General features: G+C 41.4%; 1 protein-coding gene and 1 long non-coding RNA gene across 2 annotated transcripts; one reads left to right on the top strand and one right to left on the bottom strand.

Annotated features, from left to right (window-relative positions):
- Positions 1–51,899: 51,899 nt before the first annotated feature.
- aqp11 (aquaporin 11) lies at positions 51,900–54,265 on the bottom strand. The gene is made up of 3 exons (XM_067419955.1): positions 53,345–54,265; positions 52,404–52,520; positions 51,900–52,120 (listed from the first exon to the last, which is right to left on the bottom strand). The coding sequence occupies exons 1-3, from the start codon at positions 53,940–53,942 to the stop codon at positions 52,008–52,010; spliced, it is 828 nt and encodes a 275-aa protein (XP_067276056.1). The 5' UTR covers positions 53,943–54,265; the 3' UTR covers positions 51,900–52,007.
- A 12,239-nt stretch (positions 54,266–66,504) lies between these two features.
- LOC137043341 (uncharacterized) lies at positions 66,505–71,030 on the top strand. The gene is made up of 3 exons (XR_010898452.1): positions 66,505–67,172; positions 68,457–68,674; positions 69,136–71,030. It is a non-coding gene; the product is annotated as an uncharacterized lncRNA (long non-coding RNA).
- The last annotated feature ends 1,059 nt before the right edge of the window (positions 71,031–72,089 follow it).

The following is a 72,089-nucleotide window of genomic DNA, read 5'->3' as shown; positions in this document are numbered from 1 at the left end:
TATAGCTGCATTTGAATCTTTATTTAATAATAAAATAATAATACATTTTATTTATAATGCACTTTATATTAAACAAAATATAAATATCGCCTGCTACGGTTCATCAATGCTGGCATTGAGAACGGTGACCTGGAAAAGTCGTCTACATCGACAGTGGAGCTGCCTGGCGATTCTCCAAACTCCAGTGAATCCCTCGACTATCTTCCTCCAGTGGTTGTAAATCAGAGCCGGGATTTGCTCCAGGTAGGCGTTTGATGTGGGCATAGTTAGGACGGATGCATGTTCTTTGTGTAGGTGTGTTGCTTTGTGCATAATTGTTTTGCTTAATAATAATGCAATTTACTTTATTATTTGTTTTATTTAAGGCAAAGTTAAAGGGCCACAGAGGGGACTGGCTAAAGAGGAAGGTTTTGACTGATCCAGCAAAGTAGGAAATAAAGAGGAGGATGTTGGAGTTGATGGAGGACTCTGCCAGACACAAATCTGACAACATGCTGCAGATCAATAAAAACATTGCTAAAATAACTAGCACCATTCAGGAGGGGTTTTTTTCTACGTGAGGGGACTGTTGTTCCAAAGCCATTTTGGACACCCACAAAGCAGCAGTGGACAATTCCAATTGCACCCACCATCATTCACGTACAAAACACCACACCCCACTACACCAGCCTTACTGCACACACCTCCGCCCAATCAACCAGCAAATCAATCTGGATAATACCCCCCTGAACAACATCTACACCGCCACCCCACAACAGCAAACCACATTTTCATACAGACGTGCACTGCTGCAAGATGAGGCAGAGTGACTGCACTGTGCTTTAATTTGATGCAGTTGCACTTTACAAGTTGACATACAAATCTTTGACCTGTTGTATACAATTCTTTGACCTGTTTATTTATATATATATATATATATATAATTTATTTTCCAATAAAAAAAGTCTCGAATTGGTTGCAGTCATTTGTTTATTTTCACACAACGCTTTCAAAATGACAAAATGATCAGCATTATACAATTCACAGTGTGAGAATGTGAATGTACTAAATACTTATATTAAAACAAAACACCAGTTGGTCTTGTTGGCCAGTCTTTTGTTTAAGGATTGAGGTATTTTGTGAGCACTCTCTTTCCCTCTCCCTCATTACAGTCTGTGAGGTTGTTGTTGCATTGTGTTGAAGGCTGTAAGTCTTTATCACCTTGTATTGTTCCCAACACAAGAGTGTTCAGGCATGGTCTCCTCACTGTCCTCACAAAAATGGTGGAGAGCAAAGCAGGCATAAATCACATGGGGAAGTTCCTGCAAGATGATGCCCATAGGCCTTTTCAGTGCAGCAAATCTGGCTTTGAGGTAACCATTAGCACACTTAATCACCATCCGTGCCCTACACAAAGTTCACTGCTGTCACAGGACTTCACCAAATCATACCAAAGAAGTGTGTTTTTGACGGAGCGGTCCCAGCGATAAAGGTTCGGTCCTGCTTTGGAAGCAGCCGGTGAGTAAAACTGCTTCAAATGTCTGTGCTGTTGGTTATCGTCGCGTGAGTAAACATCAGTAAACAACACTATCGCGTGCTTCGTCATTCAAATGCGCTAACGGACTATTGTTGTTCTATGTACAACGTTACACAAGTCTGACGTGCAAAACCGTTTTGCTTGCTACTGCTAAGGTTTAGTCGCATACAATAGTCCATAAACCGAATCATGTCTTCATAAACTGCGAGTAAACACACACAAATGTTGACAGGTCACTAAATACAGTACATACTACAGAGACGGACGTCCTGCTGTTGCTGTTTCTCCTGTTCAATTTATTTCAGCCTCCGAATGATTCTGGATCATATATCTATTAGCTGAGATCGATGGGCTTCTCCACGCTTGAGGACGTCACCGCTTTGCGCTCATCATTCTTTAGCTCCGCCCACACGATACGCCTCCAGGCACTCGGTTTTTCCCAGAAAGACTCGGTACAGCCCGTATTTCTTTTATAAATAAAATAAAACTAAAGACTTTTTGGAGATATGAAGGATGCAATACCACTCTAGGTACTCAAGATTGACATGAGATTGACTGAAACTGAGTGTTTCACCCCCCCTTTAAATATTTGTATTACATTTTTTGTTTTCGATGTTTAAATTTGTGATATTAATTTTTGCTATTACTGCGCTGGTCACTTTCAGAAGTTGTAGCAACGCTTTCTTTTCCCAGAAAGAATGTGAAAAACATAAATGGTATCATTCTAGATTTAGATTTTACACACTAATAGCAATACATATCACATATCTGATTGATGGCTGGCTGATTGATTGTTCCTGATCGATTGCTCCTGTCTACCTGCTGCTGCTGCCTGCCTCAGTGTTTGTAGCTCTGTATAGCTGCATTTGAATCTTTATTTAATAATAAAATAATAATACATTTTATTTATAATGCACTTTATATTAAACAAAATATAAATATCGCCTGCTACGGTTCATCAATGCTGGCATTGAGAACGGTGACCTGGAAAAGTCGTCTACATCGACAGTGGAGCTGCCTGGCGATTCTCCAAACTCCAGTGAATCCCTCGACTATCTTCCTCCAGTGGTTGTAAATCAGAGCCGGGATTTGCTCCAGGTAGGCGTTTGATGTGGGCATAGTTAGGACGGATGCATGTTCTTTGTGTAGGTGTGTTGCTTTGTGCATAATTGTTTTGCTTAATAATAATGCAATTTACTTTATTATTTGTTTTATTTAAGGCAAAGTTAAAGGGCCACAGAGGGGACTGGCTAAAGAGGAAGGTTTTGACTGATCCAGCAAAGTAGGAAATAAAGAGGAGGATGTTGGAGTTGATGGAGGACTCTGCCAGACACAAATCTGACAACATGCTGCAGATCAATAAAAACATTGCTAAAATAACTAGCACCATTCAGGAGGGGTTTTTTTCTACGTGAGGGGACTGTTGTTCCAAAGCCATTTTGGACACCCACAAAGCAGCAGTGGACAATTCCAATTGCACCCACCATCATTCACGTACAAAACACCACACCCCACTACACCAGCCTTACTGCACACACCTCCGCCCAATCAACCAGCAAATCAATCTGGATAATACCCCCCTGAACAACATCTACACCGCCACCCCACAACAGCAAACCACATTTTCATACAGACGTGCACTGCTGCAAGATGAGGCAGAGTGACTGCACTGTGCTTTAATTTGATGCAGTTGCACTTTACAAGTTGACATACAAATCTTTGACCTGTTGTATACAATTCTTTGACCTGTTTATTTATATATATATATATATATATAATTTATTTTCCAATAAAAAAAGTCTCGAATTGGTTGCAGTCATTTGTTTATTTTCACACAACGCTTTCAAAATGACAAAATGATCAGCATTATACAATTCACAGTGTGAGAATGTGAATGTACTAAATACTTATATTAAAACAAAACACCAGTTGGTCTTGTTGGCCAGTCTTTTGTTTAAGGATTGAGGTATTTTGTGAGCACTCTCTTTCCCTCTCCCTCATTACAGTCTGTGAGGTTGTTGTTGCATTGTGTTGAAGGCTGTAAGTCTTTATCACCTTGTATTGTTCCCAACACAAGAGTGTTCAGGCATGGTCTCCTCACTGTCCTCACAAAAATGGTGGAGAGCAAAGCAGGCATAAATCACATGGGGAAGTTCCTGCAAGATGATGCCCATAGGCCTTTTCAGTGCAGCAAATCTGGCTTTGAGGTAACCATTAGCACACTTAATCACCATCCGTGCCCTACACAAACATAGCCCAAAGTACTGTTCTTGGGGTGTGGTGGTGGCGTTTGAATATCCCTTCATCAAGTAAGGCAGCAGAGGGTAGGCTGGGTCACCATGAAGAAAAATGGGTATGGCATCCTCATTGTCCACCATCTGCTTTTTCAGAGCAGGGATCTTGCCAGTCTTAAAGTGCAAGTTCAGCTTTTTTTTTTTGCAAAGATCTGTGCGTCGTGTACACTCCCAGGCCACTTTATCACAACATCAATAAATCTGTAGGCTACTTATAATCACAGACCACCTGTACTCATTAATATAGTCCATTGAGTTGGTTAATGGCTGCTAGATCTCAATGTGGGTGCCGTTGACCGCTTCCAAACACTGCGGCATGCCATGAGTGCATTGGAAGCCCAAAACTAGATCAGCGGCCGACTCCTTAAAAGTCACCTTGATCTATTTTGGACACAGGCGGATAGCAATCGCTTTGCATGTTTGCCTGACAACAACGGGCACAATCTGTCGCGACACGCCGAAAGCGTTAGCAGTCTTCCGTAGTCGTCCCCCATCGCTCAAGTAATAAAGCATTAACTCAACCTTTTTGACTATCTCAATTGGTGCCTTCATGTTTGTTGTTTGCCCTTCGATACGGACTAAGTTCTTTGCTTCGGGCGAATATAGATGCTTTGGACATGCGAAAGTTCTCCCTCCATTCATCTTCCACAACAACACCATTCAAAAAGTTGTCCCATCAACAGCTGGTTCTACCAGGTCTTACCTAAAATCTTCTCCTGGTTGTCCTCTCCTCTGTGGTAGACCTAAGAGCATGTGGCTTATGTTGTTGTCCATTATCCATAATGTCCATAATCCATGTCCATGCTCACCTTAGTATCAAAGGAGCAGAAGATTTTGCTTTAGTAAAACTAATAAGCTCTGTAGCTTCTGCAGCACGAACACAAGCATGTAGTCCGCCATTATTGCTGTTGCTTTTATGAGATGTAGCGGTGTCTGACTATGATCGACATGTGGGGTGATGACATCACTCTTCATCACAAAACATACAGATTGGCTGTACAAACGAAAGCGCAAGAATGTTGTTTTAAGATTTATCCACTCTGGGACCCAGTTTCAGAAAATATTGGATTCATGTTTCCAAAACGCCGGATCCGTGTGGACGAAACACTGATACAGTACAAAATGTATATGCATACGATACGCCTTAAGCCCCGTCTACATGGAAACACGATTAGCTGTATACATATACATTTTGTACTGTCTCAGTGTTTCGTCCACACGGACCCAGCGTTAGCAGTGTATACTACATGTATACTACATTGTTTTGAATTGATCAAACGAGGGGGAAAAAAGATTAGATTGGGAAAGCTCTGTTTTTTTGTATGGGGCCTTCTTGTGTTTGCAGTCCTGTGCTAGATCGTTGTCAAATGTACATTTTGTCTTCCCTGCTCCAAGTGTCAAGTCAAGGCAAGTCAAGTCTTCAACCCCTTGGGTTAGTTCCCTATCTCGAGGGAACTTCGAGCTGCGTCGAAACGCTAGGGGACGCCTCTGCGTGCCATGTCATGAAGCACTTGTGTAATCAGTCCAATAGCGGGACGATACGTCACGGGCGGGTGACGTCATCGACCAGGAAGCTATAAAGCATGCCCGGACCAAACAGTCACTAGCTTCTGTGTCTTCACAAAGCGCTCTGTGTGATATTGTATATCCATTTATTGTGTGTGTCAAAAGAGAAAAGAGAATGTCTAGTCAGTTCAGGCGTTGTGTTCCTTCCTGCCCTCGTTACATCACGGGTGGGGATACACACGACCTGTGCGTTATGTGTTTGGGGCTCGAGCATGCCCAGTCAGCTCTCGAGGGGGTTGGCTGCGAGCATTGCGAGAGTCTCCCAATGCGTACATTAAGATCACGCCGGGCACTCTTCGAGGAGAGTGCTTTGGCTCGCGGTCCTCAGGGCTCGGGTCCCACTGTTGCCGAGGCACAGCGAAGGCTCGCATCTTGGGGATCGCAGTTAGATCTGGTGGTGGGGTTAGAGATGGGTGATCCCCTATCTCGGCCCTATCTCTGCCCTTACCCACTGGATCTCAAGCCTCAGCTCGTGAGTTGGAAGCACGCTCTGCGGTTTCTTCCGCTCGCGCTGAGGCACAAGATCAGCTGCAGCACTCCAGTTCCGAGGAACTGGATGTTGTTAGTGTAAATGAAACTGACGAACTACTTCCACCATTACACGCACACGCACAGGAGGAGCTAATGGAGGTTGTCACTCGTGCCGTTGCCAGATTAAGTTTAGACTGGCCGGCCGAGTGTTATGAGTCACAAAAACACACAAGTAGGCTAGATGAAAGATTTCTGCCCTCATATACTCAACCTCCTAGGCGGGGCTTGCCATTTTTCCCGGACCTCCACACCGAGGTGTCGAGGTCCTGGGCTAAACCAGCATCTGCCAGAGTCTTTAACCCGTCCACATCTCAATACTCAAATATAAGCGGGTTGAAGGCTCATGGTTATGCAACGATGCCGCGGGTGGAAGAGACGCTCGCGAGCTATCTCTCCCCCGAGTCAGCATCGTCGCTGCAAGCCCCGCAGCTGCCCACCAAGGATCTGAGGACCGTCCTTATCGCTAGGAAGGCCTCGGCTAAGAAGTCCTGACGCCAAGAGCGCAGGGCTTCCGATGGCAGTCCCCTCCGGGAAAGTGCGGCTCGCCGAGGCGCCCGCTCTTTCCCGGTGCCATTGGGGGGCCGGTCTGCCAACCCTGCCACCATTGGTGCTTCAGGGCGCGGCGGTCCCCGGCGAACGCATATCTCCATGTCCGCCCGGAAACGTAGCGGCTTGGGGATGTTCGCGCCCTCTCGGGAGGGCCCCTGGGCGGTCAGTTCGGTTGCTACCTGCCGGTTATCCGTTACAGGACACCGGGCTGACCACACAGGAAAATCCAGAGACCAGCCTCGAGAGGCTGGTTCCCTTAGTAGATTTTCTGGCAGCGTGGAAACTTCTGCCGAATGTCTCAGAATGGGTCCTGCGTACAATAGAAAAAGGGTACAGAATTCAATTCGGGTTACACCCGCCCGTGTTCAACGGGGTTACTGCCACGGTAGTAAGCCCCAAGCAGGCTCTGGTAATGGAACAAGAGGTACAGACTCTTCTGCGAAAAGAGGCTATAGAACGGGTCCCTCCCCACTGCAGAGAGTCGGGGTTTTACAGCCGGTACTTCATAGTCCCGAAGAAGGATGGGGGGTTAAGGCCTATCTTAGATCTGCGTCATCTAAACAGAGCAGTAAAAAGATTAAAATTCAAAATGCTCACGATAAAACAGATCGTGTCACATCAGGTCCGAGGACTGGTGTGTCACGATAGATTTAAAAGATGCGTACTTCCACATCTCCATCCTTCCGCAGCACAGACAGTTCCTCAGGTTCGCTTTTGGGGGAAAAGCGTACCAATATCGAGTGCTGCCATTCGGTCTAGCTTTATCGCCCCGCACTTTCACGAAGTTCGTGGATGCAGCTCTGGCTCCGCTGCGACTCCAGGGCATCCGCGTGCTAAATTACATCGACGATTGGCTAGTGTTAGCACAGTCGGAACAACTGGCGGTTCAGCATCGAGATGCTGTTCTCGCCCACATGAAGGTGTTGGGGCTAAGGTTGAACGAAAAGAAAAGTATGTTGGCGCCACAGCAGAGCATTACTTTTCTGTGGGTAGTTTGGGACACGAGAACGATGTCGGCTCGGCTATCTCCGCCCAGGGTAAAAACGATCCTGAATACCGTCAACCAGATAAAGCTAGGCCAGTCACTCACTGTCAAACACTTTCAAAGAGTGTTGGGTTTGATGGCAGCAGCGTCCAACGTGATACCTTTTGGCCTGCTGTACATGAGACCCTTGCAGTGGTGGCTCAGGACCACGAGGTTCTGCCCGAGGGGAAACCCTTTTCGCCTAATCAAGGTCACGCGGCGCTGCCTACGTGCCTTGGTGAAGTGGAAAGATCCTTGGTTCCTTTCCCAAGGTCCAGTTCTGGGGGCTCCTTGTCGTCGCGTAATGCTAACGACGGATGCCTCCCTAACTGGCTGGGGAGCGGTCATGAGTGGCCGCTCGGCCCAAGGTCTGTGGAGGGGCCATCAGCTCTCCTGGCACATAAACCAGCTGGAGCTGATGGCTGTGTTTCAAGCACTCAAACACTTCCTCCCAGACCTACGGGGCCGCCATGTGTTAGTTCGGTCAGACAACACTTCGGTGGTCTCGTATATAAATCACCAGGGGGGATTGAGATCACGTCGGTTGTGGAAGCTCACGCATCACATTCTGATATGGGCCCAAGGCAAGATACTCTCGCTCAGGGCGATGTACATCCCGGGGGTCCTGAATGTAGTGGCAGACTCCCTGTCGAGGCAGGGAGTGGTGCCGGGGGAATGGAGGCTCCACCCCGAGGTGGTGGAGGAGCTGTGGATCCGCTTTGGGCGAGCCCAGGTGGATCTGTTTGCGTCTCGAGAGACGACACACTGTCCAGCATTCTTTTCCCTCACACATCCAGCCCCACTGGGGCTGGACGCAATGGTACAGACGTGGCCGAGGCTTTCCCTGGGAAATCCCAGTCAGGAGGGATCTTCTTTCACAGGCCGGGGGGTCAGTACTGCACCCGCGCCCGGAACTGTGGAAACTGTGGGCTTGGCCCCTGAGGGGGCCCAGTTCATAAACACGGGTCTATCGATTGAGCGTTCCCCTAGCGTTTCGACGCAGCGTCTCGTTCCCTCTCAGGGAACCATGGTTACATACGTAACCTGAGACGTTTTTGTTTGTCTTGTTTTATTTAATTTGTATAATAAAAGCCCATTTCCTCAGCACCTCACTGAGTCCTCACTCATTATTTCAACCAACCCTGACAGTAGGGCTTCCATGCACACTAGACTAGAGCATACTGACATTTCCAAGCGAACTGTTCTTTTATCAGAATTCATAGGTACTGCAGCCTTTAACATCTCTAGTAAAACACTGCACTGTCTTCTGAAACTCCCAAGCTTGAAGCCTCTATACCAAGGCCCGGGAAACAGCTTGGATAAAATCGCACACATTTTATTTATTGACGAAATATCAATGGTGTCAAAACAGTTGTTTGCCTATTTGAACTGGAGACTGCAACAGATCAAAGGAAATGTTCTAAAGTTGCATGTTTTGTTCTTACAACACACCATACTGGTTCCCTGTTGTATGGTACATGCGCAGAAAAACTCTGTGTTTTATATAGTATACAGATAGATTCAGTAAAGAAAGGCCATGTGCTTGTGTCGGTGTCATCACTCAAGCAGTGAACGATCATCGTTTAACGATGTTACAAAATTGGTGACGAGGATAAACACTCTCTTCTCTCTCCGCGATACTTGTAAAAGTGCATGCTATACAGCTGACAGCGGCATCGGAAGCTAACAGAAAAAACCATGAGCGTCAGTGCGAAGCTCATCGCGCTAAAGAAATAGCTCAAACAGAAAAAGAAAACGACCGCTGCACATCACGCAAGACGACGCAAAAAGCACAGGAGGAAAAAGAGATCCCTACAAAAGAAGAGTGAGTGGTAAAGTACACTGACAAATAGACCAAAAATGGCGGGTTTAGAGGGGCAAATCCGTGTATGATGTATGATGTGTATGATGAAACCATTGAGCAGTGGAGCTCGTATACGGAGTGGTTAGATTATTTTGTCAAAGCTAATGGGATAAAAGATGATGTTCTAGGACCAACTTTTCTCAGTGTAATGGGCAGTAAGACTGAAAGTATCTACTGCATAGCCTGGTACAGCCTAATAAGCCAGGTGAAAGCTCATTCAAAGACATTGTAACAATGCTCCAGGAACATTACGCGCCGAAACCCCTCATCATCGCTGAAAGATTTGCTTTCATAAACGCAATCAGCTAGAGGGAGAATCAATCGCACAGTTTGTTGCTGTATTGAAGCGTCTGTCAGAACACTAAGTTCAGCACAACACTGAGTGACACTATAAGAGACAGGTTTGTGTGTGGATTGCATAGAGACCATTCAAAAGTGACTCCTTTGTGAAAGTAATCTAACTCTAGAGGGAGCAATGGAAATCGGTGTATCCACGGAAATGGTTGCAAAAGATGCACAATAGGTAAGCACATCCAGTCATGTCCATAAAGTGTACAGTGAAAGAATGAAACATGATGGTAAGAAAGCTTGTTACCGCTGTGGAAAGAGTGGTCATCTGGCACCAGAATGCCTGTTTAAAGACAAAGACTGGAGAAACTGTGGAAAAAAAGGTTCATATTGAACGCGTATGCCAAACCAAAAAGCAAAATGAGAAATTAAATCCAGCTAAACCTGTGGAGTTTAAGAAAAGCTATTTCAGGAAATTCAAAAAGAAAAACATTAATCAGGTGGAATCTGCAGGGAAACCACAAGAGGATGAATCTGCTGAAAAGGAATACTCTCACATTTAATGTCTGTGTCTTCAAATTCTGATGGGTACTGGGTGACACCACTGCTAACATGAAAGGCCATGCAAGTGGACACTTGATGTATCGCTCATGGCGGAATCAACTTACCAGGAGAAGTGGCCAGATCTGTCTCAAGGAAGCGAAGCTGACCTTGAAAACATACAATGATGAGCTTGTACCTCTTTCAGGAGTCGTGGATGTGACTGTAGAGCTAAACAAACAGAAGGAAAAGTTCCCACTGTATATTGTAAGAGGCAGTAGCCACAGAGCTCTGGTGAGCCGATCATGACTAGTGAAAATAAACTCCTTGGCAGGAAGTACATTTAGTGGCGAAAGAGCCTACCAGCCTACATCACATCCTGAAGAAGCATGCAGATGTGTTTGGAGAGGAATTGGGAAACATGAAAGACATCACTGTAAAGCTGGCCATTAAGTCTGATAGTAAACCTAAAAGCTTGCCCAGTTCCTTAAGCGATAAAGCCTAAAGTAGAAACGGAACTAGACCGTCTGGAGGAAAACGACGTACTGAAGAAAGTGAGTGTTAGCGAGTGGGCCACGCCAATTGTTCCCGTATTGAAGGATGGATCAGTCAGGATTTGTGGCGATTTCAAGGTAACTGCCAATCATGTGTTAACTATAGAACAATACCTGTTGCTGTTAATTGAAGATATTTTTGCTTGGTTAGTAGGCGGCCAGAAATTCAGCAAGATAGACTTATGTCAAGCTTATGTCAAGCTATGTCAAGTCGGCATAACCTCGGCTCCAGCATTGTTTCAGCGTGCCGTGGACCAGATTCTGAGTTGATTGAATGTTGTACAGTGTTATCTTGATGATCTGTTAATTACAGGAAAAGATGATGAGGATCATCTCGGGAACCGGATTGCAACACTACAAAGACTAAAAGATTATGGCCTTCGGGTGAAGAAAGCCAAATGTGACTTTTTCTAGCCCACCATTGAGTATCTAGCACATGTAATTGACAGTGCTGGTCTTCACAAAGCTCCATCAAAGGTAAAAGCTATTGTGGATGTGCCATCTCCAAAGAACGTAAGCCAGCTGTGATCATTCCTAGGATTGTTAACATATTATGCAAAATGCATGCCAAACCTTTCCAGTAGTCTTTGTCCACTACATGAACTGCTAAACAAGTCCAAACAATGGAAATGGTCTGACAAAGGTGAGAAGGCATTCAGAGATGTGAAATGCACATTACCACAATCGGAGGTCCTCACACATTACAACCCTGCACTACCGATACAGTTGGCATGTGATGCTTAACCATATGGTGTTGGTGTGGTACTTTCACATGTAGTACCATCCAGTGAAAAAAGGCCAATCACCTTTGCGTCAAGGACTCTGAACTCAGCAGAGAGAAATTACGCTCAAATCGAGCGAGAAGCATTAGCAATCGTATTTGGTGTAAAGAATTTTCACCAGTACCTGTTTGGGCATAAATTTACCCTGCTCACAGACCACTTACCTCCATCTTTGGTCCGCAAACTGGCATTCCCTCTCTGGCAGCAAATTGCATGCAGCGTTGGGCTCTGTTGCTATCGGCTCACCAATATGACATCAAATATAAGAGGTCTGAACAGCAGTGCAATGCAGATGGACTGTCCAGGCTGCCAGACACAAAACCAGAATGTTCTCAAGTCGACATATTCTACTTCAAAGAAATGCAAAGTCCTCCTGTAAATGCTGCCTAAGTGAAGTGATTCACAAGAACTGACCCAGTTTTGTCAGAAAATCTGGCCTGGATAATCTCATGGTGGGAGAGGAAAGATGGAAGACAAATTCAAACCTTACCTGATTCGACGAAATGAGTTGACAGTTCAGTCTGGTTGCCTACTGAGGGGTTATTGTGTCATTATACCCCCGCCCCTGAGGAGCCTCTTGCTGAAAGAACTTCACGCTGGTCATTGTGGAATAGTGAGGATAAAAGAGATGGCACGCAGCTACTTCTGCTGGCCTGGCTTAGATTCAGAGATAGAAGTGGAGATTGAGAGATTGTTCAGAGTGCCGAAATTTAAGGAACATGCCACAGACAGCCTCCTTACATCCATGGGATTTTCCAGAGGTGCCATGGCAAAGAATACATAGACTTTGCAGGACCACCCATATGAAAAAAACCTGTATTGTTCATATACAGGTCCTTCTCAAAAAATTAGCATATTGCGATAAAGTTAATTATTTTCCATAATGTAATGATAAAAATTAAACTTTCATATATTTTAGATTCATTGCACACCAACTGAAGTATGTCAGGTCTTTTATTGTTTTATTACTGATGATTTTGGCATACAGCTCATGAAAACCCAAAATTCCTATCAAAAAAATTAGCATATTTCATCCAACCAATAAAAGAAAAGGGTTTTTAATACAAACAAAAAAAATCAACCTTCAAATAATTATGGTCAGTTACGCACTTAATACTTGGTCGGGAATCCTTTTGCAGAAATGACTGCTGCGATGCGGCGTGGCATGGAGGCAATCAGCCTGTGGCACTGCTGAGGTGTTATGGAGGCCCAGGATGCTTCGATAGCGGCCTTAAGCTCATCCAGAGTGTTGGGTCTTGCGTCTCTCAACTTTCTCTTCAGAATATCCCACAGATTCTCTATGGGGTTCAGGTCAGGAGAGTTGGCAGGCCAATTGAGCACAGTAATACCATGGTCAATAAACCATTTACCAGTGGTTTTGCAACTGTGAGCAGGTGCCAGGTCGTGCTGAAAAACGAAATCTTCATCTCCATAAAGCTTTTAGCAGATGGAAGCATGAAGTGCTCCAAAATCTCCTGATAGCTAGCTGCATTGCCCCTGCCCTTGATAAAACACAGTGGACCAACACCAGCAGCTGACATGGCACCCCAGACCATCACTGGCTGTGGGTACTTGACACTGGACTTCAGGCATTTTGGCATTTCCTTCTCCCCAGTCTTCCTCCAGACTCTGGCACCTTGATTTCCGAATGACATGCAAAATTTGCTTTCATCCGAAAAAAGTACTTTGGACCACTGAGCAACAGTCCAGTGCTGCTTCTCTGTAGCCCAAAAGTGGCTTGACCTGGGGAATGCGACAGCTGTAGCCCATTTCCTGCACACGCCTGTGCACGGTGGCTCTGGATGTTTCTACTCCAGACTCAGTCCACTGCTTCCGCAGGTCCCCCAAGGTCTGGAATCGGTCCTTCTCCACAATCTTCATCAGGGTCCGGTCACCTCTTCTCGTTGTGCAGCGTTTTTTGCCACACTTTTTCCTTCCCCCAAACTTCCCACTGAGGTGCTTTGATACAGCACTCTGGGAACAGCCTATTCATTCAGAAATTTCTTTCTGTGTCTTACCCTCTCGCTTGAGGGTGTCAATGATGGCCTTCTGGACAGCAGTCAGGTCGGCAGAGTTACCCATGATTGCAGTTTTGAGTAATGAACCAGGCTGGGAGTTTTTAAAAGCCTCAGAAATCTTTTGCAGGTGTTTAGAGTTAATTCGTTAATTAAGATGATTAGGTTAATAGCTTGTTTAGAGAACCTTTTCGTCATATGCTAATTTTTTGAGATAGGAATTTGGGGGTTTCATGAGCTGTATGCCAAAATCATCAGTATTAAAACAATAAAAGACCTGAAATATTTCAGTTAGTGTGCAATGAATCTAAAATAAATGAAAGTTTAATTTTTATCATTACATTATGGAAAATAATGAACTTTATCATCAATATGCTAATTTTTTTTTTAGAGGGACCTGTATCGTGACCATATATTTTCCTTACTTAAATCAGCCAGAATTATCTTATGTGTTTCATGTAAGTCCAATATATGTCATACACAAAATCAGACCATTTATGGCCCATTTCATACTAAAAAGCACACAGAAAACTTGAAGGGGATTTTTGGATCATGCTGTAAAAATCTTATATGAGTTCTACATGTAAACAGAATGCAATGGTGTATGGTATTAGTAGAAAACTCCTGATAGTCATATTCAAATCATATAAAATTCTATTATTGAATCATATGCTAGTCAAATTAAAGTCATATAGGATTTATTTACATTTTGTGTCATTTGTTTATATGTATTTCATACAGATTTCATATTTTTTTAATAGGGAAATGGTGTGTTAGCTCTTCAAGTTTATATACATATAAACTACATATAATTATTATCAGGGTATTCTCACAAAAATGCGTATAAATAGTACGAGTGTGCAATGTCGTGGAATGTATACGCCAAAACTAATTTTGGCGTGTCTATGGCACGCGGTTTTTCGCGTGCATATGAGACGCATTTTATGGCGTATTATACATACGAACAACAACAACAAAATACATTGAAAACAGTGTAATGGCCATCAATCAAAGATAATTAACGGATTAGTACAACCCAAAATGAAAATTGACTGATAATTTACTCACCCCCATCTCATCCAAGAACCAAGATGTTCATGTCTTTATTTCTTCAGTGGAAAAGAAATTAAGTTTCTTGAAGAAAACATTCCAGGATTGTTCATCATATAATGCTTTTCAGTTGCAATCAATATGTTGAAGGTCCAAATCAACGCCGCTTCAAAGGGCTTCAGAGGCTCTGCATGATCCCAGATGAGGAATATAGGGACTTATATAGCCAAATGATCAGTCATTTAAAAAAATAATATACTTTTTAACCTAAATTGTTCAATTTGCGCAGCTCTGCGAGGTGCCAACGATGACATAATCACGTCGAAATGGTCACACTAGATGTAGGCAGAAGTTCCGCCCTCGTGTTTACAAAGCGCTTGTGTGAAGACTAATACAAACGCTCTTTAGCAAAAACACTCAATTTTCAACTTCAAAATCATCCGATATCATTGGTGTGGTGTACTTCAATAATGAGCCAAGGCACGCGTTTTACTGCTTTATCAGTGAGGACGTGAACAATTGAAACTCAACATGAGGGCATTACAGACTCGACTTCCTGTATCTATAACATGCGCAGAGGGTACCTAAGCTAACTACGGCAAAAGTCTTCTGGGCCAACCTTAAAGGACAACTCTGGCGAATTTTTAAGTTTATCTTGATCGTTATATCTTTGTGAGTACAGTCTATAGAATAAAAACGAACCGGATTGGTGCATGCAACGCGGAGTAATTACAGTTAATGCTCAGAGCCCCCCCTCAGCTAAAACGGCAGCTTGGGGGCATGCACGTAAAGGGTGTCTTTGTGCCTCTTAACAGACACAAAATACAATTGAAATGTCTGTCCAACATAAACAGGTCCCTCACACGACAATGAGATGCGTTTAGCCACTTAGCTATTGTTTAAATTCACCTGTTTTAGCCGGCTAGCTGTGTCTCGCGCTGAAGTCCCGTGGGAATGCAGCGGTAGACAAGAGCGTCATGTGTGTGTAAAGCAAATTATTTTCAATTTCTGCACATCTTTCCTTAAGCTGGGTGTGCCCAAATGGAAGGATAAATAAAGTTTACATCACCTCCACAGTGGCTGCACCCGTCTTTAACCTCAGAATGGCATTTTTCTTCAACCGGCCCAGCTCTGTTGTGCCTTTGTAAGTTAGACAAGTGTTTGCTGCAAATTTTTACAATTCGGAAAGGCACAAACGCTAACAGTTTCTTCTTCACTTGTGAGCCAGATCGGATCATCGATCTAGTGATGTCCGGTCATGAACGAATCGTTCTTTTTAACTGGTTCTTTTGAACTGGTTCTTTTTGGTGAACCCGGCGAACCAGTTCACCAAATCAGACTGAATCGTTCTAAATGGTTCGCGTCTCAAATCAGCGCTGACCACACACGTTATTTTAGTTGCTCACTTTCTGACATGAGTGACAGTCCCTCCAAATATAAATAAACTAATGTCTTGAATTATATGTTGTAACTCCAACCGTTCACTGAACTGAGTCATGTTTTGCTGAGAGATCTGATGAACTCCCGAGCAGCTGATACTGAGCATGCGCGATTAACTGAATGAGCAGCGGTCCTCTCTAAGAAGTCCTCATCGGGTCAGCAGTACAGAATCGAAAACTATTTCTTTGGACACGTTCAATACTGAGGACCGACAAGCCGATGAGCAGAGCCTCTTCATAAACACGATGCTCTTCTCAACTTTCCGGCTACCTTTGCGTTCCCACGGGACTTCAGCCAGAGACACAGCTAGCTACCTAAAACAGGGGAATTTAAACAATGGCTAAGTGGCTAAACACATCTCATTGTCATTTAAGGGCCCTGTTCATGTTGGACAGACATTTTAATTGCATTTTGTGTCTGTTAAGAGGCACAAAGTCACCCTTTACGTGCATGCCCCCAAGCTGCCGTTTTAGCTGAGGGGGGGCTCTGAGCATTAATTGTAATAACTCTGTGTTGCAAGCACCAATCCGGTTCGGGTTTATTTCTATAGACTGTACTCACAAAGATATAACGATCAAGATAAACTTAAAAATTTGCCGGAGTTGTCCTTTATTGCACATATTAATAGTATCAAATACACCACATTACCTCCCTTTTTTTAAATTTAAAGGTCCCGTTCTTCGCGTGTTTTCGAAGCTTTGATTATGTTTACAGTGTGCAATATAACATGAGTTCATGTTTCACGTGTACAAAAACACTTATCTGTATACCGCTGTTTCCTCTGTCCTAAAAACGGCCTGATGATTTCCTTGTTCTATGAAGTCCCTCCTTCAGAAACACGTAATGAGTTCTGATTGTGCCAGCGCTTCCCGTGTTGTGATTGGACAGCAGCTTAGCGCACTTTGCCCGGAAAAAGGTCCTGCCTCTTACCATAGCGGGGAGATGCAAGTGCTGAATGCGCGCTCTTCTCCACGTGGGAGAGCAACAAGACCACTCCCCCTATTTTGCGTGTACTTGTGGGCGGAGGGTTAGTCAACAAACGGTTCTAGTGACGTCATTCATGCCAGGAAGTGCAGGGGTGTATTCCTAACCGGCCATTCGCTGTAGGCTTTGAAAGGGAACTTCTGTTAAATAAAATATCTCGCTTGGCATTAAACTTTGAGCTTTATAATTTTACAGGTATTATTTATGCTCCAACAGCAACATTTCACACTAACTAAAGTTTGAAAGATGGAATCGCGAAGAACAGGACCTTTAAGGTAATCTCAACATAGTGCATAATCATAACACCAACTTTAACACCTGTTTCCCGGATATCGATTGCTTCTGTCTGTCTGCCTGCTGCTGCTGCCCTCTCTCAGTGTTTGTAGCTCTGTATAGCTGTGTTTGAATCTCTATTTGATATATTTTCTTTGTTATTTATACTGCTAAATATAACTTACTCATCACCATATAGTGTTACTCCATCAGACAACTGTGGTAAGTTTTGGATTCATCGACAAATACGGTAAGCCATGTCTTCTTCTCCTGTCATTGTCACTTGCACTGCATGCTACATGTTTAGCATATCTATCTCTGTTGGCGAACAGGGCGAACAGATCAGGCTGACGGAGAAGACTTCAGATTTAGAGACACGCATCCAAGCTTTATGTGAGAGTAGTGAGAATGTAACAGCTTTAGATACTACTTTGGATGCGACTAGCTTAGTGAACACTCATTGTTTGGTTCCGGCTGAGCCCGCGCAGCAGGGCTGGATGACGATGAGAAAGCATAGTCGCGGATCAAAAAACCACTCTTCCGTTCCGATTAGAACATCAAACAGGTTCTCCCCACTCAGAAACGCACCCACTGAGGATCCTGTTGAAAGTGCCCTAGTTATTGGCGATTTTATTACACGGAACGTGAAAATAGAGACACCAACCACCATAGTCACATGTTTACCAGGAGCCAGAGCGCCTGACATCAAAGCAAATTTAAAAGTGCTGGCTAAATCTAATCGTAAATTTTCTAAGATTATTATTCATGTTGGCACTAATGATGTTCGACTGCGCCAGTCGGAGATCACCAAAATTAACATTAAAGAGGTGTGTAAACTCGCAAGTACAATGTCAAAGGCCGTATTTTTCTCTGGTCCCCTCCCTGCTAAAAGGAGTGATGAAATAGTTAGCAGATTATCATCACTCCATGGCTGGTTGTCTAAGTGGTGTCTGCAAAATAACATAGGGTTCATAGACAATTGGAAAAGTTTTTGGGGCAGACCTGACCTATTGAAGATAGACGGCATTCATCGCTCCTGGGCTGGTGCTGCTCTTCTCTCTAGTAATTTGGCACATAGTCTTAGAGCTAAACCTTGACTCACTGGGGCCCAGGTCAGGAAGCAGACAAACTGGCTAAACCAACCGTCTGCTAGCTGTCTCACGTCACCAAAGTCAACTAAATCCCAGCACATAGAGACTCTTTCACCTAGATATTATCACATAGAGACTGTGTCTGTTCCCCGAATTAGTAAATACAAAAAAACATCAAAACCATTCAACAGTAAAAATTTAATTGATGTCCAACAAATAAACAACAGATATAATACGGATGAACAATTGATAAAGCTTGGGTTGCTGAATATTCGATCCCTTTCACCAAAAACTCTTATTGGCAATGATATGATTATAGGTCATAACTTAGATGTGCTGTGTTTGACAAAAACCTGGCTAAAACCTGACGATTACATTACTTTAAATGAGTGCACCCCCCGAGATTATTTTTACAAACATGAGCCACGTCTGAAAGGTAAAGGGGGAGGTGTTGCTGTAATTTATAATAATATTTTCAGTATTACTCAGAAGTCTAGTTTCAAATATAATTCCTTTGAAGTTTTGGTGCTTTATGTAACGCTATGTAGTGTAAATGATAAATCCCGTTTGACATTTGTGTTGGCTACTATATACAGGCCACCAGGGCACAATACAGACTTTATCAAAGAATTTGCTGGTTTTGTATCAGAGTTAGTATTAGCTGTAGATAAAGTACTAATTGTTGGTGATTTTAATATCCACCTTAGACAATGAAAAAGACGCATTGGGATTGGCATTTAGAGACATTCTAAACTCTATTGGAGTTAGACAATAGAGTTTAGAATTATCGCGTATCGGGACCCACTCATCGCCTTAATCATACTTTAGATCTAATAATGTCACAAGGAATAAATGTTGATACTGTTAAAATTCTGCAGCAGTGCGATGACATCTCAGATCATTACCTAATGTCATGTATACTTAATTTACCTAAGGCTGCAAAGCCATCCCCTCGCTTCAAATATGGCAGGACGATAATACACACGGGCCCTTAAAACAGCAGCCAGAAAAATGGAGCGCAGCTGGAAGAAAACAAAACTGGAGGTTTTTCGCAATTTGTGGAAAGAGAGCATGATGACATATAGAAAGGCCATAAAAACTGTTAGAGTTGCTTATTTCTCAACTCTTTTAGAAGAAAACAAACACAACCCTAAGTATTTATTCGATACAGTGGCTAAATTATCGAAAAATAAAGCTTCAACTTCTGATGTTTGTAAACAAAACAGCAGTAATGACTTTATGAACTTCTTTACTAGTAAGATTGATAATATTAGGAATAAAATTATAACCATGCAGCCGTCTACTACATTATCACTTCAGACAGAGCATTGTAGTGTCACTGAGGAAAAATTACACTCATTCACTACTGTAGGAGGAGAAGAATTGGCTAAACTTGTTAAATCATCAAAATCAACAACATGTATGCTTGACCCTATACCGACTACACTCAAAAAAATGAACTTATGATGCTGTTCACTTTATTTAAGCAATTCATATTGATATAACACCATTAAATCAGGTTTCTGGTTCAAATGTGATTGCTTCATGTTAAACTGACTTAAAACCGTTACTCTTTGACATAACTTGATGTGTTTAATTTGAAATAACATGATTAAATCAAGTTAGCCGAACAAACAGGACTTTCAAATTTGTTAAATGTTAAGTTAACCTAAACCATTTGTGTTGAGACTACATTAATTATTTATGTTGTGCTGACTGAACTGGGCAGTGTATTTCTATTTCCCAGCATGCTTTGCATAGGGATGCCTCAGGAGAGTAAATGGTAAATGGTAAAAAGAGTAAATGGCAGATGGTAAATGGACTGCATTTATATAGCGCTTTTATCCAAAGTGCTTTACATTTTGCCTCACATTCACCCATTCATACACCGACGGCGATGTCAGCCATGTAAGGCGCCACCCAGCTCAGCAGCTGGGGTTAGGTGTCTTGCTCAAGGACACCTCAACACTTGCTCAGGTGGTCAGGTGGAACCGGGGATCGAACCACCAACCTTCTGGTTTGTAGACAACCTACATGAACCACTGAGCCACTGCCGCCTTGGAGTAACAGAGTAAATGTTGAAATGAAGTGCTGTTTAATTTGTTTTTTTTAGTGAAAGACCTGTGAATGTTTGATGTTATATTTGACAGTTATATTGGACATTTAAAAGTTGTGTTATGTTGGGTTGATTTTTTTGAGGTTACCATTATAGTGTAGACCTTGTGGTTAAGTTGTGCTGTTCTCAACGAGCTAACTGCTAATTCCAGTGACGAGAAATGCTTTACTTGATAGTTACTTGCATGTTACAATTAGCAAGTGATTATGTGTTGTTGACTAATAGTTTTTATAGAAATAAAGAAAACTAATTCATGTGACGCAGTTCCCATAGGATAAATATGGCCATCAGTTCTATCCCTCTCTATCCTACTTTATCTAGTTGGAATGACATGATTTTTTTAGTAGTTTTGACTAAATGATTTTAAGCTAATGCAAAAAGAATACAACAAATTTGTGTAGTTGAGCTGACACTATTAAATTAAGCTGTGCCCAACCATAGTTAATAAGTTGAATCAACCTTAATAAATTAAGTTTATCCAAAGTAAGTACATTAAATTGGAATAACAGAATTGCATAATGCTGAAATAAAGCAAGTTAATTATGTGGAAATACTTTCCATGATTTTTTTATGTTCATTCAAAGAGTAATTTTGTGTAGGCTATTAAAAGAGATACTTCCAGAGGTCATAGATCACTCTGCTTAACATCATTAATTCATCCTTGACATTAGGATATGTAACGAAAACTTTTAAGTTGGCTATAATTAAACCACTTATTAAATGAGTTTTAAGAATTAGTCAATTACAGGCCAATCTCAAATCGTCCCTGGTTACGAATGTAACCTTAGTTCCCTGAGAACAGGGAACGAGACGCTGCGTCAGCTGACGCTATGGGGAACGCCTCCAGCGTGACCGGTGTCTGAGCTACTATCAAACCACAGCAATCCTATTGACCGGCGACAGCCTATGATGTCATCAAGGTGCGACCAGGAAGTATATAAGGGTGCCTTGCAAACATGACACCAGCTTCTTCGTCTGAAGGGACTGTTCGCAGGCAGGCCCCGAGGCATGGCAAAAGTGATGCAGCGTCTCGTTCCCTGTTCTCAGGGAACTAAGGTTACATTCGTAACCAGGGACGTTCCCTTTCGAAAGGGAACTCGAGCTGCGTCAGCTGACGCTATGGGGAACGATATACCCACGCCGCCATGCCGAGGGGAGTGCATGCCTACTGGCAGTGACAACTGTCAGGACAAGCAAATTCAACTGAAATGCCTGAACCACTCCCCCTCTGGTCACATTAGGCTGTCAGTGACAGCATTCCCTACGGTCATAGCCCGAGCTGTGGCCTTGGGGCACCTTCATGTACCCTACCCCGGCCGCTCAAAGGCCTGGAACCAACCTGTTCGACAGAAGGGGTTCCTTTAAGGGAATGTGGCTAGGGGACCCGAGGGCGCCCCAGCCAGTCACTATTCGGGAAGAACTTCACCGAATGCCACCAGGGAGGCTTGACCTGGCGTCACTATGCGGGACGCTTCCGTCTGCCAGCCCAGTCTGTTAACAACAGAGCCTCTGGAAACTCGCCTCTGGAGAGGCATCAAGCTGAGGGACTGCGAACTGGCAGTGTCCGCCTCAGGCCGGAACTCAGAGACGGGCTATCCTGGAGAACAGCGCTCAGCGTAGTGCTTTCCCACCCTTGCTAGCGAGGGGAGTCAGCTGCTCGATCCTAGGATCTACCGAGCACATACATTACAGGGGTGCTCAGGAGGCCTGAGAAGGCCTACAGGCTGGTCTCACAGGGAGGCCCCGAGGGGCCTACGACCAACTGACCAGGCCCAGGCGGCCGTAAGCTCACAGACAACCCTCCTAAGAGGGGAGCTCTTAAGCCTGCCTGGTAGGTACCATGCTGTAGGCAACCTATGCAAGTCCCTGTCCTGTAAGGACCGCATAGCAGCAGTGTAAACTCGTCGTGCTAGAGTATGCGCCCGCCATCAGGTGCTGCCGGCTAGGACCGAAGCCTGATGGCAGGAACCACTAGCTGTCAGCTTGAGCCAGTTATGTGTCTCCGTCCAAGGAACTCATTCCCCCTGGGAGGCCCCGCAGGGCCTACTACTTGCCAGGCTACTCGTAGCCGGCACTGAGACCAGGGAACGACCTCAGGGAGGCCTGGTGAGGCCTGCTACCTGATAGCAGATCATGCTAGCCGCCCTGGCTAGCAACCATGCTCACTGTCATAGGAACCGGGAACCGGGGCTCACCCTCCGGGAGGCCTAGCGAGGCCTAATCCCTGTCACCCAGTGGCCGAGGCCCTGGACCACCCCCTCAGGGGAAGCCAGATGAGGCCTGCTGCAACCCAGCAGGCCCTCCGGGAGGCCTGGTGAGGCCTGCTACCTGCCATCTGGTGACTGGAGCCCAGGAACTGTTATCCAGCGCTAGTTCCCTGGAGTACCCCCTCAGGGGAAGCCAGATGAGGCCTGCTGCATCCCAGCAGGCCCTCAGGGAGGCCCCGTGAGGCCTACTACCTATCATCCAGTGACTGAAGCCCAGGAACGACCCCTTGGGGGAAGCCAGACGAGGCTTACTGCTACCACAGCAGGCCCTCAGGGAGGCCTGGTGAGGCCTACTACCTGCCGTCTAACACCTGAAGCACGGGAATACCCCCTCAAGGGAAGCCCGGCAAGGCCTGCTGCACCCCAGCAGGCCCTCAGGGAGGCCTAGGGAGGCCTACTAACTGGGCTTGTAGCCATGCCAGCGACGAATGCTCGCTGGCAGGTCGGATGAATGCTGGCCGCTCCAAGTCGGGCTGACAGTGGCTGTCTGCTTGGCTGACGAAGACCTAGACATCCAGTTACCACCTGGGGAAATCACCCCAGGGAGGCCATGATGGTCCTGCTTGTCGACGAGGTACTGCTGAAGCCGACATCGTCGGGGATATTCCTCCCAGGCGCACATTGGCCCAATGTCGCGACTCACCCGCAAGGAGGCCTGCTGAGGCCTCCTGCTCAGAGTCCACTGCCAGGACTGCCCAAGCTGGCTGCTCACAGCCAGCTGGTAGCCCATGCCCCTCCCGGGGCTGGCTTCATCCCGGAGGCTCATGGGGTCCTCCATGCGATGACGCAGTCCCATCCGGCAGTGCCTACAGACATAGCCTAAACACATTGCCAAAAGCAGTGTACTCAGCAGAAAGTACCTAGACCCTCAAAGCGAGGGGAGTACAACTTACGTCACCTGCGTCAGGGCGGCCGCTCTTCCTTCATGCAGCGGCCTACCGTTCACGCTAGGGCGTCAGCCATGGCAATGCTTCGGCTTCCAGGGGAGCATCCGACCGAACCATTACGAAGCACGCAGGTTGCGAGTGCAGCTCAACCCGAGCCCTAAAAGGTGGAGCAGAAGACACAGAGCAGAGGGCAAAAAAAATATTCACAAATATGCTACCCACCGGCCCAACATCCTCCAGGATGGGGCCAGGGGCCGCCAGAAGGTGGCAGCCACAACAAGCTCTGGAAAGCGGGGTTTTCGCAAAAATAGCCCACCTGCGTACAAGCGTGGGACGCCAAACCCCGCCCCACGACCACTGGCTAAGTCGCTGTTCATTCTGCTTCACACCAACCTGCATTACTAAAAAAACCCAAAATGCAGAGAAGGGGGCGGGCCTTGGCCGGACGACTCTAATGTAAGAGGAGGCTGACTAGGGATGCGAAAGAAAATGCCCTGCAATATTCAAACCGAGGGCCTCGGGCGATAATTACTTTCCTTCTTTGGAAAGAAATGCCCCCCATCCCGCAAAAGCCTAGGCCAACCGATGCAGTGGCCCGGAGAGGGCCAGCCTACATAAGAGTATTATACGCAGCTCGGGGAAGCGGAAAAACCTCAATAATACTCCGTCTAAGCCCTGCGAGGCTAGACATAAATCTGTAGTTTGTGCGTAAGCCTAAACTCACCCTCCCGTCTATGAAATTCCACGAGGGGCAACGTTGACCGCTTTACCCTGGGGTGGCTAAGAGCTTCCTGTTTGACTAGGAGAGCACACTCGCCTAAAACAACAGCACATTCCTACAAAAATGAGCGGTTGCCTCAATACTGCTTCATCACACAGAGAGAAGGCAAAAAACTGTTCGCACAGCTGTACATACAATGGCGGCTATTCTCTCCTAGCAAAGCTAGCTCTAGACATACCACATAACGGCATCTAAAAAATCGTTCTAGCCACCGGACAGGGGAACTACAGGGCCCTATGGTGTCCTCCATCAATACCGTGATCCCCAAACCCTTGGCGGGGAGCATGAAGTCTCACACAACATAAATAATAAATGTTTCCCTCGCAAGGGGGACTTACCAGCTCGCCTCCTGCGCGACGATATCCACACATAAGTTTTACTCACAGTATGCATGTTTGGGAGCGCAACCGCCTGAGGGTGCGCTTCTCACAGCCCAGCCAGGCGGGGTCTAGAGTATCATCGTCATGGCCCCCCTCAGGGCCGGATGTAAGAAGCGCCTGGGGAGAAAATGAAGAAGAGCAGTAAATGAGATGTAATTCTTAACTCACCCACCTAAGGGAGGGATATTTCATTCACGCCAACAGCGTTGTGATACTATTCCTCTTATGTGGGAGTCCGCCTCTTTGCGCCCCGCCCTTAACCGCGGGGAGCATGAGAGGCGATGTTGGCACTCAGGCCCCGTCACTGGTCCGTATACCGTGACGCCTCCCGCCTGCCTGGGACCCGGATCTCAGCGGTGTGCGGGTCCTCGGACACCACCACCCGCGCTTCTGTGACACTGGCCCTCAGGCCCTGCTATCGCTGATATGGCGCACAGCTACGCCGCGGGTCAGGGTATTTTCCCTGATTGAGATCCCTCAGCAGGTCTTCCCAGTATACTTGCAACACCGACAAGGCGTAAAAGTAGCACCAGGCTGACCCGCTGCCGTGTATGCCCCGCCATCTAAACCTCTTGAAACATAGTTGAAAGAAGCTCAGATGGCAGGGTTGGAGCTAGAACACCCATCCTCCAAACATCAGCATTTAACACCCGCTGATGTCCGTGAATACACTGAATATGGGTTCTTCCATACCCTCACGATCTCAGTCAGGAGATCAGGAAGGAATGGAAAAGCTCAACTGAGCCGACGGTTTTATGGCCGGGGAGAAATCGATCGTTCCGTTTAAACGAGCGATCTCTCCTTTAATGCGCCCACATGACGGCCGCAGCCTGCATGCAGCGCGCTCATAACAGCCATCGGCTCAGCATACACAGTCAGGATGGCTGAGAAATTAATTTCCCTTCTCACCAGCCATCCCTACGAGCATTCGTGATTAGTCTCGTCAGTCGCTAGATCGCCGGAGGGAAACATCCCCTCGCGGCGATCGGCGACCCCATCCGAGGGAATGTGACGTGCATCCGCGCTCAGCCTCAGCGTGAGCGGGGATCACATCACTAATCTCAGATGCAAAAACGCTCTTCCCTCAGGAAGAGCGCTAGACGAGAACGGAGCGATCTCGGATTGAAAACTTCGCTCACATTACACACAATCGAACAAATGACTCCACAAGTATGGAGGGATTTTTCAGTCAGATTATAAACTAAAAGTCTAAAACTAAAAGTCTTAAACCAAAACTAAAAGTCTTAAACCAAAACTAAAAATCTAAATTTGAAACTTAAAGTCCAAGTCGAAAATGAATTTGGTATTTAGGATTGGGCATTTGGTATTTAGGATAGGGCATTTTCTATTTAGGATTGGGCATTTGGTCATTTAGCCATTTAGGATTGAGGATTGGGGATTTGGGGATTTAGGATTGGGAATTTGGTATTTAGGATTGGGCATTTAATCATTTAGCCATTTAGGATTGAGGATTGGGGATTTAGGATTGGGCATTTGAGGATTGAGGATTGGGGAGTGTATGCAAATTAGGAGGCGTGGTCCAAATACTGGAGGCTGGGTTTGAAATGGCTGGTGCGCAGATGCATCTTATGGACAGCAGAGGGAGCTCCCAGTGCTAAGGAGCACACTTTAATGAAACCAAACGGAGCGAGTGAGCGGCTTGAGCGAGGACTGTTCGATAACTTCAACTTAATGACAGCTTTGTAACATTTGTGGCCTCAAACACAAAGTCACCAGTGAAAGGAGTGCAATCGGTCTGACGACGAGAAAGCAGCAGACAGTGCAGCAGGTAAGATGCTAACATTAGCTACTAGTTATATAAGCTGATATTGCTAATATGCTTTAGTAGGGAATTATTATATTGGGACATGCTGCCTTGTTTTTTAAACTGCGGTTAACCCCTCTGACATTAGTAGATACACTCCTTTCCCATTGCCACTAGATGGTCTTGTTTATGTTTTTTTCTTTTTTGCTATATAGCCTATATACATTTTATTAAGATTGTGAGAGAAAAGAAATTAGGCTTGTTCGACTTGAACGCTGCACACTGCAAGACCTATCGGTTTATGACATCAAAGTACTGCGATGCAAAAGCATAAGGACTCCTCTCTTTGATGTCATATGTTGTGTGTGTATGTATGTATATGTATGTGTATATATATATATATATATATATATATATATATATATATATATATATATATATATATATATATATATATATATATATATATATATATATATATAAAAACAAGGTTAGGAAAGCAATCATGAAGGCCGCAGTGACGATGTAACAGCAGGGTTTTTGTGCAGTGTAAAAAGGACCGCAATATATTGCTATATTATGCTCTGACTGACATCGTCTTAACGTATACATACATACACACACAACATATGACATCAAAGAGAGGAGTCCTTATGCTTTTGCATCGCAGTACTTTGATGTCATAAACCGATAGGTCTTGCAGTGTGCAGCGTTCAAGTCGAACAAGCCTAATTTCTTTTCTCTCACAATCTTAATAAAATGTATATAGGCTATATAGCAAAAAAGAAAAAAACATAAACAAGACCATCTAGTGGCAATGGGAAAGGAGTGTATCTACTAATGTCAGAGGGGTTAACCGCAGTTTAAAAAACAAGGCAGCATGTCCCAATATAATAATTCCCTACTAAAGCATATTAGCAATATCAGCTTATATAACTAGTAGCTAATGTTAGCATCTTACCTGCTGCACTGTCTGCTGCTTTCTCGTCGTCAGACCGATTGCACTCCTTTCACTGGTGACTTTGTGTTTGAGGCCACAAATGTTACAAAGCTGTCATTAAGTTGAAGTTATCGAACAGTCCTCGCTCAAGCCGCTCACTCGCTCCGTTTGGTTTCATTAAAGTGTGCTCCTTAGCACTGGGAGCTCCCTCTGCTGTCCATAAGATGCATCTGCGCACCAGCCATTTCAAACCCAGCCTCCAGTATTTGGACCACGCCTCCTAATTTGCATACACTCCCCAATCCTCAATCCTCAAATGCCCAATCCTAAATGGCTAAATGATTAAATGCCCAATCCTAAATACCAAATTCCCAATCCTAAATCCCCAAATCCCCAATCCTCAATCCTAAATGGCTAAATGACCAAATGCCCAAACCTAAATAGAAAATGCCCAATCCTAAATAGAAAATGCCCTATCCTAAATACCAAATGCCCAATCCTAAATACCAAATTCATTTTCGACTTGGACTTTAAGTTTCAAATTTAGATTTTTAGTTTTGGTTTAAGACTTTTAGTTTTGGTTTAAGACTTTTAGTTTTAGACTTTTAGTTTATAATCTGACTGAAAAATCCCTCCATACACAAGAGCTTGACTGTGCATGCTCTTAATCCCAGGCAGAAAATAAATGAATCTGGATTACCTTTGATTTGAAGCATTCAGACAAAAACAGTCCCTGAAGACGAAGATGCTGGTGTCATGTTTGCAAGGCGCCCTTATATACTTCCTGGTCGCACCTTGATGACATCATAGGCTGTCGCCGGTCAATAGGATTGCTGTGGTTTGATAGTAGCTCAGACACCGGTCACGCTGGAGGCGTTCCCCATAGCGTCAGCTGACGCAGCTCGAGTTCCCTTTCGAAAGGGAACTACCGTTTCTATCAAAAATATTAGAAAAGGCTGTGTCTTCACAATTATGTTCCTTTTAGAAAGAAATGGTATATGTGAGGATTTCCAGTCAGGATTTAGACCGTATCATAGTACTGAGACTGCTCTACAAATGATTTACTCTTATCATCGGATTGTGGTTGTATCTCTCTATTAGTGTTACTCGATCTTAGCGCTGCATTTGATATTATCGATCACAATATTCTTCTGAATAGAATCGAAAATTATAGACACAATCGTGATTGTAAAAGCGCTATATAAATAAAGTTGATTGATTGATTCTTAATTGAGAAAGTGACTGACATGCCAACTGTCTGGTTACCAACATTAATTAAAATATATTCTTTTGTGTTCAGAAGAAAGACATTCGTACAGGTTTGGAAAAACTTGAGGGTGAGTAAATGTCATTTTGATTTCAGGGTGTCTGAAATCTCTTTTCTCTTTAAATAATGTTTTGTTGCACTAACAGACTTTTTTGGGAGCAGATTGGAGCTTTAGCTTTAATTTCTACATTTCCATAACTGTTTATTTTACACCAACATAATTAATTGTTCTGCATCTGTGAGAGTGTGGGCGTGCTTTGATATCGTACTTTCTGCTCTCTTCCTGCTCTCTAAAATAATAATAAATATAAAAGTTTATTTGAAAATAATATTTTAATGTTGTGTAAAATTTGTGTATAATACTATAGACAGAGTCACTTTATTTGTGAATTGTGATGGAATGATTACTTTATAGATGTATTGGAGGTTTACTCACATTGTGCAATTTTTTGTGAGTTTTTTTTTTATTGCCAGAAAAAAACATGTAAAATACAGCATAGAAAATATATATTAATACACATATACAACAAAAAATAAATACATAAAAAAAACAATGAAACAAAAAAATAAACTTGTACAAACCTTGGTAAACTAATATAAATTAAGGAATTATTCTAACAAAAGAATTATATTCTTTAAGAATATTACAAGTCTGTCTTGCTTTTTTTATTGTTAAAAGGCTATTCTTTAAACTGGTGCAATAGTCCTAAGTCTCCTTAAGAAAATGAATAAAATGTGGCTTGGATCCTGACCATTTCTTCTTGTGTATATGAAATTTTCCCAAAATAATAAAAAGTTGTACAATAAAGGTGAAAATTTTATTATCACATTCATTGGAATAAGGTATACATATATCAAAATTATTTAATTCAAATATAACATTTGTTTTCCTTCTAATGACATTTTTAATGTCCACCCAAAAAATCTTTGTATATATACAATCATCAAATAGATAAATAATAGATTATTTTTCTATTGAACAAAAATCACATGAATAATCAATATCTTAATTTAACCTCTCTAATACATTTTTAGCTGGATATACCATGTGAAATTTTAAATGCAACTTCTTTTACTTTATTATTTAAGCAGTATGCTTCACAAATACACCAAGCTTCATTCCAGTTTATATTCCTAAATACAATGTTCCACAATAAACTTTTATGAGTAGCTGTTTCACCGGTTATAATATCCCTAATATGTTTATTAGTACAACTGTGTTTCAGAATGTCAATGTCTCCTAAAAACATGCTGTCTTGAACATATACTGCCTGTAAATTGTATAACTTGTTGAGGTATGGTACCAAATACAACAGCATACTCTTTTGGTGTAACTGGAAACTTTATTTACTATAAAGTATATACTTAAATTTACTATAAGATAATAAAATACAGTTTCAATTTAAAAGTTGTTTAACACAATGTTATTTTCATACCAAGTATTATAGAAGAGAGATCTATTTTTATATTGAATGCATCTATTTTTCCAAATGTGCAGTTAAAGCAGCACCAGTTAACTTTTCAAGTGCAGTTAACTTTTCAACCTTCATAATATATTTTCAAGACTCTTGTGATGATACATCGACTTACAATAGGTTGAATGACACGTCTGCCATAGCGTGATGGGGTCTGTAGCCTATCGTTTTTAATCGTACTTTTAAACTTCGGGTTTCGGGTAGTAACCCGAGAACAAAAAGAACTACAAAAATCAACTGCTTTACGGCATATACGTCACTTCCACCAACACTTCCTTAAATTCGGACGTGTGAGCCCAACTTTGTTCGTGGGATAATATAGTCATGTCCGAAGCAGCACAGACAAATAAGAAAGAAAAGGTTTTGTTGGGGGAAAGCAATAAGAGGAAACAAAAAAGTGATGGGATTAAAGGCAGGACGAGGATCAACATTGGACCAGCGTTTGCTCGTCGGCGTGAGCTGAAGGAGGCGTGCCCGACCGATGCTGTCCTGCTTGTTATGGTGATTATCTACCACTCAAACATTGAATTGAAGTATCATATAGATTCTGTAAAACGGTAAGCAATAGACTACAATAATGACGCTGGCTTGTAAACGTGAGCATCGCGGTTATTTGGCGTTTGAAAAAAATAAAACCCATGAAATTATATTCATATGACATGCGGAAACATATGCCATTGACTGTACCTGGAATGAAGACATTTCACACGTGACGCAGAAGAACACCTGCAAGTGAACTCCTCCTGCAGTGTTCAGGGGAACTGTTAGTGCTGCACCAACCCGCGGGCCGCTTTTATTAAGTTATTTGGCCCGCCCCGCACCACTGTATATATATTTTTACAACCCGCCCCACCCGCGACCCTTAAATAGACAGGCGGGGTCCGCGGGTTATGAGACGACCAGCGCATTACTAGTTCAGGGCTATCAGGGTTGTCATGTCAACAAATGCACGCGCGATGGCATCCCCTGTTTTAGGATGACAGAGTTTACGACAGTTGAGGACATTATTTTTTCCAATCAGTAGGGGGACCCCCAGAGCAAAAGTTACCCAGTGCTGCTTTAATCTTTGTCGTGCATTAATGTGAGTGATGACGGATATTATGGGAGAGGCTTGATGCAGCGCAAGAGATGCAGATAATTTGGTCCTGACTGTTAAGAAACTTGAATTAATATTCTCACATAACAAATTTGCTTCAAATTGAATTAAAAATTAAATTACAACATTGAAATAAAAATGTAAAGTGTGTACAAATATTATAAAATCGTGAATATAAATCCTAGTAATCATGTTCATCATAACAGTGCACATTTAATTTATCTAACTTTTATGTTGGTTTGTTCTTTTTCTGTTTCCTTATAAAGGTCCTTATAAAGTTTTATTTTTTATTTTTATTTTTTTTGACAAGTTTTTTGCTAGGTGGCTTTTTTAATTATATCATCTCATTACGTTGTCTTGGCGCCAGCCAATCGCTGCATTGCTAATCGGGGTTTCGAGTATCCATGCATCTGCCCTCTTCAGGGAACACAGGCACGAGCAGTGATCTCAGATAATTTAATCCAGATATATTAATCCAATCCGCAAATTCGTTTGAAGAGCCAAATTAACCAGAGATCACTTATTAGGATTAAAAGATCTGGGATATGTCAAATCATCTCGGATGTATTAAGCGAGGTACGAAGAACGGGCCCCTGTTCATTACTGTTTATTGGTGCTGTTGTTTTGTTTTGTTTTCTATTGTGTTCATTTTATTTACTTTTCTAAAATTAATTTCTTGTTCTAAAAAATAAATAATTTGTGATAAATAATTTTCTGAAATAAATATGTGATTACAGTCTTTTAGTGGCAACTTGTAACTTCTGCAAATGTATGTATAATAATTTGCAAAAGCAAATAATTTAAAATATATCATACAACAACAAAAATAAATACAAAAATACAGATTTTAAATGTATTTTAGAATGTTTAATAGATTCACAAACTGTATATCATAAAAGAAGTATCAAGAAAAATGAAGTGAACGTGAAATGAGTCCCTATATGGACCTCTAGTGGATAATGTGGTCATTGCACTTTATATCTTAAATTATAAAGACTAACGTTTTTCGACAAACCTGCAGATGGCAGTATTCTATCCCTAACACATAGAGCAATGTCCAAAAACAATTTAGATTTAATTAAAATCATCATTTAAGTGATTTTTTTTTCATTAAAAAAAATAGTTTTCCATGAGCCAGTTCATTGCATAATTAAGGAATTGTGCAGTGAATAGGTAAAAAAACTACAAAATATCCACAAAAACACAGCATAAATGACTAGATGAGAAGTAAATAAAAAAATGATATATAGTTTGCCATATCAATTTTTTATATTTCCTTATTTCTCTATCTCTGTTCTGTTACGTGAAAGAAAGTCTAAGGCCTTGTCAGGCCGTTTAACAAACCAATATAATCTGCTGCCTGTTTCCTGTCAAAATAGGATTAATGTGGAGAAAAAAATTATTACTGTTAAGTTAGCGCTTTTAAACATCCGTTCACTTAAGAACAAATCATTCCTAGTCAATGACTTAATAACCACTAACAACCTAGATTTTCTGCTTCTAAATGAAACGTGGCTAGAAGAAAACTGTAGTGCAACAGTCCTCAATGAAGCAGCCCCTCCTAACTTTACTTTTATGAGTGTTTGCAGAGCAGTTAGGAGAGGTGGGGGTGTTGCTGCTCTTTTTAAAGATTTCTTTAAAAATGTAAGCAAGTGTCATTTGGTGACTATTTGTCTCTAGAATATCTGGGTATTGTGTTAAAAGGTTCTCCACGCATCCTGCTTATCATTATTTACAGGCCTCCAAAGTACTCTCCGGCCTTTATTGAGGAATTTACAGAACTGTTATCAATAATTTCCTCAGAGTTCGACTATTTTGCTATTGCTGGGGATTTTAACATTCACATAGACAATATTGAATCCAGTACAACAAAAGAGCTCATGACTGTTCTTAACACTTTTGATTTGACCCAGCATGTAAATGGACCCACACACAATCGTGGACACACCCTAGATTTACTTATCTGAAAGGGTCTAAACATTTCATCAATTGTTATTAAGGATGTGGCACTGTCTGATAATTTCTGTATTTTCTTTGATTTATCAATCTCTCCTGCCATTGAAGCTAGATCTGTCTCTGTCAAAAAGAGATGCTTAAATGAGAACACTAATGTGCTGTTTATGAAGGCTTTATCTCTAACACCAAGCATATCTGCAGACTGTGTTGATTTTCTCCTTGACTCCTTTAACTCAAAAGTTAAGAGTGTAATTGATGATATTGCTCCTCTAAAAGTCAGGAAAAAGAGTACCAAACAAAAAGCACCATGGAGAAACTCAACAGCAATACAAATAATGAAAAGACAATGCAGAAAATCTGAACGCATGTGGCGGAAGACAAAACTTGTAGTCCATTATAACATCTATAAAGACACCCTTCATGCTTTCAATGTTGAACTAGGCAAAGCTAGACAGACCTTCTTCTCAAACATTATAAACAGAAACATAAACAACACGCGCACTCTTTTTGCTACTGTCGAGAGACTAACAAACCCCCCGAGTCAGACTCCTAGTGAAATGCTCTCAGACAGTAAATGCAGTGAGTTTGCTTCCTACTTCTCCGAGAAAATCAATAATATCAGAAAGGCAATTAGCACATCCTCTAGTTGCTCTGGGGTCAGTCAGATCATACCAAACCCTCGGAAAATTACCATGTCAGATTTCGAAATTATTGACTGCAAAATTTTAGAAGACACAGTACAGCATCTTAAAACATCAACCTGCGCCCTTGACACACTCCCCACTTCTTTTTTCAAAAGTGTGTTTAACTGTTTAGAAGCAGATCTCCTAGAAGTGGTAAACTCCTCACTTGTCTATGGGACTTTTCCAACCGCCCTTAAAACTGCAATAGTTAAGCCTCTTCTGAAAAAGAGAAATCTGGATAACTCCATACTGAGCAACTACAGACCAATCTCAAATCTCCCCTTCATAGGCAAAATCATTGAAAAAGTTGTTTTCAATCAGTTGAACAAATTCTTACACTCGAATGGATACTTTGACAATTTTCAATCTGGTTTCCGTCCTCATCACAGTACAGAGACAGCGCTCATAAAGATTATAAATGATATTCGCTTAAACACTGATACAGGCAAAACATCAATTCTGGTTCTACTCGACCTCAGTGCTGCATTCGACACTGTTGACCACACCATACTTCTAGACAGACTGGAAAACTGGGTCGGGCTTTCGGGGATGGTCCTCAAATGGTTCAGGTCATACTTAGAAGGGAGAGGTTATTATGTGAGTATAGGAGATCATAAGTCTGAGTGGACATCCATGACATGCGGAGTCCCACAAGGGTCCATTCTTGCACCACTCCTGTTTAACCTGTATATGCTGCCACTGAGCCAAATAATGAAAAATAACAATATTGCTTACCACAGCTATGCTGATGACACCCAGCTCTACTTAGCACTGTCACCTAATGACTACAGCCCCATTGACTCCCTGTGCAAATGCATTGATGAAGTTAACAACTGGATGTGCCAAAACTATCTTCAGTTAAACAAAGACAAAACCGAAATCACTACATTTGGAAACAAAGATGAAATTCTCAAGGTGAACGCATATCTTGAGGCTAAAGGCATGATAACAAAAAATCAAGTCAGGAATCTTGGAGTGATTTTGGAGTCAGACCTGAGTTTCAGTAGTCATGTCAAAGCAATAACTAAATCAGCATACTATCATCTGAAAAATATTGCAAGGATTAGATGTTTTGTCTCCAGGCAAGACTTAGAGAAACTCGTTCATGCTTTCATCACCAATAGGGTGGACTATTGTAATGGCCTTCTCACCAGCCTTCCTAAAAAGACCATTAGACAGCTGCAGCTCATACAGAACGCTGCTGCCAGGATTCTGAGCAGAACCAGAAAATATGACCATATCACACCAGTCCTCAGGTCTTTACACTGGCTTCCAGTTACATTTAGGATCGACTTTAAAGTACTATTACTTGTTTATAAATCACTCAATGAGCTGGGACCTCAATACATCGCAGATATGCTGATTAAATACAAACCCAACAGATCACTCAGATCAGCAGGATCAAGTCAGTTAGAAATACCAAGAGTTCACTCAAAGCAAGGAGAGTCTGCTTTTAGCTATTATGCCAGCTGTAGTTGGAACCAGCTTCCTGAACAGATCAGATGTGCTCCAACAGTAGCCACATTCAAATCCAGACTCAAAACACATCTGTTTAGCTGTGCGTTTACTGAATGAGCTCCGAGCACTGTATGTCCGACTGATTGCACCCTATCTTATCTCTTTATTCTTTTTATAATTGTTTTAGTTTACCTTTGTTCTTATCTTTGGTTATTGTTTATTTTATATGTTCTTTTGAGTTAAATATGATGAGTGAAAACTGGGTTTGATGGAAATAGTAAGTTTGACAATAAGGTTTGAGTATGTGTAAATCTGTGAAGGGTATGATGAGTGAGAATGGGTTTAACAAGAAGGTTACTGAGTAAAAATCAGGGAATAGTGATTAAAATGGATGTAATGAACGTGTTTGAGAAAGAAATGAATGAGAGGTGCTCTAATAAAGATGGTACATGTTTGTAGGCTGTAAACTGAAGAATGTTTATTTTTATAACAGGGATCTGACCTTTTTTATTTTATTTTATTTATTTTTTTTATTCTTATTATTGTCTTTACAACTGTTTTTAACTATGCTTGTTTTAAATTTTTATTTGTCCATATGGTTCTCTTTTTTTCTCATACATTTGTTACCACTGTTTTAATTAATTTCTATGTAAAGCACTTTGAATTGCCATTGGGTATGAAATGTGCTATACAAATAAACTTGCCTTGCCTTGCCTTGCCTATGCAATTGCTCTGTAAAAGTTTAGGGTCTATCTGACCCCAAGGGACTTAAACATAAACCCTATTGAGGGACGATCTAAGGTGAAATACCCAGAAACAAATGTACAAACTCTTTCAAATGTAAACACGAGTTCACAATGGGAATTTGCATTAACAGTCAATAAGTGGATAAAATCGCTACTTACTGCTTGCAGGAATACAGTTGTAATATTGCCAATTTCTTCAGTTTAAGACGCTGAGCGAAGCTTGCTTGAAATGGTCCAAACAAACTAACAATCTACAATTAAATTGTTGTGGTATCCGATTATAAACATTAACCATGACTGTTAACATTTTTTATCTGTGGGAAGGGTAGAAAAGTCCTCACGTCCTCTGAACAGCCTGGAACATGACCATGAGCTGCCGTTTTCGCTATCCTGGCGAGACGCATGTTTATCTAGTTCCGATGATTCGGCTCTGTCAATTCCACCTGACATTGAACATGCGGACAGATGCAAATGTCATATAAATGATCCCCAACGCTTGCGTCACGGTTGGCCTTATGTTGAGAAGCACTTATTTTTCTGTGGTATTTTTGATTCAGGAGATTTACATATGAAGGAGGAGGCAATGATGTTTGAGACTGAATGATGTCCATTCACTGAACTCTTATTATTTCATTTTGCCATGGTTAATTCAATTTTTCATTCTAGGGCACCTTTAAAAATAAAACACTATGCTAGTAGATGGCGGAAGAGGAACACGTATTGGCTCATTAGCCTTTTTTTCTATTTTGAATGAATTTTTATAGTTAATCAAATTTATACAACTAAAATAACACTTTGTGTTACTTTTTTTGTACTGGAATGTCAAATATATAGACTAATTGTAGGGAACATTACAAAGTCTACTGAAAATCAAAAATATCTGACTACTTCACTATAAATCTTTATTTAAATAATGTATATGCTGTTTGTTATGATAAGAGGATTTGTATAGTGGGACGATTCGTGTAAACACTTGCACTAAAATTAGGCCTATAATAAACTTGTTTTGATCGATACCGAGTGGATTCTCATTCACGGTAAATTAAACATATGATTGGTTATTATTTTCAATAGAAATGCATGTGACTGGCTACAATATACTCAACGCTATAAGATTTCAGGCCATAAGATTTCATCCACATCACAGGCTATGTCTTCATTGGCAAGGCACCGTTGGAAGAGTCGCCTTGTGTGACGAATCCACCCCTGCACTGAAGCTGCTTCAATGAGATCACATGCCTGTTCCATGGCCTGAATGAGGGGCAAACGGTCATAGGGCCGCAGGTCATATACCTTCCACCGCCACGCTGAAAAAAATTATTCTATAGGATTCAGGAAGGGGGAGTATGGGGGATGGTATAAAACTTCAAAATCAGGGTGATCATGGAACCAGTTCTGGACCAGAGCATCCCGATGAAATGAGACATTGTCCCAAACGACAATTTACCGCATCTGGTCCACTTGGTGTAATGCTGTGACAATCTCATGCAATCGGTTAAGAAATGCAAGTATCAGATTTGCATTATAGGGTCCCAGATTTGCATGGTGGTGGAGGACCCCATTTTGTGTGATAGCAGCGCAAAGGGTGATGTTACCCCCTCGCTGCCCTGGCACATTGGTGATTGCCCTGTGCCCAATTACATTTCTCCCTCTTCTTCTTGTTTTTGCAAGGTTAAATCCAGCCTCATCCACATATATAAATTCATGTTGAATTTCAGCAGCATCCATTTGCAAGACTCTCTGAAACACATTAAAGAAAATAGGATGCTATTCAATATCTATAGCACAGTATTTTTTTGTGACAACATTATGAGCAGTGCATGATACCACACCATAGTCAGATGAACAATGCATACCTCCATATACTCATTGCGCAGATGTTTCACTCTCTCTGAATTTCTGTCAAATGGTACCCGATACAGTTGCTTTTGATTTTTCTTTAGGATTTGACCTAATGTTGACAGAGAGACTCGTTGGATGTTATTGAAATTAATGTCATCATTGATGATATTGGCTTGGATTTCTCGTAGCCTGATACAATTATTGGCCAAAACCATTGTAACAACAATGACTTATGAGTTTAATGTCTCGGGGAATAATTAACTCAAAAGGGATTTAATATTCAAAATTCATGAATTTATGAATATGATTTGCCAGTCATTCATTACGTATTAAAATTTTCCGATAGGGAAAATTGTTTAATTAAATACAAGTAACCCTTTATGAAATTGCTTGATGTGAGGGACCAAGCAGTCAAGGGCAAAGAACACAGGATTTCCAACCAAAAAATTAATTTATTAAATGAAGAAAGCCAAAGTTCACAAATTAAATTACTTGAAAAACTGAATGAAAATAAAGTCAGGTCTGGGCCCAAAACAAAAGGGTACACTGAACAGAACCAAACTTAACAATAATCAAACCAAACTAAACAGAAAAAAACATGGCCTCCCCAAATGCCACACATGGGGAAATTTATACACAAAGGACTAGTCCATTACACACACATAGGGACCAACAAACATCCATTAACCCAAGGAGAATAAATGAGACTACATGACAAAGTTGTTAATTAATTCACCAACAGGTCATAAACAAGTTAATATACACAAACAAATATAATAACCAAAAAATAAACAAACAATCTTACACCCCCTCCCCCGGCTAATCTGCAGCATGGACTCAACCACCGGCACAAAATGGCGGCTGCTGACGCCAGCTGGTCCTTTACTCGAACGGACCTCCACAGAAGTGCAGCGCTCTGCCCAGACAGCATCAAACCTCCGCTTTCCACATATAGGTAACTTAAACTCAAAGAAACAAATGTTAACACAATATACCACTAATAACTAGAAAGTGTGCACCCAAACTAGTCATGTATGGCATAAGTGTAAATTAGAAATAAAGTGGTGAACCTGAACCAAATCTGTGTCTGTCTTTATTATGAAATTTACAATGTGATCTGCAACAGAATATTTAATCATGAAATATACTAAAAGACCAGCAACCTAAGGTGTAAACAAACAAGAGAAAGATGCATGTCTATGTGGGTGTGGCTTAGTTACCGCCTTGCTGTGTGGCCACGTTGTCGGCCATCACACTCCCCCCCACTTCAGGAACCTCACTGACACAGCGAGAGAGGAAATCAGCCGTAGCATTATCTTTCCCTGGAACATACTGGACAACAAATCGGAAGGGCTGCATGGCCAAATACCACCGAGTAATTCTGCTATTGGTGTCCTTCATCCTCTTCAACCACTGCAGAGCCTTGTGGTCCGTTTCCACAATAAACTCTCTCCCCAGCAGATAATATTTTAGGGAATCCAGAGCCCATTTCACAGCCAAGCACTCCTTTTCGATAGTCGAATACCGCACCTCTCGCGGGAAGAGCTTACGGCTAATACAAGCCACGAGTTGTCGCCCATTGGCGTGCCCTTGCAGTAGCACGGCTCCAATGCCTCGCTCCGAAGCATCTGCTTGCACAATAAACGGTTCATTAAAGTCAGGATTATGCAACACAGGGTCCTCACCAAGGGCAATCTGGATGTCTTGAAATGCCATCTTTGCTTCCTCTGACCACTGAAGTCGGTTGGGGCACCTTGAGCCCACCATATCTGTCAAGGCTGCTGCTCTGCCAGAGAAATTGGGAATGAAGCGGTTATAAAAGCCAGCCATACCCAGAAACGATCTTAATTCTTTCCGTGTTTGGGGTAAAGGACACTGTTGAATGACCTGGACTTTTTTTACCTGGGGTCTGACCACCCCTTTACCAATGACATAGCCCAGATATTCAATTTCAGTTCGGGCTACAGCACATTTGAGGGGATTGATGGTGAGGCCAGCTTGCTGGAGTCGCCGCAGAACTTCTTGAAGATGTTGTAGGTGCTGTTCCCACGTGTCACTGTAGATAACAATGTCATCTAAGTAGGCGGCCGTAAAAGACAAACCATGCAATATCTGGTCTATGAGCCTCTGAAAAGTGGCTGGAGCCCCATGCAGGCCAAAAGGGAGGACCCGGAAATGAAATAGCCCCCATGGGGTTCTAAAGGCAGTCAACTCTCTAGATTGAAGGGTGAGAGGAATTTGCCAATATCCTTTGGCGAGGTCAATGGTGGTTAGATACTTGCTTTGACCCAAGCGGTCAATTAGGTCGCTTATACGGGGTGTTGGATAGGAATCGAACTTAGAGACAGAGTTCAGGTATCGAAAATCAATACAAAACCGTAAGCTTCCATCTTTCTTTGGAACCAAAACCACTGGGTGGCACCACTCACTCTTAGACGGCTCAATGATTCCCAATGTCAGCATTAGATCCATCTCTTTCCTCAAGGAAACCTGTAATTGCTCAGGTATTCGATAACTCATCCTTCTGACAACAGCATCCCTTTTCAACACAATCTCATGTTCAATCAATGTTGTAGCCCCAGGGTACTCCGAAAAAAGGTCAGGGTGACAAAGTGCTCTCACCTGTGATTGGCGATCTTTTGGTAAATGTTCCAGATTGACACATTCTGCAACCGGCTGAGGCAAATATTGCTCCTCCACTTCCTCTTCTTCCATCACCTGTTTAATCATCAGAACTTGTGACTCTTTCTCAGGACGAGGAATCCACTCTTTCAGCAAATTAATATGCAATACTTTACTAGATCTGTCCAGGCCTGGTGTGGCAATTTCATAAGTGGTGGGTCCCAGCTTCCGCTGGATCTCAAATGGACCCTGCCATTTTGCCAATAGTTTGCTCTCTTGACTCGGTAACATCACCAGCACTTTCTGGCCAGGATTAAAACTCCTTTCACCTGCGGACTGATCATACCATGACTTCTGGGATCTCTGTGCCTCAGCCATGTGAGTTTGGGCCAGTCTTGCCATCGCCTCCAACCGTTCCCTCATCTGCACAACATAAGAGATCACATTCATTGAGTCCCCGGTACCCTGGGTTCCTTCCCACTGCTCACGAAGCAGAGTCAAAGGGCCTCTCACCTCACGTCCATATAATAACTCAAAAGGAGAGAACCCAGTTGAGGCCTGGGGAACCTCTCGGTATGCAAACATGAGGTAGGGCAACCACTGATCCCAATCCTTGCCCGACTCACTGATGAACTTGCGAAGCATTTGTTTGAGTGTTTGATTGAAACGTTTTGTGAGGCCATCTGTTTGCGGATGATAAGGAGTGGTACGTAAACTCTCGACCCCCAGAAGCTTATACACCTGATTTAAGAGAGTGGACATAAAGTTAGTGCCCTGATCAGTAAGAATCTGACAGGGGAACCCAACTCTGGAAAAAAGTTGTATCAAGCAAGTTGCTACGTACTTGGCTTTAATGGACTTCATCGGGAATACTTCAGGATATTTAGTTGCATAACCAGTTATAACAAGCATAAATCTATTTCCAGCTCGACTCCTTTCTACAGGGCCCACAATATCCATACCCAGTCTCTCAAATGGTGTACCCACAACAGGTAGAGGTTGTAATGGAGCTCTAGGAGGGCTTCTCATAGAAACTTTCTGGCACTCCGGACAACTTTTACAGTACTGAGTCACATCCCTACTTAGTCCTGGCCAGTAGAAGTGTCTTTTGATGCGAGCTAAGGTCTTGTGTTTTCCTAGGTGGCCAGCCCAGGGAATTGAATGGCTCAACCTGAGGATTACCTCTCGGACACCTTGTGGCACAACAAGCTGGTTTGTCAACTCAAACTGGCGATAAAGAATCCCCTTTTGGAATAAATACCTTTCGGAGTCAGAGTCAGTGTCCTCAGCATTGGTCATAGCTTCCTGTTGTGCCTTCTTGAGATACGGAGCCAGGCTGATGTCCTCCTGCTGGAGCTGGATAATGTTAGTGGGCACCTGGAAACTTTGAAACAACTCAAATGAGGGGTTAGCCGGTATTTTGGAAACATTATATGCAAGCTTGTCCCGCCGTCTCTCACTACGGGACTTCCGCAACTTTGAAGGTTCCACTTCAATATCCACATCAAAGAAAGGTAAAGTACTGAGTGGCTGCATGGGTTCCTCGACCTGTTTCCTTTTTGCTCTGGTGACTACAACATTGCAAAGCGGTTCTGGCTGCAGTAAATCTAACAGCACTGGTAAATCATGCCCCAGAATCACCGGATACGGCAAATTATCTGCAACCCCAACGTCCATGAGATAAGTCTGTCCCTGTACTTTGATGTAAAGAGCCGCGGTGGGTAACAGTTTCTCATCGCCATGAACACAGCATATCAGTTTCTTGTCTGCAAGATTGATCAAGGCAGGTGAAACAAACTGTCTGTGTACCAAAGTCTGGTCGCTGCCAGTGTCAACTAGAGCATGGAGATCTTTACCGTTCACTTCCACAGTGGTCATCTTTAAGGAAAGTCCAGGCCTTACTGGAGCTGCATTATTCCTGGGCACATAACACACTTGAGAGAGCTTGATAACATTCTTTGGGCAAACAGGTTTGGTATGACCCTCTTGACCACACAAGTAACAAATTGGCACTTTCTTGGGAGGTTTAAAAGACATCACAGACTCAGATTTTCCTCCTACAGGAGGCTTACCCGAGGAGTTGTACTGGGATGGATGAAAGACTTGAGGCTTGCGAGACTCTCTCCCACCCCGCCAACTCCATGGCTGGTTCCTTCCCCGGGCAGCAACGAACACATCCGCTAATGATGCCGCTTCCGCAGCAGTATCAGGGCCCCGCTCACGGATCCATACCTGAAGCTCAGGAGAGAGCATTCGAAGATACTGCTCAAGAATTATTATTTCTCCAATTTCCTCAACAGTTTTACCTCTAGGTCGAATCCATTTCCCATACAGCTCCTTCAGCCTGGCATACAACTCATTGGGACTTTCAAACGGTTCAACATCCAGAGAACGAAATCTTTGTCGATAAGTTTCTAAATTAATGTCGTACTTTCTCAGAATAGCTGACTTGACACAATCATAATCAAGAGAGTCATCAATGTCCATAAGCACATATGCCGCTCGGGCCTTACCAGTCAGTAGGGGAATCAGGCGGAATGCCCAGTCAGCCTTAGGCCAGCAACATGCTGCAGCAATCCTCTCAAAAGTTATCAAGAAATGTTCTACGTCATCAGAGTCACTTAGTTTTTCTAATCTGGGCTCTTTAATCAAGGACTGACCTCTATCATAGTCCCCATGATGAAGTTCTCTTTCACTCCTTTTAGAAAGTGGTCGGCCAGAATCAGGGTCCCCATCCTGCATTTCCCCAGGATTTAAATTCATAGCAAGTGGATCAGGAGTGGGTGGAGTACGAGTACGAGCTTGCACCTCCATCTGAAGCAGGCCAAACTGATGCTGCAATGCCTTAAATCGTCTCTCTTGTTCCTTTTGCTCTTGGGCCCGCCCGGCCTCCCGAGCATCCATCTGGGCCATGTGGGCTCGAAACAAACTTGACAGATCTGAAAGCGTTGGCTCCCGACCTCCGGACTCCTCTGGGACAATCTCCTCACCATCCTCTATGGACTCTATCTCTCCTTCTTGTGTTTCCATTAGCACCATCTTTTGTGCCCCCTTTCTGCCAGACCGACTCATGGCTTAAATAAAACAGGGTAGAGGAAAAGGGGGGGGGACCCCAAAAAAAATAACTAAGAAACCTGTGTCCTCTGCTGGTCCCACTTCTGACACCATATGTGAGGGACCAAGCAGTCAAGGGCAAAGAACACAGGATTTCCAACCAAAAAATTAATTTATTAAATGAAGAAAGCCAAAGTTCACAAATTAAATTACTTGAAAAACTGAATGAAAATAAAGTCAGGTCTGGGCCCAAAACAAAAGGGTACACTGAACAGAACCAAACTTAACAATAATCAAACCAAACTAAACAGAAAAAAACATGGCCTCCCCAAATGCCACACATGGGGAAATTTATACACAAAGGACTAGTCCATTACACACACATAGGGACCAACAAACATCCATTAACCCAAGGAGAATAAATGAGACTACATGACAAAGTTGTTAATTAATTCACCAACAGGTCATAAACAAGTTAATATACACAAACAAATATAATAACCAAAAAATAAACAAACAATCTTACACCCCCTCCCCCGGCTAATCTGCAGCATGGACTCAACCACCGGCACAAAATGGCGGCTGCTGACGCCAGCTGGTCCTTTACTCGAACGGACCTCCACAGAAGTGCAGCGCTCTGCCCAGACAGCATCAAACCTCCGCTTTCCACATATAGGTAACTTAAACTCAAAGAAACAAATGTTAACACAATATACCACTAATAACTAGAAAGTGTGCACCCAAACTAGTCATGTATGGCATAAGTGTAAATTAGAAATAAAGTGGTGAACCTGAACCAAATCTGTGTCTGTCTTTATTATGAAATTTACAATGTGATCTGCAACAGAATATTTAATCATGAAATATACTAAAAGACCAGCAACCTAAGGTGTAAACAAACAAGAGAAAGATGCATGTCTATGTGGGTGTGGCTTAGTTACCGCCTTGCTGTGTGGCCACGTTGTCGGCCATCACACTTGAAATTATCCTACTAAGTTTGTCCTGCAAATTAGTTATAGACTTTTCAAATCCATTCTCAATAAGGGATTACTGCTTTTAAGAGCGCATAAGAAACATTAACTTTACTGATCAGGACAAGTTCAATATTTCAAATGGTCATACAGTTTACTTTACTAACATAGTAGCATAAGCAGTTAGGTAACGTTAGATCGCAAGTTTCATTGACTTTGTGTATGTGGCAGAATAACAGATTCAACTCATTAAATGTCCTTTGGAGGTTTAATAAACACAGACTAAAAATAACACTACAATTCACACAGAAAGTACATACTAAATATGCATCAAGAGAGTAGAAGTATAGATATTAACGAAAGAATACATAAAAGAGAATAATGAATAGACTGAAGTTAGAGAGAGATAAAAGAGAGAGATGAGAGAGAGAGAGAGACAAAGAGAGTGGGGGGGGGGGGGGTAAGAAGCAGCTTTCCTTCAGTTCATCAAATACGACCTTCACGGAGTTAACTTGTCCCAACGGGAAAATAACACACCCTCTTTACAGCAGTAAGAATAAGAATACTTGCATTCTTTTTGGTTTCGTTTTGGCTTCTCGCTTGTGTGCGCGTGCGTTCCGAGTTCAAATGTCCTGCGTGTCCGGCGGTCCTTTCCGAGGTTGGGAGGGAAGCGGCTGTTTGCTTTAGCGAGGCTTCGTGTTCTCCTTCTGAAGAATGCCCTTGGGGCTAGTATTTTGATGAAGCGAGGAGAAAAGGATTGTTGAAGATCGGATTGTAGAAGAGAAGATTTTTGGAAGAGCTGAGGCCTGTTGGCCCCATAGTGTGGTGGGCCTCGGTTTCTGGTCCCACACAGCACATGGCTCTGTGTCTGGAGCCCCTCCCTGCTTTGGGGGGGGGGGGGGGACCTGGTGGTTCAGCCAGGGAGAGAAGACGAGAGTATTTCAGAAGAGACTTTCAGAAGAAGAGAGCGGAGTAAGAGCGAAAGGGGGGCATCCGAGCACCCCTTTTAAAGTCTGGGAGTAGTCCGGCCCTCCAGGGTTAGACAGGCGGGAAGTTCCTCAGAAGATTTTATGGCTCTTTGTTTCAGAAAACTTGAATCAGTGGGTCTCTGACCATTCATATTCTAATTAATGCAACAAACACACACTGCATTTTCTGAATAAGTGATATACATGGAAGTGTAAGTCGTGAAGTGAGCATTAATTTGATAGGCGACATGACATATATGATGTTATCTGAACTAGTAATTTGTTAAGACAAAGATAAAAAGATGCAAAATACCATACAGAAGAAACATTTTACAAGACAGTTATGTGTTTACATACAATGTCCTGGGGTGCATGTTCATTTATAGATGGTTTGTCTATAATTTGAGGTCAAAGCGTGTGTTTTACAACCTTTAGCTCTCTGTGTATGGAACTTTTCATGTGGCCAAATTCTTTTGGGCCGTAAAACTTCTTATCAGATGGTTTCCAGGGTAACGAAGAATCTTTCTCTGTTGTGTTGGGGGAAGGTCTGCCACCAAGCACAACTTTCAAAACATATTTGTTAAATGTAACTGGCGATTGTGTGTTTGATTCGCCTGAGTCGCTACACCATGTTCACAATGGCGGCCTCTTGTGCACGACTAAACATGGGGCCCCTTCCACCTTGGTGTCCTCGACCCTCAATCCTATGTAAAAAAAAAAAAAAAAGATAAAAATAAATAAATATATATATGCAGCCTACTGTCAAATGTCACAGTAAACAATATTGATTATACAAGCTTCAGTTTCAAAGTATACTGTGTGGTTAGCTTACCTGTTTTCTCGATGAAATCCGAATTACTGACGCAACAGTATTTCTGCTGAGATTTGGTTGAACTCTTTGTCCAGCTTCCATCAGTGTCAGTCCATGGTTGATAACATGGTCAATAAGTATTGCACGGATTTCTCGAGTCAAATTTGGTCCTCGTCTTCTTTGTTCAGGTTCTATCACCTCTTCAAGTCCTTCTCTACCTCTTCCTCTACCTAGGTGTCTTCCTCTACCTCCTTCTCCTCTACCTAGGTGTCTTCCTCTACCTCCTTCTCCTCTACCTATGCCTCTTCCTCCTTCTCCTCTACCTATGCCTCTTCCTCTACCTCCTTCTCCTCTTCCTCTACCTTCTTCTCCTCTACCTATGCCTCTTCCCTACCTCCTTCGCCTCTTCCTCTACCGCCTTAATCTCCTCTTTGAGCTCCCCCTCTCATTCTCACTCTTCTTCTTCTTCTAACTCCTTCCATTTTTGTTGAAGACAGGTGAACTCACCTGCTGCCTTTTATAGCACACCTGAGTGCTGCGTTTTCAAATTAGCAAATGTGTGCTTCCACACCTGGTAGATGTGTTTATTCAATTCGTTCATTAGTGTGGTAATTGGTAATCCGGTGCTTTGTAATTACAAGGAAGTAACCTCACAATCTCATTCTATTGATTTGTGAAATTATTTTTTTGTGAATCGCTTTACGTTTATTTGTGAATAACAATATATTTGTTTGGAATAAAGCAACAATGGGTAAAGGGTTAGTTCACCCAACAATTTAAATTATGTCATTAATGACTCACCCTAATGTTGTTCCACACCCATAAGACCTCAGTTCATCTACGGAAAACAGTTTAAGATATTTAATCAGAGAGCTTTCCTGTTCCTCCAATGAAAGTGTATACACACCATACTGTCCATGTCCAGAAAGGTAATAAAAACATAATCAAAGTAGTCCATATGTGACACCAGTTAGTTAATTAGAATCTCTTGAAGCATTGAAAATACATTTTGGTCCCAAAATATAAAAAACTACGACTTTATTCAGCATGGTCTTCTCTTCCATGTTTGTTTTCAATCCACGAACAAAGATTTGAACGGTTATGAATCAGTGGATTGATTCATGATTCGAATCTTGTGTCAAACTTCAAAACTGCTGAAATCATGTGACATTGGTGATCCGAGTTCTGAATCAATACGCTGATTCATAACCAGTCGAATCTTTGTTTGCGGATTGAAAAGTCTTTGAAAGTTTTTGGAAAATTGTGTCTCACAAACTTTATTCAAATCCAGTCACTTCAGATGTGTTAGTGTCAGGGTAGATAACAGTGAAAAGGAGTGAGGACTCAATTGCAGGAGGGAAACAAAGATTTATTAAATGAAATGCAAACAAACAAAAACACCCACGAGGGGGAAAACTAAACTTGAAATAAACTAAACACAAGGAGCAAGACCATATAGCACACCAAGGAACAGGGTGACATCCAACAACGATCCAGCACAGGACTGCAAACACAAGGAGGTTATAAAGGGAACAAACAAGGCAGGTAATGAGGGAGAACAGGTGGGGCAAATTAACCAATAATCAGATAACAAGAAGGGCGGGGTTGACAGTTGACCGGAGACATGACAAACACAAGCACAGGCTCAGAAGTGACAAAAACACAACATGTGCTACACAAGACATGACAGACATGTGACATAACCCCCTCCCTACGGAGCGGCTACCAGACGCTCCACCAGAAAACACAAACACTTGATGATGGGAAACAGACTGAGCAAGTGTAACAGTCCAGCAAGTCCTAGAAAGGACCAGGAAGGGAATGATGCACCAGGGCTGGTCAGGCCAATCAAACCCCTAGCAGATGACCTGGGAGGGATGGACCAGAGAGGAACTGACCAGGGTGGGACGGGAGGGATGGACCAGAGAGGAACTGACCAGGGTGGGATGGGAGGGATGGACCAGGGAGGAACTGACCAGGGTGGGACGGGAGGGATGGACCAGGGAGGAACTGACCAGGGTGGGATGGGTGGGATGGACCAGAGAGGAACTGACCAGGTGGGACGGGAGGCATGGACCAGAGAGGAACTGACCAGGGTGGGATGGGAGGGATGGACCAGGGAGGAACTGACCAGGGTGGGATGGGAGGGATGGACCAGGGAGGGATGGACCAGGCGGGTTCCGGTATCTCTAGAAGCCAGGGAGGGTCGGGCGGGTCTGGATCCCTGGCAGGACGCCAGGAAGGCGTGCACAGTTCAGTGGGCGTTCTCTCTGGACTCGAAACAAGAAGCCTAGTCATCCGTGGACGCTGCTCGGGGGCTTGAGCCTTCCCTGGACGCTGCTCGGGGGCTGGAGCATTCCCTGGACGCTGGTCGGGGGCTGGAGCCTTCCCTGGACGCTGCTCGGGGGCTGGAGCCTTCCCTGGACGCTGCTCGGGGGCTGGAGCCTTCCCTGGACGCTGCTCGGGGGCTGGAGTCTACCCTGGACGCTGCTCGGGGGCTGGAGCCTACCCTGGACGCTGCTCGGGGGCTGGAGCCTACCCTGGACGCTGCTCGGGGGCTGGAGCCTTCCCTGGACGCTGCTCGGGGGCTGGAGCCTTCCCTGGACGCTGCTCGGGGGCTGGAGCCTTCCCTGGACGCTGCTCGGAGGCTGGCCATGGCAGGGCAATGCACTTAGGCAACTCTGGGATATCCTCCAGGATGATCAAGGGCTGCTCTGGAACAACCTCCGTAACACTGGCAGTCTGCTCTGGGATGGCCTCTGAAGTGCCAAAAGGCCTGGAGGAAGCCCTGTGCTTATTCCAAGCATGCAGCACAGCCAAAACATAGAAGCCCAACACCGCCCTCTTGGCCAGGTCCGGACTGACAGGATCAGTCTCTGCGCCTGCGAGCACCATTGGGTCCTCCTGGACCGAAGTCAAGTCCTTCCTCCGCTGAGTCCTCATTAAGGCTGGATCGTTATGTCAGGGTAGATAACAGTGAAAAGGAGCGAGGACTCAATTGCAGGAGGGAAACAAAGATTTATTACATGAAATGCAAACATAAACAAAACACCCACGAGGGGAAAACTAAACTTAAAATAAAATAAAATAAACACAAGGAGCAAGACGATATAGCACACCAAGGAACAGGGTGACATCCAACAACAATCCAGCACAGGACTGCAAACACAAGGAGATTATAAAGGGAACAAACAAGGCAGGTAATAAGGGAGAACAGGTGGGGCAAATTAACCAATAATCAGATAACAAGAAGGGCGGGGTTGACAGTTGACCGGAGACATGACAAACACAAGCACAGGGTCAGAAGTGACAAAAACACAACATGTGCTACACAAGACATGACAGACATGTGACAGTTAGAACATTTTCAGACTTGAGCATAGTTACGCTAATTATTTATTTACCATTTTATTTACCAATAGTAATTACTTACCATTTTTACATGACTACCAGATCTAGTGTGAGGAAATAAGCACAGAAAGGCCAGTTACAGAGCTGCTGTGTGGTGTTAGCACATGATCTCATGGCCCATCCTCCTCATCAAAGTAGCTGGTGTAACCAACATCTGTAGCCGAGTGTTGTTCTTTGATCGGGTTTTAACAAAAAGGAAAAGTTTAAATAGCTTAAAGCATACGCAATAGCTGTTTCGAATGAGTGATATTCTATGGCAGCATCAATCTTTGTATTGTTCAAAATCTGCTTCACCGTTACTGCGCTGTCGTCATTATGTAAAGCCCGCCCCAACGTTTCTGATTGGTGCCGCGATTTCGACGAAATAGAAATGGGCTTGAATGGGCTTTGCCAGAGCAAATCTAAATTTGCCGGAAGTTGTCTGGGTTTTCCTACTAGTTATGTTCAGCTGTGTTTGGTTATCATGTCACCTGTGCCCTTATGTCAGTCATCAGTGTTTGAATTTTAAATTCCTCTTGTTCACTCTGTCTTGGCCCGGTCTAGGTTATGTTACACATTATGTTAATTGTGTTTGGTGTTTTGTCCATTTATTTTAATAAAGCCTGTCTTTGTGGAAGTCCTGGATCTCCTCTTCTCTGCTGCACCACCACACACCCATAACAGAAATACCAAACATGCTAGAAACAAAATTCATGCCACACTTGGCCAAGTGCTAATGTTTGCGATTAACCCCACGAAACAGGAAGTTGATGCAAGTCAAGCATACAATGTCTGATCTGCCCCAAACACGGTTGAGAAGAGTCCTGCCCTGAACACATCTACATGGCAATATTCATGTATAGTAATAGCACCACCTGCTGGCAACAGTGACCTGTTTAACACTATGATGTACTACTAAAATATGCAATTGAGTACTAAACATGCTAGTAAAAACTATATAAAACACTTTAGCAACACTTAGTGCTAAAGCATGCTATTATTGTCATGAAACAGGAAGTTGGAAGGAACGGAAGGAAGGAACACTATAGGCCTACATGAAAAATGTAGTGGCGGTGACCCTTTCATTTCATTTAAGTTGAAATGACTTAAAAATTCAAGTTGATTGTACTTTAAGGTTGATTTAAATGTACGGCAGCCTTTAAGCACCTTTTTTATTTTATTCCTGTTTTACACATTTTTGATTGTGAAATAAAAACGATTTGAGTATTCACCTTCAACGTTAAGCTAGAATTTGACAGCATCTCAAAATCCAAATGTCAACGACTTTCATTCATGTGTGAACGTCTTATGCAACAACATCTCACAATATTTCACTTTATTTGCTCGTCTTTTATTGCTTTGGCAGCTGTAAGTGGAACAAAATGCCATTTTGCGTTTGTTCAGCACATCTGAGTTCACAAAAGGGTCAAAGGTCCTTCATAAACTATTTCACACCAGCCTATTTGACCTCTCAGGTTAAAGTACCACTGAGCCATGTGTTTTATGTAAAGTTTAATTAAAAACAGACTAATAAATAGATTGTATTACTGCTTCATTTAATTTATTGTATTATTATGCCATATTTTACATTCTGCGTTTGCTTGACATGGCATTCTATCTGATCTGGTTTACCTGGGTTATTTTAGCCAGGATAATCCAAAGGCACTGCAAAACTGTGCTTAAGATTACTAATACTACTATAGCATTTACCTATTACAAGGTAAAAATCATCGCTAGTAGAACAAAACACAAAATAGTATTCCAACAGCACTGTTAGTACACTTCACATGTGTCTTATTCCAGGAATGTCCAGTTGTTAAGATAACAGTTTGTAATGGTCACAAATGCTTTTTGGCACACAGGCCATGACCTTTTTATGAATGTTGCTGTAGTGTAAACCTGCAATGTGTCTGCCATTACATAATCACTGTGCTTTATGAATTTGCATGTTGTCATTTAAAAAAAGACGTTTAAGACATTTTATAAACGGATACCAGTAAAACCCTTCTAAAACTAACCCATTAAGGTCCCTTCAGTTTCATTATTACTTTGAGAATGAGCTAAAAAAAAATACAGTGTCATAATGTAGTACATATTCACAGTATATAACTGCATATGCATGAGTAATTACTAGTGACTATTAAACTCTTTTGTTTTAAAACCATCTTAATTCACTTGATCTTTTTCTCCTTGAGTCCATTAGAGTTCAGGTGCTTTGGAATTGTGCTTTTTCCTGAAATGACAGGGATCACTTTGTCAAAGAGAAACAGAGAGCCTGTCATACCTGCAATGACAAAAGAAGAGTGAAAAAAACCTCTGAAGATGCTGGTGAAATGCAGAGAACTGTAAATGTCTTGCTGTTATTAACAAATATGAGTGAACATCCATGGGCTGTATTTGAAATCTGAGTATGTTGTAGGTTTGGTTTGTGAGTATAACATATACAAATTATTCTCATACGTTCTGTTGGGTAGTGTTAGTTTTTCATGAATATGTTTTTCTTCAGGCACAAAAGACATTCTGTTTTTTGGCTTATTATTCGGTTTAAGTGTTGTAATCATCCTCACCTAGTATTGGTCCCATCCAGTATACAAAACTGTACTCCGCAAAAGTGTTTCCAGGACAGGGGAACTGTATTGAGAATGCCAGGGCAGGATTGAACACTGCTCCGGTGAGACGTCCACCTTTACAAAACACAGTAGCTTCCTGAACACAGTTGCACTGCAGTTAACAGTTTATGAATTTTACTGAAATATCACTAGAAAAGATCTGCATTTTAAGAGATTAGACAGACAGCCAGACAGACAGACAGACAGACAGACAGACAGACAGATAGATAGATAGATAGATAGATAGATAGATAGATAGATAGATAGATAGATAGATAGATAGATAGATAAAGCTGCAGTCCAGTACACAAGTTTTTATGCTCTGCTGCAACTTTTCACTACTTCACAGTCCTTATCTTACAGTATAATTATATATTTAAGTACTGAGTAATATTACTACTACTAATATTACTTTTATTAGTAATATTACTACTAAGTACTTAGGGTTAGGTTTGGTTTAGTTGCATTTATTTATGCATACTTTATTGTTATTACTATGGTAAGTACATGTAACATATAACAAGGACACTGTAAAATAAAGTGTTAACAGGTATTATTTTACAGTCCTGTTCCCCTTGTACATACAATGTACTTATTATAGTAATTGCAATAAATGGGTAATGACTAGTATTAACCCTGACCTACCCCGAAACCTAACCCATGAGGTTACCTTACATTACCCACGAGGCTACTTCTTAGGTAATTAGGCCTACATGTACTGTAAAATAAAGTGTGATAGATAGATACACAGACAGACAGACAGACAGACAGACAACTTTGATTTGACAGCCAATCAAAACACGTGCAAGGGTCAAGTAGGCTACTGGTGGTACCATGGTCCTTAACAATTATCATATCTGTAACATGGTACCACCGTGGAACTCTGGATTAGTGCACACCCGCATAGACTAAGGTGGTGATGACAGCAGCTATTGCATGAACCCGATATTTCTCCCCCACTTTATCCACGTTAGATATCGCAGCGTGCATCACAAACGCGCAGCTCATCTCCACCGCGGCGGCCTGTAGCAGAGGGGCATTAATGGGGCTGTTCGTGCATTTAAAGGCCATCCGTGTGTGCTGTGCATGCAGGTCAGAGAGCGCCAGTGACCATAGGTGAGACATCACGAGCCGTGCCACCAGCGCCGCGATCAGCTGACATGAGATCTGAGTCAATGCGCATCTGCGCGTGAGAGTCCCGCGGCAGAGCTGCTCCAGAGAGCCGGTGGGGTTACAGATCGCACCGTGGAATGAAAGCATGTGGATCACCGAGATGAAGTACGTGAGAGTCAGTACGATCTGCGGCTCCAGTCTGCCCACCTCCGCTAGCAGCTTTAACTCGTGCGTGCAAGCGCACAACTGAAAAGTGGAAATTAACTCCAGCACATAGATGATCCAGTTACGGTTTGGGAATAGATATGAAGCTGTCCTTCGCGCCAGCTCGCTAAAAACTATAATTCCCCCGAGTAAGGACAGAGAGACGGTGAGATCGGCCATCTCTGCCAGCTCCGTCCGGCCTCGCTACGAATAATCGTGCAAAACTCTAATCCAGGCAGGCAACTTTAGTTTAGAGCTGTTCCGCCTTTGCGCCATTTACCCCGCCTACTGCAACTCAATCTGTGCAGCCTACTATGGCAAAGGATTGCCTCACGCTGGCGCTATCGTATGTAACCTTATTCATATTCATGAGCCAACCTTTAACGGTGATTTCGGGTATTTCGTCAGCTGACTAGCACCCACGTCTGTCCTTCAGCCAATCAGATAGAAGAACGTCTTGTTTACGTAAAAATATTGATAAGTCAAACCTTTACCTTAGTAGGATTTGTAAAGAACTCTATCCTGTGTTGCCAGAGATCACTAGAATAAACATTTATCTGCAAAATAAGTAAATCTGACCAAAAATTACCAAACATATCACTGTTGAAAATTAGAGATGTAGGCCTACTTTAATAGATAATATAATATAAATGTGAATATAAAAATATATAGCCAGGCACAATATTTATTAGATTTAAATAGATTTGTAAAAATCAGTGCTAGAACTGGGTGCTGGGCGGACATAATTTTGGTTTGAATACTGAAGTGTGAACAGTTTAACAGGTTCTTATAGGGCAAAGGGCATGTTCCCTTGTGAGGTTTATTTAGTTAATTTATTTTTTGCAAAAGGGTCTGGTATCATTAAAGGTGCACTATGCAACTTTCTGTCCACTTGAAGGCGCCTATTCAAAACAAAGGTGTAGTTTGATGATGCCAAGCATCTTGGGACATGTGGTCATACTCAATTCTAGTCAGAATATGGCTGCGTCCGAAAACCTAGGCTGCTGACTCGTTGCCTCACTGCCTCATCAGACAATGACTTGTAAGGCAGCGTTTTGTGCTTGAAGACATATAAAACTAATTTCGGACACACTTCCAAGGCAGTGTAACAGTTTAGCTAATGATCTACAGCAAAATAGAGAGAGCTTTGGTGAGAACTAAACACATTTAATTACTACAGTAGAAATTTCTCGCTAGAAATGACATCAGAAGTGTAATATGTTGGTAAAAATCGTACATTTAGGCTACACACAAACTGACCCGCAAACGCAACTTCTGGACGCCATCTTTTTTCCCCAGATCAACTGTTACTGAATGGAAAGCACAGGATTGTGGGATATCAAAGGCAGCGAAGGACACATGTACGCTGCCTTCAAAAATCGATCAGATGAAGGTATCTTAGGAGACAGGAAGTGAAGCAAACATTAGATTCGGACGCAGCTTGATGCTTTCCTGCCTTCAAATGTGTCCTCCGAAGGCAGCAGGTTTTTTCCAGGTTTCGGGTGCAGCCTGAAACTGCTCCATTGGGCGCTCCATTGGGGGTGTTTTAAACGAACCAGGAAAGACATCGGCTGCGTTCGGAACTGCATACTCATTGAATAGGTACTTAATTTCAATAAGTACTTACTTAACGAGCGCTAAAAGAGTAGGTACTATATATCCAGATCTCATTAAAGGGGGGGTGAAACATTCTGTTTCAGTCAATCTCATGTCAATCTTGAGTACCTATAGAGTAGTATTGCATCCTTCATATCTCCGAAAAGTCTTTAGTTTTATTATATTTATAAAAGAAATATAGGCTGTACCGAGTCTTTCCGGAAAAAACCTAGCGCATGGAGGCGTATCGTGTGGGCGGAGCTAAAGAATGACGAATGCGCACAACGCGGTGACGTCCTCAAGCGTGGAGAAACCCATGGCTATCGATCTCAGCTAATAGATATATGATCCAGAATCAAATTCGGAGGCTGAAATAAATTGAACAGGAGAAACAGCAACAGCAGGACGTCCGTCTCTGTGGTATGTACTGTATTTAGTGGCCTGTCAACATTTGTGTGTCTTTACTCACAGTTTATGAGGACATGATTCGGTTTATGGACTATTGTATGCGACTAAACCTTAGCAGTTGCAAAAAAAAACGGTTTTGCACGTCAGACTAGTGTAGCGTTATACATAGAACAACAATGGAGTAACCATTAGCGCATTTGAATGACGAAGCACGCGATCGTGTCGTTTACTGATGTTTACTCACGTGACGATAGCCAACAGCACAGACATTTGAAGCAGTTTTACTCACCGGCTGCTTCCAAAGCAGGACCAAACCTTTATCGCTGGGACCGCTCCGTCAAAAACACACTTCTTTGGTATGATTTGGTGAAGTCCTGTGACAGCAGTGACCGTGGAGATCCACTTTGCGACGCAAAAAAATTCAATTTTTCTTGTTAAATATAACTCCTGTTTCATCCCAGGCTTATGAAATAACAACTAAAAAAAAACATATTGCATTATGAAGATTTATTCAAGATATCTAACCTTGTTATTGTGTTTTTTTTTCTGTGTATATAATGTACACAAACCCATATTTGTTTCAACAGTATGATTGTTCGTTGTTAAATATACCACCATGTAATTATAAAACAATTCAGCCTGTCATTGTCAATTCAACCATCAGTCTGTCCTTGAGCAAGGCTCTTAGCTCCAGGGGGATCGTCCCTATAATAAGTGCACTGTTATTAGTCGCTTTTGGTCTTTTTCTGGAAGTCTCACTGGCTGTGGGTTTACTGAGGATGAAGAGACCACAGCAGCATCTGGGCCAGATGAGGCACTTAGGGCAGGTGAAGTGATGGAGGGTCCAGGTGCTCACACACATCTGCCGACATCTCAGATCCTACAAAAATGCACAAACATAATACAGAAGTATTCATTTTAGCAGCACAATGTCATTTGATTTCTGTATTAGAAGTAACTAAATGATCTTACTTTATATTTTTGTCTCAGGTTTTCCCCACACATGCCACCATCCCCGTGTCTTGCAGGCCCTGCTCCACCACAAAAGCTCTGCAGCAAATGCACAGACATCAAGACTCAGAAAAGTGCTGAAATAACTCTGTTTGAAATAAAATACAACTTAAGATTTAAATAGATGTTTTATTCATTTCTGTAGTATACTGACTCAAAGCCTTTGATGACAGCATTCCTTCATCAGCCACTCTACACCTGATAAACACACACACACACACACACACACACACACAAGCTCTTCTGTGCCTGTAACTTCAGACAAGATTAACGTTACCCATGTGATTTATGTTCAATACTACATTTAAATGTAGTTGCTGATGTGTTAATGTTCCTCAGTTTATCAACAGTACTAATGGACAAATTAAATTGATAACTTATGTTTAGTTACTTTATGTAGATTTGATTATTTACATTGCTCAGGTTCATGTAAAGTAAGCAGAATTGACAACAGTGAACTCAACATTATAGCACACACACACATCATTCTGATCTGTTCAGATTTATCAGATGTCTATTTCATGTTGTGATGTGCTCATTCCTGTCAGATGTTAAATAAACATTTAGTAAGTATCTTTATCTTTAAGATGTATATGTAATCCACTTTGGAGACGTATGTGTGTTACTGGAGCTCCCCTAGCTATACACAATAAAACTTGTTTTTACAGCACAATCACAACTATTTACTCAACTTTACACCTTTAACAATTCAAAAGTTTACTCTACAGAAGCTCAACAAATGTGATTTGAACAAAAGGGAATCGTGATTTTGGTTTGTAATACTCACATTTGAAAACAGCTTTCCTCCACCTGATGTATCCTTTCCTGTGGCCTTATGGGAAGGCAGGGATAGAAAAGTATCCGACGATGAGTGCTTCACAATCTGGGTGGAGCGCAGTAGGTCATACGGGGATTTCTCGCCTACTCTTTGATGATTACTGAGGTTTCGAACATACTACTCCTTGCACGTACTGTTTTTGCCTACTATATAGTAGCATTCGGACGCAACTTAAGTACACGCACATCCTAATCTCGCGAGAATTACGCCTGGTAGTTCTCGCCTACTCTTTTATGAATACTAAGGATTCGGACATACTATTTGCTCGCCTACTGCTTTACCATACTATATAGTAGGGAAGTATGCGGTTCCGAACGCAGCCATCAATTGGATAGACCTACAACCAATCAGAGCAACGAAGCAACGCATTGTCAAATGTCAACAGAGCTCAACTGCACTGTGTTGCCAAGTCTGCATTTTTTCCCAACAGTTTCTGTTCGGGGATAATTACTCCTCTATGGATCGAGGCCAGACCGAACCACCCGACCTAAAAATTTTGTGGGCGGGGCTAAGTTCGGCTGGCATCCAGGCTAGGTCTTCACCTCACAGCCGGTGGAAAATAGGACACGGGCAGAAATCATGTTCATGGATGTGGTTATTAACGTTACTGTAGTGTGAAGCAGAGCAGGGCCGAGTGTTGTGGAGCTGAGAACGGCCGCTGGAGCGATTGTTACACAAACTCCCGCCTCGCGAACACCGGGACTTTTATTATGACGGGATGGGACGGGACACAGTCGCCGGGCGCACACCCTATTTCCGCTTTTCCGGTCAAGAGAATAAGGTAAAGCAGCTCTGTTTATCATGTTAGATACATTTAAGTGTGTTTAAAATGATGTTACGACTCTGTGTGTTCGCTCGGCGCTGCTGTGACATGTTCACACTGCTAAGAGAAAAGCGCTTCTGCAAATAAAATCGAGGGAAACGCAGATATGATGCAATTGACAGGCGACTCCCTCAAACGCTATGCTGACACGTCCCGGTTCATTGGTTAAAATAGCAATTTTCTCACAATTTACAAACATTCACTGTAAAACCTAACAGTGAAATTCACTAAATGAAATAAGTTCATTTTACTTAATGTTACCAAAAAAGTTAATTCAACTTAACAAATATGTGTGATGTTAACTCAAAAATGTATTATTGTAAGCAAACCTCAATCTAAATAAGTTACTAAAACTTTTTAACTCTAATGGTTTAAGTTACAGATATTTATTTAATCTAGTATTTTACATCTATGGCCAATTAAATAACTAAAAGCTGATAAAATAAATAAATAAACAATAGTATATACATTAATCTACCTCATATTAAGCCTACAGTCTTACATTAAGCTCTTTTAAAGTCATTACATTTAGTCATGTCAAAGTATCACCCCAGTGAGTTTCCGAGGTAACAAAAACCGCACCATTTTCCCTCCTTCAGTCCAGTCACAGCAGGACGGCTCGCGCTACAGTCAAGAAAAACAAAAGGTAAGCGTTTCAAACTTATTTATTCATATTTCGCTCATGTTTGAACGTTTTCAGTGTTATTTTCGTACCTCTTTTATGTTTATCCGAAGATTAACCAGCTCAGTAATGTTGTGTGTAAAGTTAGCCAGCAAACAATCTAACATTAGGAGCAAATGCGCTATTGCACCAGTGTTATCAACGGTAACGTTAATGTACACGTTTGGAGTTAATTATGCTGTTTTACACTGCAGTTTGTCAGCGGGGAATTAAAAAATATATGTTTGTGCTTTCTCACAGTCGGACAGATAAACGCTGGCTTTTGAGACAGTTGGCCATCTTTCCATGTCTCTCGTCTCATGCCACAGTGACGTTAACTAACTTACGTTAAAGCAAAAGGTAACGTTAATGCAAACTCACGCATTCCTTATATTACAACCGTTTTAAATGTATTGTTAATCGAATTCGAGTTTCCTCTATCATATGTGATGCTAGTTAATTTGACTAAAGCAGCTGAAGCTCCGGGGTGAACAAAGTGACTTGAGGAGCATTTTAGATCCTGTTTTGCTAACGTTAGATAAAATTTTAAACTGTTATTTGTTTCTCATGACGTTTTCTCATTTGAAACTCACACTAACACATTGTTGCCATGCTTTTAAATCTTTTCAGAGCAAAGACGAAGGTGCAATGGCAGCAACGTGGCTACAATTTTATGAGTAAGTAAGTTAGAATTAACATTGAACAAATCAATGGAATTTTGTAACGTTACTGTGCAAAATGCAAATGATAACGTTATGAACAGTTACATAATGTTCATACAAATATAAGTTTGTTCTTCAATTTTAATTTTTGAATGAATTGCTATTTTTGCAAATGTAATTATGACCATAAATGTCTTTTAGCACAACTTGTAAGTCTTCTGAAGCAATATAATTTTTTTAAAAGGCTTAAAGTCCAAAGTCCAGTCTGTCTATCATTCAAAGTCATGTTGTATTGCTTCAGGAGAATACTGGTCAAGTATTGAAAGTTGTTGTTATAGTCGGCTTTCCTAATATAAACAGAAACATTTTGTGTGTTATATTTTCACTGGCAGTTATCCTGAAGTTGCCTTGGGTTTGTAAAGGTGTAAGGTAATTTGGCAATGCTAGATTTGCAGTGGTTGAAAGAAGTCTTGTCATGAATCATAAAAAAAACTACGATGCAGGTCTGTTACTATTTAAAAGGAAGAGTCAGGAGATGTTTTCAAGACACAAGGTAGGACACATGTCAAAACTACATTACATTTATTTAGCAATAGCAACATGTTAACCTTTCAGCTGCCACCAGCATAAATGCATGGTGTGGTTACAGTGACTGATAGTTGATCATTCAAGTTGTCTTAAATGTATAGTCCACTTGCCAATACAAATTCAGTCATGATTCATAAATTACCAACCCTCATATTGTTCCAAACACATAAGAATTTTATTAATCTGTCCATTGAAAATCTAGTCTTCAAAACGTTTAATTTAGGCTTTCATTAGCATATACATTGAGCACAGCAAAAGCTTATTTGACACATAATAAACCAATCTCAGCTCAAGCTTAAAGGAATCGTTCACCCTGATTTACTCCCCCCCTCAAGTCCTCCTTGGTGTAAATGACATTCTTCTTTCAGACGAATACAATCAGAGTTATATTAATACGTGTCCTGGCTCGTCCAAGCTTTATAATGGCAGTGAATGGCAGCCCAAAATTTGTAGCCCAAAAAAGTGCATCCATCCATTTTAAAAGTGCTCCACACGGCTCCGGGGGAATAATAAAGGCCTTCTGAATTAAATCGATGGGTTTGTGTAAGAAAAATATCCTCTCGTGATTCAAAACGCTTGTGCAACGCCCGACATCATCGTCACATCATTTATGTTTTTTACGCTGCATCCGCCGTCAACGCCGTGGCTGTTATGCTTTTTTACGCTATATCCGACGTCATCGTTGCGCCGGAAACTAGTTATTTTCTTATTTTATAACGAGTTAAATATGGATATTTTTCTTATATAAACCCATCGATTCACTTCGGAAGTACTTTATTAACCCTCCAGAGTCATGTAACCCAATTAAACTCTTGTGTAATTGACGCCCCATCCTAAATAAATCTGTCTCTTCCGTGATACCCTGAAAATTTTGAATAATCCGATCTAATATGATTTCCGACCTGTAAGGTTGCCAGAATAATAATCTTACACGGTGTGTTAATAGGCCAGAGGAGAACTGGCACCCCGACTGAGTCTGGTTTCTCCCAAGGTTTATTTTTCTCCATCATGCCCCGATGGAGTTTTGGTTCCTTGCCACTGTCGCCTTTGGCTTGGCTTGCTCAGTTGGGGACACTAAAAATATGATTAAAGTTATTCAACTTATTATACAAATAAAATATATGAATTAGGTCTTATTTAATTCTATAAACTATAATACTGATCTGCCAACATTGTCGCTATATAATAAATTAAAATAAGCTGATAACATCACTGTTTTCTCCAGTACGGCTGTACAGCCAAATCTAATTTTGTCGCAATATTACCCTGTTTGACACTGTGAAGCTGCTTTGACACAATCGTGATTGTAAAAGCGCTATATAAATAAAGTTGATTGATTGATTGATTAATTGATGTGGATTACTTTTATAATGAATAGATGCACTTTTTTGGCTTCAAATTTTGGACAGCCTTTAACTGCCATTATAATGCTTGGATTAACCAGGACATTTATTAATACCGCTCTGATTATATTAATCTGAAAGAAGAACGTAATTTACACCAAGGATGTCTTGCCATTATCCATTTAAAATTTGTTAATCAAATCTGTCTTGTTTCACTTTGTCTACACCGGATGTGAGCAGCGCGACAGGACAAAAGAGCCCCTTATAGTCCGTTATGTTGTCTACACTGGATGCGGCGTGATGTGAGCGACAAATCTTTGACAGTAAACTGTTGCCTCTTTCTATTTATGACATACTGACATGAAAAACAAATGTTTTGCAATGTGTGCATTATCTCTTGAATTCAATTCAATTCAATTCGTCATTCAATTCAAGGTCTAGAACATTCGGCTGATACACCCCTGAAAATGTTTTTCCCCCAATTAAACCTTGCTGACAAACAACTTAACATCTTTACAAAATTGAACTACAGGGTTTTAAATAAGCACACGCCCAATTAAATCAACAATAATCCGTTCCTTATAACAACGTTTTTTTTATTTATGAAAATTGAAATATGGTGTCTGCCCTGACAAGGGTTATTTTTATATGTGGTGACATACAAACTTTTTTTCCAATGCATATAGAAAAAGGAGCTTGACCAGGTGCAGAAGCCAACAGTGACCATCCTTACTGTCGAGGAGGAAGAGGGAACGTTACCTTTAAACCCACTGGATGCTTTGATTGTCTTTTAAGATGAGGTGGGGATGTCTGCCAAGTCTTCGGTCAGTGCAATACACTTAGAGTACATTAAAGATCATACAGTGCTTTTGCTTTTTGAGGAAACGTACCTTTTTACATATTTTTTTTATTTTATATGTTTTGTTATTTAAATGTTATGACTTTTTTAAACATGTTTGTGCTGTTTTATTTGGTGAAAAAGTCTAATATTTTTTGTCTAGTTATATTTGTGAACATATGGCATACTGTATTTATGATGTAAATGTTATATTTCAATAAATTACTTAAAAATACCCTCCTGTTCTGTCTTCATTTTGTACCAATGTTAGCTTGTGCTTAGTCTTATGTAACTTAATCACTTTGAGTTTGATGAACTTAAACCATTTGCCGCAATCTGTTTCCTAAAACCATTTAAGTAACCATGTAGTTGTTAAGACTTAGTTAGATTTGTTACCTGAATTCAAACTGAATTAATAAAATTAACTTAAAATCTTTAAGTTCAGTTTACTCTTAATAATTGATCAACACAACACTAAAATATAAGTTTTAACACTTAAACAACACTAAAATATGAGTTAATTTAACTCAATGTATATGAGTTTTCAGTACTCATACTTAATGGTTTTAAAACTTAATTGGTTTGAAGCAATCGGTTTCCTCAAATGGTTTGAGTTACCGTAACTTGTTGGGTTTTACAGTGTTTGGGATATTGTAAGTACTCAACTGTACAAAATATATAACAATGGCCTAGTGGTTTTTGGATATTTTACTTTAAAAATACTGCATAATGCACCTTTAACACATGCAAAGTTGGTTGTAATAGCCTAGTTGATCACTTTTACTCAGCACTTTGACTTGGGAAGTCAAACTATCTGTACTTAAATTTCTTATACTGAAAATGTTAGTTTCCTCTTTTGGAATATCTGAACGCCAGGTTTTTTTTTATAGTTATAGGCCCAGGCCTGTCATTATTAGCAGAACACACTTTACACCTGGTGAAAAGCGATAGTCAAATTCAATAAGTACAGACTTTAAAGCTCTTGATTCTAACTTGTACTTGGCCTTAAAAGTAAAATGGATGACTCCTCGTTACAATGCTTTGGCCAATGTTTACCTTTTTCTATTAATCTATAAAGCATTTGTTATGAAATATTGCAACCTACTGTCACAACTGTGTTCAGTTTGTTTGTATCTGTCACATGTTCCTTTGGAAACCAGGATACAGCCAGACCCAGAGCCCAATGAACATTTGACCACAGAGAACTCGTGTGTGTGTGTGTGTGTGTGTGTGTGTGCATGTGTGAGTGTGCCCCCCCCCCCCGCAGATGGAGAGCTACCACCCGCCGTGTCTTTTCAGCCAGAGCCTGAAGAGAAGAGGAAAGAGCTGACCTTCGTCCTGGAAGTAGGAGCTCCAGCATGAGTCTGACCAGGGGTGTGAGCCAAAACTACAGAGAATGAGCATTGGCTGATTAACTATGGATGAAATATCACTTCCCACCCGATACCTTTATCTTCATTGCTGTTTTTGAACAGCTCTATTGACTGTATGGATTTTATGGATGCATGGTGTCACTCACTATACTCACTATCACCATCACTGCTAAGCTTTGCCAGCCCTCCAATGCCGCCACTGCTGGATGTCAACATTGAAAGTCCTGCTATGACGTTGCACCACAGGTCGTGTTCCCACCAGGAACTTTAGTGTGAGAGGATCCTGCAGCTCCACCTCCTGCCTTTGACCTCTTTGCTCCATTTGCCTGTCGAACTGTTGGCTTCAGATCTGCACCTCCCACCTACGGCTCCACCGGAGACCCTCAGACTTGCGGCGTCACCTGTTTCCTCGTCCCCCTTGGTCAGTCATTTACATTTACATTTAATCATTTAGCAGACGCTTTTATCCAAAGCGACTTACAAAAAAGGGGAGAGCAATAGAAGCAACGAAACAAACAAGGGCAACAACCTGTAAGAGCTGTAAGAAGTCTCATTAAGCACAGTACACAAACAATTTTTTTTTTTGGACAAACTAAATTTAAATTGATAGTTAAGTGCTATTCTTTATTGGTCAGGTGCAATTGGAAAAGATGTGTCTTAAAATGTTTTTTTAAAAAATGGCTACAGACTCAGGAGCACGAATTGAGATCGGCAGGTCATTCCACCAGGTGGGAACGGTCCAGGAAAATGTCCTCGAGAGCGATTTCATGCCTCTTTGGGATGGAACCACGAGGCGTCGCTCACTCGCAGAACGCAAGCTTCTGGAGGGTGTGTAAGTCTAAACAAGCGAGTTTAGGTATATTGGTGCAGAGCCAGTGGTTGCTTTGTAGGCGAGAACCAGTGCCTTGAATTTGATGCGAGCAGCCATTGGCAACCAGTGCAAACTGATGAAGAGAGGCGTGACATGCGCTCTCTTCGGCTCATTAAAGACCACTCTCGCCGCTGCATTCTGGATCAGCTGCAAGGGTTTGATAGTGCGTGCTGGAAGGCCAGCTAGAAGAGCATTACAATAGTCCAGTCTGGAGAGAACAAGAGCTTGAACCAGGAGTTGTGCAGCCTGTTCTGATAGGAAGGGTCTAATCTTTCTAATAGTCATCACACCACTTCTGCCACAGACTTGAAGGCCGTCCGTTCTTCCTCTAAAGCCTAGTTCACACTGCCCGATTTTTGCCCCGATTTTGAGTCGCCGAATAGGCAAGGCAAGGCAAGGCAAGGCAAGGCAAGGCAAGGCAAGGCAAGGCAAGTTATTTATATAGCACATTTCATACACAATGGCAATTCAAAGTGCTTTACATAGAAAGGAATTAAAATAGGGCTAAAAAATGCATAAGAAAAAGAATACAATGTAAAGAGAATTAAAAGTAATAAAATGATGATTACCAAAGAAAAGTACAGGTAAACAAAAACAGTTATAAAAAATTATTTAAAAAATGATGCATAGATAAGGTGCAATCGGTCGGACGTACAGTGGCACAGTGCTCATTCAGTAAATGCACAGCTAAACAGATGTGTTTTGAGTCTGGATTTGAATGTGGCTACTGTTGGAGCACATCTGATCTGTTCAGGAAGCCGGTTCCAACTACGGCTGGCATAATAGCTAAAAGCAGACTCTCCTTGCTTTGAGTGAACTCTTGGTATTTCTAACTGACTTGATCCTGCTGATCTGAGTGATCTGTTGGGTTTGTATTTAATCAAATATCTGCGATGTATTGAGGTCCTAGGTCATTGAGTGATTTATAAACAAGTAATAGTACTTTGAAATCGATCCTAGATGTAACTGGAAGCCAGTGTAAAGACCTGAGGACTGGTGTGATATGGTCATATTTTCTGGTTCTGCTCAGAATCCTGGCAGCAGCGTTCTGTATGAGCTGCAGCTGTCTAATGGTCTTTTTGGTAAGGCCAGTGAGAAGTCCATTACAATAGTCCACCCTACTGGTGATGAAAGTGTGAAACAGTTTCTCTAAGTCTTGCCTGGAGACAAAACTTCTAATCCTTGCAATATTTTTCAGATGATAGTATGATGATTTAGTTATTGCTTTGACATGACTACTGAAACTCAGGTCTGACTCCAAAATCACACCAAGATTCCTGACTTGATTTTTTGTTATCAGACCTTTAGCCTCAAGATACGTGTTCACCTTGAGAATTTCATCTTTGTTTCCAAATGTAATGATTTCAGTTTTGTCTTTGTTTACCCATATGGAAAAGTCTTGCTAAAAACATATGTGATTCTTATATGTTCCAACAGAAAACTATAAGGATCATATATGCTGCAAAAACCACATATACAAATTGTACAATATTCATGTATTTTCAATCATATATGTCCTACACTGTAAAAAATATATATGCTGGATTGTATTAAATACAACCCCTGCAAATCAGTGAGATTTTACTTTAGTAAATTAATTAGCAAGTAAAACGAATAAAAATGGGTAACCCTAATGCAAAAAAATAAAATAAATAATAATAATATTATATACTATCCTACATATTTAGCAAAGAGCTGTAACTGCTGAAAAGTGCACCGACATTATTGTTAATAAAAGTAACAGTTTTACAGGTTTTTAAATTGAGCAAAAACACATCAAATAAAAATTTATTTTAACATTAACCTCCTTTAAATCAGAAGTAAAGCATGATGGGAAGTAGAAATTTGTTGTAACTCATTCTGTAAAAGTGTTTATGTGTGTACATGCATTCACATTAATATGGGAATATACAGTAAGGCTACAAAATAAAGGATACAACTTAATGGATATTACATGTAATACTATTTATATCTTAATTACTAAATATTGTATGTGTTAAAATATAGCCATATTTTATAAATATAGTCAATATGCATACATTGCAGTAGCTATATTAAAAAAGGCTTTAGTTTCCTTTATTCCTTTATATTTCCTTTAATATAGGCTATTTTGCATATAATTGCAGTATATTTCTATATATTTGTTTCGTAATGTTCTACCCATACAAACTATTTGTTAACAGCAATATCAGCAATATTTAAAAAATAATAATTAAAAACTCACTCTAAGCGTTAGGCTTAGACGATGAAGATTTCTGTAACAAAAATAGCCTTAGTTCTGTCATCGCAAACTGCGCATGCGTCAACGCGCCGCGGCCAGGAGGAAATCAATCGCGGGTTCTTGTTGTCTCCGTGATATGATTGCCTCCCAGCGGGACCGCGAAGTGGCGAGCTCCAGGTAAGAATTGTGTTTGTCATGTCGTTCTCAATGCAAATGTTAACTTATTTAATGGCAAGATTTGCTAAAAGTTTTGTAAATTGTTCGTTTCTGTTATCATGTCGGTGCCACAGCCTAGTGTTAGGTAACGTACAGGTAACGTTAAGCCTAATTATGCTGCGCGCACGTGCAAAAATTAAATTACAAGTATTTAATGTGCAAAAACAAGTGAAAAATGCTTATATTTGTATTAAAGTTATTAAACTATATGATTGGTCTCATCATTTGTTAGTCCCTTTGAATAAAAACGTCTGCTAAATGATCAAATGTAAAAAACAACTATTCTAGTTGTTTAAATGTCTTTTGGTAACTAAGGGCGTTTTCACACCTGAAAGTCCGCACCAAGGTCCGAACCAAAGTTTGTGTTTGGACATTTGGTTCTTTTTGGTTTGCTTTCACATTGCAGTTATGTCAGCGCACCAAAGAACTTTACATGACGCACGGGCGTCCTGTCGTCATCATCTATGTGGGCTGCATCTTAACATTGATTGGTTTGTTAGCGGACGTGCGTCTGACGTCAGTGTGTTGTAAATTCAGCGGCTAACTTTGACAAGAATGAATGAACAGACGCATATCGTTGGCAATACTGTTAATATTATGGCACTACTATCTGCAGCACCAACTATACTCGAGGCAAATCCATCTAATGAACGTCCTCGTTGTGCAAGGAAAGGAGGAGCTCCTAGAAGATAGGCTTTTTAGCCAAACAATTTGTTTTATTTTATAGTAATGTTTAAATACTATAATGTTATTTTTAAATTTCATCTAGGCTATATTGATTATGAAACGTGCACAGATGTGCAATATATGTCAAAGACATCGAGTCAGAAATAATTTTGACCACTTCATTAAGATTTGTTTTGTAGAAAGCTTTGTATTTTGTATCTTAATATTAATAAATGTTTCATCATTTGCCTGAATTTAATAAATAAGCTTAAATAAATAATATAGCAGACATCCCGTGACGGAGTGATCATTTGCGCTGCACATGAACTGGAGCGGTCTCATAAATAAACGAAACTCAGCATATACTTGTCTCACAGACATTAGAACATTATATATATATATATATATATATATATATATATATATATATATATATATATATATATATTCACAAGCAGAGCACGCCGTTCACGCGAACTGACATGACTACACAAGCGGTTCTGTTTAAAATGCTGCGCGCTCCATCACGGCATGTGCTGTGAGTTTAATCTGTGTTTTTTTTCACTAATCCTACACCAGAACTTCCTGTAAATGGTCTGAAAGTCCGAACTATACAGAAAATGCTTTCACACAAGAAACGAACCGAACCTTTGTTCAGTTTGGTCCGGACCGAGACTACCTCTTGACGTCGGACCAAATTTCGTCTGTTTGGTCCGGACCATGGTCCGAGGGAGGTTTCACACCTGTAATTTTGGTTCGTACCAAACCGAAAAGTCCGAAAATCCGGACCAAACAAGGTAGGTGTGAAAGCACCCTAAGTTAAACCCTAAAGCTCATGGTTTGCATAGATAACGTTATACAACGATTGTGTGACACAGTGAAAGCTGTGTGACACTGACAAAAAGCAAAAGTTAGAATAAATGTAATGTGATTTGTTTACCGGATGTTCCTTTTGTGATCATTAATAGTCTATTTTGTGCCAATTCACTTTAAAAGAGTTAATGTTTTAGTGAACTTGAGTTTGCAATTGCTCTAATGTAGTTAAAATATAGCTAAAATATAAACTTCTATCATTTGCATTCATGTAACTGCAACATATATGAATCTAAATGATGTACAATATTACAATTTTGTAATAGAAAGTAAGTAACTGTAAAGAATATATTGTTATACTGAAAAAAACATTATAATGAAACGTGTTTCTAATATTCCTGTATGTAAATGGGGTGGTCAAGAAGATTTTCTTTTTCTTTCACAGAAAGATCTTCATGAAAACATTTGAAGACCACGCAAGAAGAACAGGTTCAACCACAGACTGTTCCATCCCATGAGGACTGGTTCAGTTCTGAATGGGAAGTGTTGAAGAAGTTTATGTACTCTGAGTTGTAAGACTTTAACTAATGTTAACAAATGAGACTTTATTGTAATGTATTAACTAACATGCACTAACAATGAGCAATACATTATTACAGTATTTCTTAAACTTTGTCCATTTTTAACGTTTAGTTCACCCAAAAATGTATGTTGTTAAAATGACCCTCATGTCGTTCCAAACCCATAAGACGTTCATTTATTTTCAGAACACAACAAATAAAGCTTTAATATGTGTACTATAATTACTATGTAAAATAAGTTAATATAGTAATTGATATAGATACTGATATAGATATCCATATTTATAACCTTATTGACTAAAATAACCAGCTCATGGCAGTTGACTTGCGACCAGAGAGTGACCTGAGTGATGCGATGTAGGAGTAGTGTAAGCTTCAACGTCTCTCTGGGCAACAAAATCAAGCTCTTCTCTTTTATCGAATCCTCTTTAAATTCAAATTCATGACCAGTGTATTGTTTTCCTCTATTCTCTGCATATCCGCATTCATCAATACATCATGCTTCAGGTCAGAGGTCACTCTTTTGGCGTAAGTAGACCCGCACAGTTGACTGCCAGAAGATAGATATTTTAGTCTAAAGTCAAAAATATGGATATTTTTTTAATAAAAAATGCATAGCTTCTCTTCAAAAGACCTTTATTAAATGATTTTTTAAAATGTCCTGATAATTTACTCAACCCTATGTCATCCAAGATGTTCATGTCTTTCTTTCTTCAGTCGAAAAGAAATTCAGTTTTTTGAAGAAAATATTCCAGGATTTTTCATCATGTAATGGTTTTTAGTTGCAACCAAAATACTGAAGGTCCAAATCAATGCAGTTCCACCTTCGTGTTTACAAAGCGCTCATGTGAAGACTAATACAAATGCCCTCTAGCAAATAAAAAAAAGGTAAAACAACGATATTGGATGATTTTGAAGTTGAAAATTGTTTTTGCTAAAGGGCGTTTATTAGTCTTCACATGAGCGCTCTGTAAATACGAGGGCGGGACTTCTGCCTACGTCTATGTGACCATTTACACGGGATTACGTCATCCTTGGCACCTCGCAGAGCTGAGCAAGTTGAACAATTAAGGTTGAAATGTATATTCATTTTTTTAAATGACTGATTATTTGACTAGATAAGACCCTATTCCTCATCTGGGATCACGCAGAGGCTATGAAGCCCTTTGAAACGGCGTTGATTTGGACCTTCAACATTTTGGTTGCAACTGAAAAGCATTATATGATGAACAATCCTGGAATGTTTTCTTCAAGAAACTTAATTTCTTTTCCACTGAATAAATAAAGACATGAACATCTTGGATGAGATGGGGGTGAGTAAATTATCAGTCAATTTTTATTTTGGGGTGAACTAATCCGTTCATTATCTTTGATTGATGGCCATGTCACTGTGTTCAGTGTATTTTTGTGTTGTTTTTTGGGTTTTGTTTTTTTCCTGAGCAAAGTTCAGTTTGCTATCAAGTTGGAATTGTAAATTCCTCATGTGGAGTATAATTTTATTATTTCATTTTGTGTTGAAATAAAAGTGTTTCCATCACAAATTTGTGTATGTCATTGATTGAAATCATATATGGTTAGTATATGCAGAGATGTTGTAATATTGACTGAAATCATGTATGATTTTTATATGTAGTTTATATGTATATTATATAAACTTGAAGAGCTAACACACCATTTCCCTATTAAAAAAATATGAAATCTGTATAAAAAGCATATAAACAAATGACACAAAATATAAATAAATCCTATATGACTTTAATATGACTAGCATATGATTCAGTATACGAACTTTATATGATTTGTATATGAATATCATGTATTTTCTACTAATACCATATACCATTGCATACTGTTTACATGTAAAACTCATATAAGATTTTTGCAGTATTCATACATGACCCAAAAGTTTTCTGTGTGCTTTTTAGTATGAAATGGGCCATAAACGGTCTGATTTTGTGTATGACATATATGGGACTTACATTAAACATATAAGATAATTCTGACTGATTTAAGTAAGGAACATATATGGTCGCTATATATGAAACATATAGGTTTTTTTCATATGGGTAACTGAAGATAGTTTTGGCACATCCAGTCGTTAACTTCATCAATGCATTTGCACAGCGAGTCAATGGGGCTGTAGTCATTAGGTGACAGTGCTAAGTAGAGCTGGGTGTCGTCAGCATAGCTGTGGTAAGCAATATTGTTCTTTTTCATTATTTGGCTCAGTGGCAGCATATACAGGTTAAACAGGAGAGGTGCTAGAATTGACCCTTGTGGGACTCCGCATGTCATGGACGTCCACTCAGACTTATGGTGTCCTATACTCACATAATAACCTCTCCCTTCTAAGTATGATCTGAAACATCTGAGGACCATCCCAGAAAGCCCGACCCAGTTTTCCAGCCTGTCTAGAAGTATGTTGTGGTCAACAGTGTCGAATGCAGCACTGAGATCGAGTAGAACCAGAATTGATGTTTTGCCTGTATCAGTATTTAAGCGAATATCATTTATAATCTTTATGAGCGCTGTCTCTGTGCTGTGATGCGGTCGGAAACCAGATTGAAAATTGTCAAAGAATCCGTTTGAGTTTAAGAATTTGTTTAGTTGATTGAAAACAACTTTTTCGATGATTTTGCCTATGAAGGGGAGATTTGAGATTGGTCTGTAGTTGCTCAGTATGGAGTTATCTAGATTTCTCTTTTTCAGAAGAGGCTTAACTATTGCAGTTTTAAGGGCGGTTGGAAAAGTCCCATAGAGAAGTGAGGAGTTCACCACTTCTAGGAGATCTGCTTCCAAACAGTTAAACACACTTTTG

This window comes from Pseudorasbora parva, chromosome 16 (assembly GCF_024679245.1).
Source record: "Pseudorasbora parva isolate DD20220531a chromosome 16, ASM2467924v1, whole genome shotgun sequence".
Classification (NCBI taxonomy): domain Eukaryota; kingdom Metazoa; phylum Chordata; class Actinopteri; order Cypriniformes; family Gobionidae; genus Pseudorasbora; species Pseudorasbora parva.
The sequence above is the reverse complement of the archived record's forward strand: the minus strand, read 5'-3'. Positions and strand labels throughout refer to the sequence as shown.

Excerpts from the sequence above, each read along its gene's own strand:
- aqp11 (XM_067419955.1), bottom strand. The coding sequence starts at position 53,942 with ATGGCCGATCTCACCGTCTCTCTGTCCTTACTCGGGGGAATTATAGTT. Across the intron at positions 52,521-53,344 it reads CACCACCTTAGTCTATGCGG|GTGGACGTCTCACCGGAGCA; the intron begins GTGTGCACTAAT and ends TGTTTTGTAAAG. Across the intron at positions 52,121-52,403 it reads CTGGATGGGACCAATACTAG|GTATGACAGGCTCTCTGTTT; the intron begins GTGAGGATGATT and ends TTGTCATTGCAG.